General features: G+C 42.0%; 1 protein-coding gene across 1 annotated transcript; it reads left to right on the forward strand.

Annotated features, from left to right (window-relative positions):
* The first annotated feature begins 28,035 nt into the window (after window positions 1–28,035).
* LOC132807804 (ribonucleoside-diphosphate reductase subunit M2) lies at window positions 28,036–36,631 on the forward strand. The gene is made up of 10 exons (XM_060821805.1): window positions 28,036–28,367; window positions 28,470–28,544; window positions 28,922–29,071; window positions 31,056–31,172; window positions 31,276–31,409; window positions 31,500–31,594; window positions 33,663–33,796; window positions 35,180–35,284; window positions 35,917–36,030; window positions 36,110–36,631. The coding sequence occupies exons 1-10, from the start codon at window positions 28,272–28,274 to the stop codon at window positions 36,260–36,262; spliced, it is 1,173 nt and encodes a 390-aa protein (XP_060677788.1). The 5' UTR covers window positions 28,036–28,271; the 3' UTR covers window positions 36,263–36,631.
* Window positions 36,632–72,089: the final 35,458 nt, after the last annotated feature.

Below are 72,089 nucleotides of genomic sequence, written 5' to 3' on the forward strand. Positions count from 1 at the left end.
CAGCTACCTGATGAAGGAGCAACACTCCAAAAGCTAGTGCTTCCAAATAAACCTGTTGGACTATAAACTGGTGTCATGTGATTTTTGCCTTTATTGTCTGAGATATAGATTATAGGAGCAACGAGATTATGCTGGAATTGTGTAAGACATTCATTAGGAAAAAGTGAGGACTGCAGATGCTGGAGATCAGAGCTCAAAAATGTGTTGCTGGAAAAGCGCAGCAGGTCAGGCAGCATCAAAGGAACAGGAGAATCAACGTTTCGGGCATAAGCCCTTCTTCAGGAATGAGGAGGGTGTACCAAGCAGGCTAGGATAAAAGGTAGGGAGGAGGGACTTGGGGGGGGGGGGGGGGGGGCGTGCAGTGCTGAGTCTGAGGATTGGGACTGAGAAAAGGTGGGGGGAGGGGAAATGAGAAAGCTGGAGAAATCTGCATTCATCCCTTGTGGTTGGAGGGTTCGTAGGTGGAAGATGAGGCGCTCTTCCTCCAGGCGTCGTGTTGCCATGGTCTGGCGATTGAGGAGGTCAACTGGACACAACTGGAGTACTGCATGCAGTTTTGGTCACCACATTAAAGAAAGGTGTGGTTGTTCTAAAGAGGGTGTAGAGGAGATTTACCTGGATGCTAACTGGGCTTGAGGGTCTGAGCTATGGGGAAAGATTGAGATTACCTTCTTTGGAGAAGGCATAGTTGAGAGGGGAGATGTCTAAGATTACGAGGGACACAGACAGGATACAGAGTATGGCACGGACAAGAAGACTGACAGGAAAGCTAAGTAGATTTCTTTTCACCCACTGCATCCCGCTGCCTGAAAAGGTGGTTGACTCAGAAACTCTCTTAATACTTAAGTAGTATTTAGAGATTCACTTGTATTGACCTAGCCTCCCGGGCAATGGGATAACAGCGAAAAATGGGTTTGTGCAGTCAGTTCTTTGTTGAATTGTGAGAACACAGTAGGCTGAATGGTCTCCTCTGTACTAAAAACATCTATCTATCTATCTACAAATTCATTCAGTCCACACGTCTATGGGGTGAATCTCTCAGCCTTCTAGTTCTTAAAATATTTACTTTATCTTAGTTTAAAATCTTGTAACTTGAATTCATCTATTTCCTGGACACAGGGCTTATTTTAAAATCAGCTTGTTTAAAATTAAAGTAGACAATACTGAAAATGGTCTGGCTGTATCATTGGAAAGAGAAGTAGAATTAACATCTCAGATGTATCAGAACTCAAATACAAATGGCAAATATTGCGGATACTGGAAGTCTGAAATTACAACTAAAAATGCTTGATTTTGTGAGAGTGAAACAGAGAAATCATTTCGGATCCAGTATGGCTCTATTTCAGAACTGATTACTCTGAAGAAGAGTCAAACCAGACTTGAAATGTTAACTATTTCTCTCTTTACAGATGCTGCCAAACCTGTTAAGTTTCTCCAGCATTCTCTAAATTTGTTTCTTTCTTCCAGCATTTTCTGATTTTGTGTCAGACTTCCAACATCTGGTTTTGTAGAAGCTAATTTTACTTTAGTCGGTGTTCAAGGCGACAGTCCTCTATTAACTACTGTCTTGGGCCAATGCAATGAAGTATATCAAGTATTACTGTGGAACAACTTCCAAAATGGCCAATGGATTGGACTGCATGAAACTTCAGCTGTTTCTGATCCATCCATCCATTCATCATCCATCCTATTACTGTGTCAGAGCCATCAGTTACGATGACCCTGTTCTTAGCAACTAAAGCTCTTCATATCTCTTCACCTTACATGCTTTACATTAATGCTACCAATCTTTTCCTCCATGACTTAATATTCATTCTCTTATTTATTTCCAATGGTGAAACACTTTGGGATGTTTTCAGATATTATCATTATGCATGTGTTTGTTGTTGGAATGAGGTTTTGAATGTATTTGATTGACCTGTTGAAGTTCTAAAGTGAGCCAGTTGCATGTTTCAGTTTGGTTGGCTCATGATTTTGCTTACATTGGCTTACATCAATTCACTGCACTTAAAAAACCAACCAGACAGCTGTGAATATCACCAGGTTGAGAGATGCACTGAACTCTTGCAAAACTATTCCCAAAGGGGTGCTGACAAGCATAATTTTGTTCATATTGTGTTTTTATCCCTTCTGGACAAGATTAAACCATTGGAGTCACAATGGTTCTTTCCATCCCCTTAAAACTAATCGTGTGATTGCTGAGTCTGCAGCCAGCAAGACAAATTCTGATTTCTCACAATTGTGCAAATGTCACTCTTGTGAGGGTCAAGTTCGTGTGTCACTTTTAGCTGGCTTGTTGCTGTCTTGCATAAAATTAGAGATGTGCTCTCTAATTGAAAACTTAAACATGCAGACATCTAAAATCTTGACTTTGCTGGGGTCAGCAGTCATCTTTAATGCTGTAATGTTTGCAACAGTAATGAAAAACATCACCAGCATACAAGGGTGGTTATTGCTATTCAAATGACACTGAATGCTTTTCTTGGTCCTTAAATAGGTAAATTTTCATAATCTAAATTTACTTTGAGGCATTTTGATAATTCATTTCAGAAAGCATGGCAAATTTTAATGGATGCACTATCACGTGACACTGATGAATTTCCTCAAGATTATTTCCTTTCGATTAGTTCAACTCATTTACTGAAAATTACATTTTTGAGAGATAGTAGAATGATGCTTTCATTGGAGAATAATAACAATTAATTTTTGGATGGAAAATTAATACACACTCACGTTGTGTTTGCTCAACTGGACTTTATTTAGTGGGTAGTTCCATAATATATTCATTCTTAAGCCCTAATAATAATAATTTCTTGTTGCAGCAGTAAATGTAACACAGGGCCCCTCAACTAAGGTGAGTAAAACAGGAGAGTATAGATGAAAAATAAATGATATCCCAACTCTGAAAAGAAATTATAAATTTTTTGCAGTGATTGCAGATCGGCTCTTAACTTTAAAACACCACCTGCTGCCAAATTCTTGATAAAAGCATAAAGACAATCTTTTCTGTCATAAGAGAGATTATTTATATTATCAGTTCCAAACTGTGCATAAGTGTAAAGCCATGATGCTCCACAGTCTCTCAGTTTCCTTACAAATTGGACAGGTTCACTAAACACAACTGTAATCCAACAATTTTTAGCACTTTTTAAAATGAAACGTAAAGTGCTTGTCACTCTTCTTTAGATTACACTCCTTAATAACCTTTAGAAAGCTTGGTGCTACAAGATTTACTTAACTAGTAGACCTCCTATAGCATTGTTTACAGGTAGTCATGTGCAAGACTGTGGCCATTGTTGTGGTGTGTTTGGTCACATCTTCCATATATTGTGGTTCTACAGGAACAAGCTGTATTTTTTATAGCTGACATGTTGCACCTCTTCAAGACACTGAGGAAATATCTCACAAGAGGCAGAAATCCCCAATCTCCTCAATCTATATTAATTTCTGAATCTGGACCCAGGCTTCTATGAATATTTTACAAAATTGCTAAACTTTGCAAATAAAGAAAGGATAGGAAGACTTGTACCTTTCAAAGCCTCTGAACAATCCCAAGTATCTTAAAGCCAATTAAGTGCTTCTGAGCATGATCAATTTGTGTACAGTAAGCTTCCGTAATCACCAATGTGATAATGAAAAAATAATCGCTTTAATGTGAAGGAATGAGCTTCCTGAGGTAAAGTGGCCTTTGTGGAAATATGTCAATTAGACTGGGGCCGAGTGCCTAAAGAGGCTTAATTTCCAAACTTCAGCCGAGCTGGTACCTAGGTTGTGCTAATATTTTGTTTCATTCTAATTGTCTAATGATGAAATTCCTGTGGGAATATCCAGCACATGGAAATTACTACTTGTGAGGAACAAAGCTCACGTATCAATAAATTTCAGTCCGAGTCAAATTCTGAAGCAGCGAACTTTATTGAAATGTTCTTGCAAGACGGGTGGCTAACAAGTAGGCACACTGATCTAAAAATTACTTCACAATTTATACAGTTTAACTGAGTCTCTCTCGGTACTTCCTCGTTTACTTCATTGGCCTAGCATATTATGCGTCAAACCTATCACTATTTCCTATTGTATTCCACCCCTGCCTAGCTGCGCTCCGCCCTTGTTTACTTCTCCCACTAATCTAAGCCGAGCGCCCCTTACTCTTGTTTGTTTTATTCCTTATTTGTAACTAACTTGGCTCATTCTGGTGCCTACGCGAAGGTAATCTGCTGAGCTGGCATGGCTCAGTGACCTTTTCTTCCTACTATCCTCCTTATCTACTTGTCCATAACATGTTCCATTGTTGCTTGTCCTAATCTTAACTGACTCCCATCACATGCTTTCATTTGTGCATGCAAGGTTAGCTAGCTCAGCTCTTTGCCGAAACAATCATGCAATTGTGTAAGTTAGTTCAGCGCCTTGCAGAAGCAATTATATAATTTGTTCTCCAGCTACAGAAGCAACACTGCTTTACCTATATCCCACACTACTCCATCATTGTTACAATGCAAATCCCGACTTTTAGGGCCCTATGTTCACTGTGCCCCCTAGTGGAATCAGGATATTTGTTTGTGATAGAAATATTATACTGAATTTGTTCTCCCTCTTCCTACCTCAATTTGTTTCTGTTATTCCCTGTTTTCTATCTTCCTTGTGATTTTCATTAAAATCATTAGTCATCATATGCCTTTCTTTTTAAATTTCAGTTCACTTTTAGTCTCTTATTTATCCATGGAACTACAAGGAAGTGAAGGGTGCTCCAAAGCAGAATCTGCTTATCTCTGCACTTCCTGCTTGATTCATTGAGCGTTTAGGAAATCTCAGACTGTTTACAGGGATTACTGGCACCTTGCCCAGCATGAACCTTAAGATGAGGTTCAAAGTTGTGGGATCGAAGCATGACCATTGGATCAAACCAATACCCGTTTCCACAGTTGTTCCTCCCATTCAGAAAACAATTAGCTCGACAGTTCGCTGATCATTCCTTTCAGTGGAACAAAGGACGATGGGCTTAGAACACTTAGGAACCGTTGAAATAGGGCTTAGAACACTTAGGAACTGTAAATAGCTTGCAATTAATTGTCATTTTTATTTATTCTTTCTTGGTTAAATCTATGTAAAAATAATTAATACCATGGAACATAGAACATGGAACATAGAAAAATACAGCGCAGTACAGGCCCTTTGGCCCTCGATGTTGTGCCGATCCAAGCCCACCTAACCTACACTAGCCCACTATCCTCTATATGTCTATCCAATGCCCGCTTAAATGCCCATAAAGAGGGAGAGTCCACCACTGCAACTGGCAGGGCATTCCATGAACTCACGACTCGCTGAGTAAAGACAGGAGTTTGAACGTAACTTGATTCCAATGTGTTATGGAGTCAGTCATTCATATGGAAAAGCAGGTTGGCTAGTAATAGAAGGTGTTTATTACTTAACGTGAATGTTTAGGACAGAATTTCACATCAATCCGTTTGCCTGAAAATCATCTCAACTTGTCAATTGTCTCTTTCTGTCCCTGTACCACACTCAACAACACTCACAACAGTCCAAGAGATTTTGCAGCCTATTCATTAATTATGAAATTTGGTCATCATTGTTTTGTAAACACAGTTGTGGGTTTATGCATTTCCAGTAAATAGCAATAAGAAAATTGTGAATGTGACTATGTTTTTGATAATGTTTGTGGGATGGATGTTGGTCACGTGCACGTCTTTAAATAGCCTCATGGGATCTTTTATGTATTTCTGAAGAGGTAGACAGAATCTTAGTATGGTGTCTCATTGGAAAGATAGCAGCCCGGGCAGCCTCAGCACAGACATGTCAGCTTAGATTATATGTTCAAGTCCTGAAGTGCATCTTGAACTCATGGAATCATGTCTGCAAGGTATGATTGCTCCTACTGAATAAAGTGGAAAATGGGCAGCATGCAGCAGATGAGCTGAAATATAAACAGAAATTGAATTTCAGCAGATAATGTTGCTCTTGGCAATATCATCTGGATTTGGAGTAGGAACTTGCTTGAGCAATGCAAACATCATCCCTACAGTGTGATCCATAATTTGGGATTGAAGGATAGACCTTGTGTCTACAATCATCTGCTACTTGTCAGCTTTAAATGGGACATCGGTCATGGATGCCCAGAGTAATCCTGGTCTCTCAAGATCCATCTATTATAACCCATCATTAACTGCTGTAGAATGAAGGCATCATAGCTACTTCTTGGACAATAGCTTTGTGCGCAAGATTATAGTTGCTCAGTGGTTAGCACTGCTGCCTCACAATAGCATGGACTTAGGTTTGATTCTGCTCTTGGGTGGCTGTCTGTGTAGAGGTTAAGCATTGCCTGTGTGGGTTTCCTCCCACAGTCCCAAGATATGCAGATTATGTGGATTGGCTGTGCTAAATTGCCCATTGTGTCCAGGGATGTGTGTGTTAACCATGGGATATGCAGGGTTACAGGGATGGGAGTGGGTTTGGGTGGGATGTGCTTCAGAGGGTCAGCATGGAATTGATAGGCTGAATGGTCTGCTTTCACACTGTAGGGATTCTATGAAGATTCCAGTTGTTTGAAGTGATCATATTTACAGACTAACACCTTTTCCTTTTTATGTGTGCTTTGGGATTGATGTGTGGGATCTTAAATCACTTGGGTTCCATCTATAACATTCTTGGGATATCTTCCAAAAGATACAACTTCTGAGCCTGTCTCTTTCCTGCTGAGACACCTAGTAACCGATGTGTGCATCAAGTTTTATCCCTCAAACAACACCTCAATCCAGATAACTATATCATCTGCGTTGTGATGTTGTTTAAGGGATGAAACTTGATGAGGAAACCAGAGTTTGTTCTTCTGTTCTCCTTTGAATGGTGACATAGTCTTTTATAGAAAGGGCCTCAGTTTAACATCTTATTAAAAAGATAGCAACCCTGACAGCATAACACATTCAGTGCAGACAGTGGTGAGAGAAAACTGAAATTTATTCCATAATCTGTGTATTTTTCAAAAGGAAGGTATGTACATTTCTCAACTCATGAGTGTGTGGCCAAATTGAATAACAACCAGTGGTAAGTTTTTATGACTTTAAAGAGTGAGAGTCATTTATTCATCTCATGCTATGTCAATACTCAGCAATCACGCATTGATACTCCTGAAAAATTCAGTTGAGATTAGATTCCCTACAGTGTGGAAACAGGCCCTTCGGCCCAACAAGTCCACACCAACCCTCCGAAGAGTAACCCACCCAGACCCATTTCCTTCTGACTAATGCACCTAACGCTACGGGCGATTTAGCATGGCCAATTCACCTAACCTGCACATCTTTGGACTGTGGGAGGAAACCCGGAGCAAACCCACCCAGACACGGGGAGAACATGCAAATTCCACACAGTCAGTCACCCAAGGCTGGAATTGAACCTGGGACCCTGGTGCTGTGAGGTAGCAGTGCTAACTACTGGGCCACTGTGCCACCCCTAAAGGATAGAGGATAGAGGATAGAAACTTACAAATCATAAACAATAGGACAGCTCATTATTCAGATGTTTAGCTCTTCTTAAGAAAAGTGCATGTTTCAGACTGAGGGTAAACATAATGGATTCAATATCAGAGACATTTCTCAGGATTGTCACAGACTTTTTTTGCAAATCAGTACATTTCCAGCTGATCACAAGACTAATTACTAATAGTCTTCTTACCAGCAGGCCATTTTCAGTAGGTGGATTTGAAAAAGAGCAAGCTTTTGCAGTCTTCACTGTTTAAAGACAGAGATGTTTCTGCTCTTTCTAATGATGTCTTGATAATTGTTTGTGGACTGACTGGTTTCCCTTTGGTTCTTTGGAAAATACGATTCATAATAGGTAGACAGTTTTAGTCCCATCATCAATATTTCTATTGTTCACCAATGCAAGCTCATGGTCCAGCATATCCTTGAATCAACAATTGCCATATGTCATGGGATAAACCCTGGTTTGATGAAGAGTGCAGGAGGGCATGCTAGGTGCAACACCAGACAGACTGAAATGAAGTATCAGCTTGGTGAAGTTACCAAGCAGGGGTACTAGAATGTCAAACAGCATAAGCCAGCAAGTAATAGACAAAGCTAAGAGATCCCATAACCAAAGGAAGAGATTTAAGGTCTGCAGTCATCCATATTGAGTTGTTAATGGATACTTAAACAACTCACTGGATGAGGAGGCTTCCCAAATATCTCCATCCTCAATGATGCAAGAGTCCATCACATCAGTGCAAAAGATAACAATCTTTAGCCAGAGGTGCCAAGTGGATGATCCATCTTGGCCTCCTCTAATGGTCCCAGCATCTCAGATGCCAGTCTTCAGCCAATCGATTCACTCCGCGTGATACCAAGAAACGGTTAGAGGCACTGGCAACTGCAAAAGCTATGGAATCTTTCAACATTATGGCAATAGTACTGAAGGCCTGTTACAACAGTGGCATCTATCCAATAATGTGGAAAATTACCCAGATATGTTCTGTACTCAAAACCAACCTGATGAATTATCATCCCATCAGCCTAGTCAATAAAGTCATGGAAGGTGTCATCGACAGTGCCATCAGCAATAACCTACTCAGCGATGCCCTGTTTGGATTAGATTACTTACAGTGTGGAAACAGGCCCTTTGGCCCAACAAGTTCACACCGACCCGCCGAAGCACAACCCACCCATACCCCTACATTTACCCCTTACCTAACACTACGGGCAATTTAGCATGGCCAATTCACCTGACCTGCACATCTTTGGAATGTGGGAAGAAACTGGAGCACCCCCACGCAGACACGGGGAGAACGTGCAAACTCCATGCAGTTAGTCGCCTGAGGCGGGAATTGAACCCTGGTCTCAGACGCTGTGAGGCAGCAGTGCTAACCACTGTGCCGCCCATAAGATTCTGCCAGGGCCACACAGCTCCTGACCTTATTACAGCCCTAGTTCAAAAATGGTCAATGAGCTGAATTGCAGAGGTGAGCTGAGAGCGACAGCCTTTGATGTCAAGGTCACAGTCGACCATATGTGGCATCAAGGAACCCTGGCAAAACTGGAATCAATGGGTATCAGGGGCAAACTCTCTGCTGGTTGGAGTCATACCTGACACATAGGAAGATGGTTGCTGTTGTTAGAAGTCAGTCATCTCTGCTCCAGGCCATCTCTGCAGGAGTTCCTCAGGATAGTGTCCTAGGCCCAACCAATTTCAGCTGCTTCCTCAATGACCTCTATCATAAGGTCAGAAGTGGGGATAGTCACCGATGATTGTACAAAGTTCAGCACCATCCTCGGATACTGAAGCAGTCAGTGCTTAAATGCAACAAAAACCTGGACAGTGTCCAGGCTTGGGCTGACAAGTAGCAAGTAACATTCACACCACACAAATGCCAGGCCATGATCATCTCCAATAAAAGACAATTGAATCACTGTCCCTTGATATTCAATGGTGTTACAACCACTGAAACCCCCCTATCAACATCCTGGGGGCTTACCATTGACCAAAAACTCAGTTGGACTCTCCATATAAATACAGAGACTACAAAATCAGGTCAAAGGCTTGGAATATTGCGGCAAGTAACTGACCTTCTGCCTTGCCAAAGCCTGTCCACCATCTACAAGGCACAAGTCAGGAGTGTGATGGAATGCTCCCCACTTCTTGGTTAAATGTAACTTGAACAACACCCAGGATGTTTGACACCATCCTGAATAAAGCAGCCTACCTGATTGGCACCACAGCTGCAACATCTACAGACATTCAGTAGCAACAGTGTGTATTATCTACAAAGTGCACTGCAGAAATTCATCAAAGATCCTTAGACAGTACCTTGCAAACCATCGACCACCATCTAAAAGGCCAAGGACATGGGGACACGACTACCTGCAAGTTTCCCTCTGAACCACTCACCACCCTGACCTGGAATTATATCACCGTTCCTTCACTGGGTCAAGATCCTGGAATCTCTCCATCATGACATTGAGGGTCTTCCTATAGTATATGGACTGCATTGGTTCAAGGAGGCAACTTGGCATCACTTTTGATTCTGATGGGAGAATACAGAGAGGGGTGCACGGTGGCACAGTGGTCAGCACTGCTGTCTCACAGCGCAGAGCCCCGGGTTCAATTCCCACCTCAGGCAACTGACTGCATGGAGTTTGCACATTCACCACGTGTCTGCCTGGGTTTCCTCCAGGTGCCCTGGTTTCCTCCCACAGTCCAAAAAGGTCCAGGTTAGTTGAATTGGCCATGCTAAATTAGCCGTAGTGTTAGGTGAAGGGGTAAATATAAGGGAATGGGTCTGGGTGGGTGGAGGGTCAGTGTGGACTTGTTGGGTCGAAGGGCCTGTTTCCACACTGTGAATAAGTAATCTAAACATCAAGTTAGGTAGGAATTTAAAAAGGAGGCCTCGAGAGTAGGAACACCGGATTACTCCTGGTGCTACGAGCTAGTGAGGGCAGGAATAAGGAGGATAGAGCAGATGAATGCATGGCTGAGGAGCTGGTGTATGGGAGAAGGATTCACATTTTTGGATTATTGGAATCTTTTTTGGGGTAGAAGTGAGCTGTACAAGAAGGACGGATTGCACCTAAATTGGAAGGGGACTAATATACTGGCAGGGAAATTTGCAAGAGCTGCTCGGGAGGATTTAAACTAGTAAGTTGGGGGGGGGGGACCCAAGGAGAAAGTGAGGAAAGAGATCGATCTGAGATGGGTACAGTTGAGAACAGAAGTGAGTCAAACAGTCAGGGCAGGCAGGGACGAGGTAAGACCGATAAATTAAACTGCATTTATTTCAATGAAAGGGGCCTAAGAGGGAAGTCAGATGAACTCAGAGGATAGTTAGGAACATGGGATTGGGATATCATAGCAATTACAGAAACATGGCTCAGGGATGGGCAGGACTGGCAGCTTAATGTTCCAGGATATAAATGCTATAGGAAGGATAGAAAGGAAGGCAAGAGAGGAGGGGGAGTTGCATTTTTGATAAGGGGTGGCATTACAGCTGTGCTGAGGGAGGATATTCCTGGAAATACATCTCGGGAGGTAATTTGGTTGAAACTGAGAAATAAGAAAGGGATGATCACCTTATTGGGATTGTATTATAGACCCCCTAATAGCCAGAGGGAAATTGAGAAACTCGTAAGGAGATCTCAGCTATCTGTAAGAATAATAGGGTGTTTATGGTAGGGGATTTTAACTTTCCAAACATAGACTGGGACTGCCATAGTGTTAAGCGTTTAGATGGAGAGGAATTTGTTAAGTGTGTATAAGAAAATTGTTTGATTCAGTATGTGGATGTACCTACTGGAAAAGGTGCAAAACTTGACCTACTCATGGAAAATAAGGCAGGGCAGGTGACTGAGGTGTCAGTGAGGGAGCACTTTGGGGCCAGCAACTATAATTCTATTAGGTTTAAAGTTGTGATGGAAAAGGATAGACCAGATCTAACAGTTGAAGTTCTAAATTGGAGAAGGCTAATTTTAACGGTATTTGGCAAGAACTTTCAAAAACTGATTTGGGGCAGATGTTCGCAGGTAAAGGGACAGCTTGACAATGGCAAGCCTTCAGAAATGAGAAAACAAGAATCCAGAGAAAGTATATTCCTGTCAGGGTGAAAGGAAAGGCTGGTAAGTATAGGGAATGCTGGATGACTAAAGAAATTGAGGGTTTGGTTAAGAAAAATAAGAAAGCATAAGTCAGGTATAGACAGGATAGATCGAGTGAATCCTTAGAAGAGCATAAAGGAAGTAGGAGTATACTTAAGTGGGAAATCAGGAGGGCAAAAATGGGGACATGTAATAGCTTTGGCAAATAGAATTAAGGAGAATCCAAAGAGTTTTTACAAATATATTAAGGACAAAAGGGTAACTAGGGAGAGAATAGGGCCCCTCAAAGATTAGCAAGGCGGCCTTTGTGTGGAGCCACAGAAAATGGGGGAGATACTAAATGAGTATTTTGCATCAATATTTACTGTGGTAAAGGATATGTAAGATATAGAATGTAGGGAAATAGATGTTGACAGAGGAGGAAGTGCTGGATGTCTTGAAATGCATAAATGCGGATAAATCCCCAGGACCTGATCAGGTGTACGAGAGAACTCTGTGGGAAGCGAGAGAAGTGATTGCTGGGCCTCTTGCTGAGATATTTGTATCATCGATGGTCACAGGTGAGGTACCGGAAAACTGGAGGTTGGCAAACATGGTGCCACTGTTTAAGAAGGGTGGTAAGGACAAGCTAGGGAACTATAGACCAGTGAGCCTGACGTCAGTGGTGGACAAGTTGTTGGAGGGAATCCTGAGGGACAGGATGTACATGGATTTGAAAAGGCAAGGACTGATTTAGGATAGTCAACATGGCTTTGTGTGTGGGAAATAATGTCTCACAAACTTGACTGAGTTTTTTGAAGAAGTGACAAAGAGGATTGATGAGGGCAGAGTGGCGATGTGATCTATATGGATTTCAGTAAGGCGTTCGACAAGGTTCCCCATGGGACATTGGTTGGCAAGGTTAGATCTCATGGAATACAGGGAGAACTAGCCATTTGGATAGAACTGGCTCAAAAATAGAAGACAGAGGGTGGTGGTGGAGGGTTGTTTTTCAGACTGGAGGCCTGTGACCCGTGGAGTGCCACAAGGATTGGTGCTGATTTGGGTGCGAGCATAAGAGGTATAGTTAGGAAGTTTGCAGATGACACCAAAATTGGAGGTGCAGTGGACAGCGGAGAGGGTTACCTCAGATTACAACAGGATCTTGATCAGATGGGCCAATGGGCTGAGAAGTGGCAGATGGAGTTTAATTTAGATAAATGCAAGGTGCTGTATTTTGGGAAAACAAATCTTAGCAGAACTTATGCACTTAATGGTAAGGTCCTAGGGAATGTTGCTGAACAAAGAGACCTTGGAGTGCAGGCTCATTGCTCCTTGGAAGTGGAGCCGTAGATAGATCGGATCGTAAAGAAGGCGTTTGGTATAGTTTCCTTTATTGGTCAGATTATTGAGTATAGGAGTTGGGAGGTCATGTTGCGGCTGTACAGGACATCGGTTAGGCCACTGTTGGAATAATGCATGCCATTCTGGTCTCCTTCCTATTGGGAAGATGTTGTGAAACTTGAAAGGGTTCAGAAAAGATTTAAAAGGATGTTGCCATGGTTGGAGGATTTGAGCTATAGGGAGAGGTTGAATAGGCTGGGGCTGTTTTCTCTGAAGTGTCGGAGGCTGAGAGGTGACCTTATAGAGATTTATAAAATCATGAGGGGCATGGATAGGATAAATAGACAAACTCTCATCCCTTGGGTTCAGGAGTCCAGAACTAGACGGCATTGGTTTAGGGTGAGAGGTGAAAGATATAAAAGAGACCTAAGGGGCAATTTTTCACGCAGAGGGTGGTATGTCTATGAAATGAGCTGCAAGAGGAAGTGATGGAGGCTAATACGATTGCAACATTTAAAAGGCATTTGGATGGGCATATGAATAGGAAGGGTTTGGAGGGATATGGGCCGAGTGCTGGCAGGTGGAACTGGGATATCTGGTCGACGTGGACAAGTTGGACCAAACAAGGGTCTGTTTCTGTACTGTACATCTCAATGAGTCTGTGACATACCTTTACTGAGAGAGACACTCTCTTCACACTGCACTGAAGCCTTTATTTTTACCCCCAGCTCTCTGCAGTGGGACTGAAGCCTATTTACTCTTTAGACCAAGAGATAAGACTGCTAACTACATTGTTGACTGGCATATCTAGTGGATGACCTGAAAGGGTTTCCTAGCGGAGAGACTAAACTGTGTAATGACCTTGACTGGTACAGGAAAGGCTGCTCTTTTCTTCATGTTGTCTACAGATTAATGTGAAGCAGATGGCATAACTCTCTTGTGATCTGGCCTCCAAAGACAGATGCAATCTAATATACCTAGACAGCACAATGATATCGTCAGTGAGCATGGACCCCCAGCTATAACAAATGCCGTGCTATCTTTGTACTTGCAAGTGTTGATCCAGAAAATTGATGGGCTTGTTGGATCTGGGCTGAGGTTCTGAGATATATTTGTCACCAATAGCACTAAAATTTATGGATTTCTGAAGATGTCAAGCAAGAGCCTCGTGGAATGGAGCACTGACAGCTTGAAGCTGCATCTGTAACATCCACCCTGCTCCCACTGTAAAGGTTGGAAATGCTGACCAGAGATTTCAAGACCTGTAGGAGGTATTGATTTTCTGGTCAGAAATGGGGAGAAAACTGTTTCCAATGCACCTTGTGTCAGTCCTCATTTGTAATCTATATATGTTTTTAAATATTTGAACATCAAAGATTCTTGCAACTTTCCCTGTAGGTGAGATATATAAGACAAAACAGACTGTAACTTCACAAACCAATTATGATATCCCAACTTAAGCTACAGGGAGTAAGATTTTGACTGACTCAAAATCAACTTACTCACACACAGCTAAAACCATCAGTCTTGTCATAGCAGTCTACGCCAATCATATTCCCAAATTAAACTAGTCACACCGGCTTGCACTTGGCCCATATCCCTCAGAATATTTCTTATTCATGTATTTATCCAAATGTCTTCGATATGTTGTAACTATACCCGTACCCCCTATTTCCTCTGGAAGGTCATTCCACACACGAACCACAGCCTGTGTAAAAAAGCTGCCCTTCATGTCCTTTCTCCTCTCATCTTAAAAATACGCCACCTGGTTTTGAAAACCCCTACCCTAGGGAAAAGCCATCTGCCATTCACCATTTATACATGTCATGATTTTATAAACATCCGTAAGGTTACCCCTCAACCTCCTATGCTTCAGTCAAAAAAGTCCCAGCCTCTCCTTATAAATCAAACCCTCCATTCCCATAAACATCCTGATAAATTTCTTCTGAACCCTCTCCAGCTTAATAATATTCTTCCCGTAACAGGGCGACTAGAACCAAACACAGTACTCCAAAAGAGACCTCACCAATGTTTTGCACAAACTCAACATAATCTGCCAACTCTTATACTCGAAAGTCTGAGCAAAGAAGGCAAGCATGCTAAACACCTTCTTAACCACCCTCTTTATATGTGAACCATACTGCAAAGAATTATATACCTGAGCCCCTAGGTCTCTCTGTTCCATAACACTACCCAGGCCGTGCCTCCATTTAAGGGGAGAAAGTGAGGACTGCAGATGCTGCAGATCAGAGTCAAAAGGTGTGGTGCTGGAAAAGCACAGCCGATCAGGCAGCATCTGAGGAGCAGGACAGTTGACGATTCGAGCGTAAGCTCTTCACTCTTTCCTCCTTATCCCCCCCACCACTGATTAGTCTTTCAGTTAACTCCTGCCCTCCACAATGCCATCCTAGAACATTTGCCAACCGCTGAGGATCTAGTGTTTTCAGTCTCTGACAGATATATGGTTTTTCTGGCAAACATTATTTTGCGACTCTACTAGTAAATATGCACATTTTCTGACTATCACACATTTATGAATTGATTTTCCTCATCCAATTCCATGCAGCACTAAGCAAGTAGGAAATAGCTTCCACTGTCTCTCCTTTGTTCCCTAAACATGCACTGAAGTAACACCAGGAGCCTCCAGGAACCATGGCTACTCAAATAATGGTAATGTATAATTCGAGGTAGGTCTGACCTCTTTCCCTGACAAGTAGGTTATGGATTAGAGTCTTGCCCAAATTACTAAGAATTGGTAGAGACACAATGCACATATTTTAGAAACAATAATCTACCTTGTGAAATGCCTGCAATAAGGTCTCCCACTTTTACTCAGACGTGCAACGTAGAAACATAAGAACAAAAGGGACAAGAAACCATTCAGCAGCTTGAACATTTTACACCATTCAGTTGGATCACACTGATTTGCATCCATTTTGTTTTTAATGCCTGCCTATTGTATTTCAGTGAGATAGGTATCCAATGATCAAATAAGGCCATAGCACATAGGAACCGACCTAGGTACAGGTATGTCATTCTTTGAACAGAAGTAGACCATTCAGCCCATCGGAACCACTCTGCCATTTAATGAGATCATGGTTGATCTGATAATCCTGAACACTACTTTCCCCATAATCCTTGATTCCCTTTGCTTCTCTATAGTTCCTTTTAGAAAATAATTTGATTTCTGTTTCTTGTGCCTAAACATCTACTCTAGGCAATTGGACATTGTTTTGCCCACTGATTTTGCCAATGGGCTCCATGCAACTTGCTAGTAAAAACAATGACTGCAGATGCTGGAAATCAGATTTTGGATTACTGGTGCTGGAAGAGCACAGCAGTTCAGGCAGCATCCGAGGAGCAGCAAAATTGACGTTTCGGGCAAGAGCCCTTCATCAGGAACAAAAGCTGATTTTGCTGCTCCTCGGATGCTGCCTAAACTGCTGTGCTTTTCCAGCACCACTAATCCAAAATCCATGCAACTTACTATTACTTTCTGCAAATTTATTGTCTCTCCTAACTTAGTGTCATCTGTGAATTGGGATATGCAAATCTCTATTTCTTCATTCGTCATTATTAAGTATGGTGAAAATGTAAGAACTCAGAGCAGATCACTGCTAAACACTGATAGTCACAAACCACTAGAGTACTTACACTTTATTCTCTGCCCTTTGCCTCCTATCTTCCAACCAACTTCTAACTCAAGTCAAAAGGCAATGTCCAATTCCATGTGTATTCATTTTTACAAAGAGCTATATATTCCAATCTGCCGCGTGGGAGGCTCCATACAGTGGGTGGATGTGCAGCAAGGTGGAATCTTATTACCTGAGCTTAGTCAGGAAGAATGACCGATAGTAACATATCATATTTTATGGTCATTTAAGCGGGCATTGGATAGGCATTTGGAAGTTATTGGGCTAGTATAGGTTAGGTAGGATTCGGTCGGCGCAACATCGAGGGCCGAAGGGCCTGTACTGCGCTGTATCCTTCTATGTTCTATGTTCTATACTCAGTGCCTGTTGAATTACATTTATATTGGAGTCAACATTTTGATGAAAGGAGAGGGAAAGGGAATAAGCATAAAAGTAAAAAGTAGGAAAAGAAGATATTTTTAAGCAATATAAAATGCTAATTTACCCCAAACACAATTACAACAGTACTTTATATTCATAGTTTCAGTGTTCTGTCTGTTAAGAAATGTAGCCTCTCTTGTAGATTTGATGATGTAAGTCATGACTGAAGAAAGGCATCTGCAGAGTTTTTTTTCATTAATTCTTGCTGTGCTCTGACACTTATTTATAGCTAACATTGATCCTTGAAGTTCAGCCATTTTCTGCCCACACGGCTGTCTTTCAAGTAGTTAATGCATCATGCTTTAATAGCTTTAGAAAGTAAGGTTGTGCTTAAAGTTGGTGTATTTATTAATAGGGTTAACTGACATTGATGTCACTCATACGTCAATCAGTTCAGTTCTGTCCACACAACTTCCTGGACTCACCACAAACCATGGGCATTGCTAAGAGTGCTTTAATAGCAACCTATTCTCATAGGAAGTGCTGCAAACACTCAAGAGGTCTTATACTGCACCATTACAAGAATTTAGCTAGTTATAGAGTCATAGAGTTATAGAAATGTACAGCATGGAAACAGACCTGTCCATGCTGACCAGATATTCCAACCTAATCTAGTCCCACCTGCCAACACCCAGCCCATATTCTTCCAAACTCTTCTTATTCATATACCCATCAAAATGCCTTTTAAATGTTCCAATTGTACCAGTCTCCACCACCTCCTCTGGCAGCTCATTCCATACACGTACCACCCTCTGTGTGAGAAAGTTGCCCCTTAGGTCTCTTTTATATCTTTTAGGTCTCTTTTACTGGCTTAACCAATGTCCTGTACAGCTGCAGCATGACCTCCCAACTCCTGTACCCAATGCTCTAAACAATAAAAGAAAGCATACCAAATGCCTTCTTCACTATCCTATCTACCTGCGACTCCACTTTAGAACATAGAACATAGAAGGATACAGCGCAGTACAGGCCCTTCGGCCCTCGATGTTGCGCCGACCGAGTCCTACCTAACCTATACTAGCCCAATAACTTCCAAATGCCTATCCAATGCCCGCTTAAATGAACATAAAGAAGGAGAGTTCACCACTGATACGGGCAGGGCATTCCATGAACTCACAACCCGCTGTGTGAAGAATCTACCCCTAACATCTGTCCTATACCTACCACCCCTTAATTTAAAGCTATGTCCCCTAGTAACACCTGACTCCATTAGCGGTAAAAGGTTCTTAGTATCTACCCTATCTAAACCCCTAATCATCTTATACACTTCTATCAGATCTCCCCTAAACCTTCTCTTCTCCAATGAGAACAGCCCCAAGTGCCTCAGCCTTTCCTCATACGATCTTCCTACCATTCCAGGCAACATCCTGGTAAACCTCCTCTGCACTCGTTCTAAAGCTTCCACATCCTTCCTATAGTATGGCGACCAAAACTGCACACAATACTCCAGATGAGGCCTCACCAGAGTCTTATACAACTGCAACATGACCTCAGGACTCCGGAACTCAATTCCTCTGCCAATAAAGCCCAGTACACCATATGCCTTCCTCACAGCACTATTTACCTGGGTGGCTACTTTCAGAGATCTGTGTACATAGACACCAAGATCCCTCTGCTCATCCACACTACCAAGTAGCCTACCATTAGCCCAGTAATCCATCATCTTGTTATTCCTACCAAAGTGAACGACTTCGCACTTAGCTACATTGAATTCCATTTGCCACATTTCCGCCCAGCTCTGCAACTTATCTATATCCCGCTGTAACCTACCACTTCCTTCCTCACTATCCACAACTCCACCGACTTTCGTGTCATCCGCAAACTTGCTTACCCAGCTTTCAAGTCCTTCCTCTAGATCATTTATAAAGATAACAAAAAGCAATGGTCCCAAAACAGATCCTTGTGGTACACCGCTAGTAACTGCGCTCCAAGATGAACATAATCCATCAACTACTACCCTCTGTCTCCTTCCAGCCAGCCAATTCCTAATCCAAACCTCTAATGTATCCTCAATGCCATACCTCCGAAGTTTTAGCATTAGCCTACCATGGGGAACCTTATCGAACGCCTTACTAAAATCCATATACACAACATCTACTGCTTTACCCTCATCCACTTCCTTAGTCACCTTCTCAAAGAACTCAATAAGGTTTGTGAGGCACGACCTGCCCTTCACAAAACCATGCTGGCTATCCCTGATCACGTTATTCCTACCCAGATGTTCATAAATCTTATCCCTTACCATTCTCTCTAAGACTTTGCCCACCACTGAAGTCAGACTCACTGGCCTATAGTTACTAGGGCTATCCCTACTCCCTTTCTTGAACAATGGGACCACATTCGCTATCCTCCAGTCCTCTGGTACTATTCCCGTTGACAATGACGACATAAAAATCCAGGCCAATGGCTCTGCTATCTCCTCCCTAGCTTCCCATAGGATCCTGGGGTAAATGCCATCAGGCCCAGGAGACTTATCTATATTCATCCTTTCCAATATTCCCAAAACCTCTTCCCTGCATATTTCCAGGGCATCCATTCTAATTATTTGTGATTCCATATTCACATCAGCAACAGTGTCCTGTTCCTGAGTGAATACTGATGAAAAGTACTGATTTAATGTCTCTCCAATCTCCTCCGCCTCCACACACAACTTCCCACTACTATCCTTGACTGGTCCGATACCTACCCTAGTCATCCTTTTATTCTTGACATACCTATAGAAAGCCTTTGGGTTTTCCCTAATCCTACCAGCTAAAGACTTTTCATGTCCCCTTCTCGCTTTTCTTAGCTCCTTTCAAGGAGCTATGAACCTGCACTCCAAAGTCTCTTTGTTCAGCAACATTCCTTAGGACCTTACCATTAAGTATATAAGCCCTACTAAGATTTGCTTTCCCAAAATGCAGCACCTCGCATTTATCTGAATTAAACTCCATCTGCCACTTCTCAGCCCATTGGCCCATCTGGTCTCTTTCCCCTCTCACCCTAAACCTATGCCCTCTAGTTCTGGACTCCCCCACCCCAGAGAAAATACTTTGTCTATTTATCCTATCTATGCCCCTCATGATTTTATAAACCTCTATAAGGTCACCCCTCAGCCTCCGACTCTCCAAGGAAAACAGTCCTAGCCTATTCCTATAACATAATCCTCCAACCCTGGCAACATCTTTTTAAATCTTTTCTAAACCCTTTCAAGTTTCACAACATCTTTCCGATAGGAAAGAGACCAGAGTTGCATGCAATATTTCAACAGTGGCCTAACCAATGTCCTGCACCCTAGAACGCTGTGGGAAGCTAGGGAAGTGATTGCTGGGCCTCTTACTGAGATATCTGTATCATTGATAGTCACAGGTGAGGTGCCGGAAGACTAGAGGTTGGCTAACATGGTGCCACTGTTTAAGAAAGGTGCTAAGGACAAGCCAGGGAATTATACACCAGTGAGCCTGGGTCGGTGGTGGGCAAATTGTTGGAGAGAATCCTGAGGGACAGGATGTACATGTATTTGGAAAGGCAAGGATTGTTTAGAGATAGTCAACATGGCTTTGTGCGTGGGAAATCATGTCTCACAAACTTGACTGAGTTTTTTGAAGAAGTAACAAAGAGGATTGATGAGGGCAGAACGATAGATGTGATCTATGTGGACTTCAGTCAGGCGTTTGACAAGTTTCCCCATGGGAGACTGGTTAGCAAGGTTAGATCTTATGGAATATGGGGAGAACTAGCTATTTGGTTACAGAACTGGCTCAAAAGTAGAAGACAGAGGGTGATGATGGAGGATTGTTCTTAAGACTGGAGGCCTGTGACCAGTGGAGTGCCACAAGGAACAGTGCTGGGTCCTCGACTTTTCATCATTTATATAAATGTTTTGGATGTGAGCATAAGAGGTACAGTTAGTAAGTTTGCAGATGACACCAAAATTGGAGGCGTAGTGGACAGCGAAGAGGGTTACCCCAGAGTACAACGGGATCTTGATCAGATGGGCCAATGGGCTTAAAGTGGCAGATGGAGTTTAATTTCCCAAAATTGCATTTTTGGAAAGCAAATCTTAGCAGGATTTAATGGTAAGGTCCTAGGGAGTGTTGCTGAACAAAGAGACCTTGGAGTGCAGGTTCATAGCTCCTTAAGAGTAGAGTCGCAGGTAGATAGGATAGTGAAGGAGGCGTTTGGTATGCTTTCTTTTATTGGTCAGAGTATTGGATACAGGGGTTAGGAGGTCATGTTAAGTGAGTCTCAAGTAATGTGGAACTTTATGGTTGTTATGGGACAATGTACTTCTTTCAATCTATGGGATTCCTAACAATTAGCTTTTGCAAGGGGGAAGGAGACCTGCAGGAGAAGGAGCAAAACAGATCTGCAGCCACAGGCCAACCAGCTAGAAATCCTAGGAATCCTTTCCCTCTTGACAGAGATTTAAGGCTCAGATTCTGGGATGAACAGAGTAAAAGGATGTTGTTCTGTTGGAGGAACACTATGAGATTCATCTCGTCTTGTAACAAAACAATGTAATTCATAGCTACAGCTATCTATTTCAGTCATTGTCACTGCAGCCTGAACCTCCTTGTCTCTGGTGCCTTCCAGCCTGCAACGGTTACATCTGCTCTTCTTTCTTGCTCTAAGCAAGTGAGAGATATCCTGTTTTGCTCTCAATAACATCATACTTCTGATGGCAACAGTGTAGGCCTTTTTTGCTCCCACAGATTTCAGGGATATGTGGGGTGTAGAGCCTCATTGAATGTATTAGTGTCATCCTGCAGATTCCATCAGACCAATATGCTGCACTCATATACCACAAGGGTCTCCCTTCCAATAATAACATGATGTGGAGGTGTTGGCGTTGGACTGATGTGAACCAGGTTAAAAATCACATGACACCAGGTTATCGTCCAACAGGATTTATTTGGAAGTACAAGCTTTCGGAGCGCTGCTCCTTTGTCAGGTAGCTAGTGGATCATAGGACCCAGTCCTATGGAACAGCCCTCTGAAAGCTTGTACTTCCAAATAAACCTATCGGACCATAACCTGGTGTTGTGTGATTTACAGTAATGCACAATGATTGTATTATTGTGAGCAGTGTGTCAGGTAGGTCTGATCCCATGTTATAATGCAGCAATCTTTAACGCCTGTCACCTTGCCCTTGCAGAGCAAGTGAGAGGCTGGTTGCTAAGGATGCAGCGCAGGATTTTTCTCAAGAATCTTTGTCTACAAACACATCCACAACCTAGGCCATATCAAGTATAGGTCATATCAAGTAGACAATTGAGTTCTCAAACAAATGCTCTATTGTTGGTTGCCTTCCCCTAGTGTGACCCAGAATGAGTGTCCTGCATATTACTGATCAGATGTACAATGCACATCTTTGCTCACAATGCGAAATCACAAGGTTCAATCATTGGATAAAAATATTCACAATGTGGGGGATACTATGCTAATGACATTGAGACTGATGAAGAAATGGAGAGGCCCAATACCTTCCTGCAGTCAGAGCTGCTTGGCTATAGCTCATTGATGTGTTCTTCAGCTGAACAATCTCTGCCCTCTCTATCTACCTTCCTGCTACCATCCTCTGATAAATACCAACTCAGAGACCAACACTGATACTCATTCAGTGTCAGCAGTTACTGCAAGGCACAGAGATTTGTTAACTCTACTGGTCCTGCAAACTATTTCCTCAGCATGGCAAATGGTCCTGTTGAAGCCAGGACAAGGATTGTGTAGAGTTCCAGTCACCACACTACCAGAAGGATGTGGATTCTTTGGATACGATACAGAAATGGTTTACCAAGATGTTGCCCATTGTGGGGGATTTTAGCTATGAAGAAAGATTGGATAGATTGGGTTTGTTTCCAGTGGAAATCAGAAGATCGAGGGGCTACTTGATAGAAGTTTATAAGATTGTGAATGTCATGGTAGAGTGGAAAATATGAGACTTTTTTCCAGGTTGGAGGGGTCAATTGCTAAGGGGTATAAGTTCAAGGTGCGAGGGAGGGATGTTTGAAAGAGATCTGCGAGGCAAGTTTTTCACACAAAAGATGGTGAGTGCCTGGAATGCGTTTCCAGAGGAGGTGATGGAACCAGACATGATAGCAACATTCAAGAAGCACTAATACATGAATAGGAAGGGAATAGAGGGATACAGGTCCTGTAAGTGAAGATAGCTTTAGTATGGAAGGGCAAAATGTGTTGGCACAGGCTTGGAGGGCCAAAAGCCCTGTTCCTGTGCTCTATTGTCTTTTGTTCTTTGATTCGTGGGAGCTGAGCTGATGTCCTCTGAGGAAGTCAGGGTCAAGTGCCTTTGTGTTACCTTGGAGAGTGTTAGAGGTGTACTTATGTAATCAGCATGATGGCGAGAGGGCATCATGTTCCAACCCTACTCTATACCAGCCTCTGCTATCAGGCTGCTGATGATTACTTTCACTGATTTGTGGGAGAACAGCATGTCTAAGTCTATGATCTAATTGAAGCTTCTATCTATACTCGCTCCAACTGGTTCAGGGTGACTGGGAAAGACTGATAAAGGTGCCAATACATAAAGGGCCTCGAAGCATGAAGCTGCGTGGACATTGAAATGGCCATCAAGTCAGTAATGTACAAATGTTTTTTACTGGCAGGAGAGTCCTGCACAATCATCTATGTCATCTGTGCGCCGAATCATGCGTGCACAGAAATAATTTTTCTATTAAAGGCTGGGCATCCAGAAGCACCTTATCTATCTCCCAGCAGAGCTAAGATCCAAGCTTATCATTAAACAAAATATCTCTGAGCTTACCCTTTCTACATGCACCTTTTCCAGCTCGCTCATCTTCTGATTTCATTTTATAGGATGGAGAATTATAAATCTTTGGTTGTTAAATACCAGATTTCATGCTGTCTGTACTTCGAGTTGATAAGACACTAGGACTGGATGAGTTGCATTCAAGGGAACAGAGGGAACTGAACGTGGAAATTGTGGAGACATCCTTGAACTTGAGGGTGGTGCCTGAGGACTGGAGAATTGCAAATGTCATGCCTTTGTTCAAAAAGAATAACTAGTAATTATAGGCCATCAGTTTAACTTCAGTAGTGGAGAAATTTCTAGAAACAATCATTCTGGACAAAATTTAGAGTTACGTGGATGAATATGGGTCAATTAAAGAAATCCTTCCTGATGAAGGGCTCTGGCCCGAAACGTCGAATTTCCTGTTCCTTGGATGCTGCCTAACCTGCTGTGCTTTAACCAGCAACACATTTTCAACTGTGATCTCCAGCATCTGCAGACCTCACTTTTTACTCAATTAAAGAAATGCATAATTTCTTATGGGAAATTCATGCTTAACTAATTTGCTGGAGTGTTTTGAAGCAGTAATGGAGCTGGTTAATGTGGGCAATACTGTTAAGGTGTTGTACATAGACTTTCAAAAGTCATTCAATGAATGGCACACAACAGATTTGTGAAAAGACTTGTAGTTCACAGAATAAAAGGGACAGTTGCAGTATGGAAGTGAAATTGGCTGTGTGACAGGAAACAAAAAGTAATTGTGAAAGGGTATTACTCATCTGAAGCAAGGTCTACTGGAATTCCCCATGGATCAGTGTTTGAATCCTTGCTTTTCCTGGGTTGCCTTTTGAGAATATATTGAACAGGACAGGGCTGGACTTTTTTCAACTTGAGTTTAGAAGAGTGAGGGGTAACTTGATTGAAATGTGTAGGATCGTGAATTGTTGACAAGGCAGATCCGGAAAAGGTGTCCTTCTTGTTGGACAGGCCAGAACTAAGAGGCACTGTTTTGAAATTTGGAGTCTACTTTTCAGGAGAGGGATGAGGAGATTATTTTTTCTTTCAAAGATTTTGTGGAACTTTGGAACTCTTGAATTCAGAAGGTGGTGGGAATGTGGTCACTAAATATTTTCAAATAAGAATAGATAGCTTCTTACTGGAATCAGTGTTAACATTCTGATTCCAGTAACCCTTCTTTGGAGCAGGAATCATTGGACTTGAAACATTAACTCTGTTTCTCTTCACAGATAACTGCTAGACCTTCTGAATTTCTCAAATTTATTTTGTCTGTTTCAGGTCTCCAGCATCCACAGTTTTTTATTTTATTATTATGTTTAGCTTGTGAAGCAAAGGATCAAAGGTTATTTGGGGTGTAGACGTGAATGTGGAATTGGAAACATAAACAGGTTAGCCGTGATGTTATTGAATGGCAGAGCAGGCTTGATGGGCTGAATGGTCTACTTCACATATTTCATATGTTTGTATATATTTTCTTAGGCTTGGGTGTACAAGATACAATTTTAAAATTCTGCAAAACATGGAATCAGTGTGAACTGTGAAGAGGATAGCACAGCACTTCAATATTTTAACCTTGGACAAGTTGGCAGTCCGGATGGACAAATGGATGATGAAGTTCAATGCAGAGAAATAGTAGGAAGAATATGGAGAGACAAAATAAATATAAAGTGGGTGCGAGAGCAGAGGGATCTGGGTGTATATGTGCACATTATTGAAGATGGCTGAACAGGACAGGTTGAAAAAGTATATAGTATTCTGGCTTTTATTAATAAGGGCAGAGATAATCATGAGGGGCATGGATAGGATAAATAGACAATTTTTTTTCCTGGGGTGGGGGAGATAAGAACTAGACAGCATAGGTTTAGGGTGAGAGGGGAGAGACATAAAAGGGACCTAAGGGGCAACTTTTTCACACAGAGGGTGGTGCATGCATGGAATGAGCTGCCAGAGGAAGTGGTGGAGGCTGGTACAATTGCAGCATTTAAAAGGCATCTGGATAGGTCCATGAATAGGGAGCATTTAGAGGGATATGGGCCAAGTACTGGCAAATGGGACTAAATTGGATATCCGGTCGGCATGGATGGATTGGACCGAAGGATCTGTTTCCATGCTGTACATCTCTATGACTCTGAGTGAGGATGTTACGCTGAATTATAAATGTTAGCCTTCATTTGGGGTACTGACTTCAGTTTTTGGCACCACACTTTAGAAAGAATGTGAAAGCATTGGAGAGGATGGAGAAACGATTCATGAAAATTGTTCCAAGATTGAGAAACTTCAGTTATGAAGATAGATTGGAAAAGTTAGAACTGTTTTTTCCTCAGCATTGAGAGGCTGTGATTAATTGATTAATTAATTGTCATGTGCATTTGTTACAGATACAGTGAAAAGCATTGTATGATGTCGCTGCTCTCTGGCACCATCTTAAAATACACAAATAGCCCATATATAGAGATTAAAGGCATAAAAAGTTAAATGCTCAACATTACCATCCTTCTTAAGTGCTTAGCCATGGGACCCAGATCCAGGCTCATCCACCCCAGTGGAGGTATTCAAAATCATAGAGTCTGCTCAGACAAGATATGGATAAACTGTTTCTACTCATTAAGGAATTGAACATAATGGCACAGATTTAAAGTAAATGGCAAAAGAGGGAAAATGACATGATGGAATACTTTTCAGCAGCAAGCAGTTAAAGTATAGAATGCAATGCTAGATAGTGGGTTCAGGCACAGTAAATAAAAGCATTCAAAAAAGTAACTACTGCATACGGTTATCTGAAAAGGGAGTATGTGCAGGGGTACAAGGCCAGAGAATGGCACAGTGATCTTTTGGAGACCTGGTAAGCTGAATGACCTGCTTCTGTGCTGCAACAATTCCGTGAAAAATCCACTAACTGTGGTACCGTCCAATAATCTCTCTAAACTACCTATTTCACCCAGGCTAGTGCTTTGTGAGCATGTGCTGGAAAGGATAAGGGCAAGTGATGGTGCTTCTTGGGAATGATGACTTCTTTTCATCAATGCAATTATCTGCACTGAGTATTTTTCAATAGTCTGGTAATATGACGGTAAGCCAGCAAATTATTAGTGGCAATTAAAATGGAATAGATAAGGGAAAATACTGGGCCGCTTGGCGGTCTCCAAATATTGTCTTCTCACTGCCAACTCCTCCATTCGTCTGGCCTTTAAATTCAAAATTTGGAAAGCAGCTGTTAAGGTCTCCCTCCGATATCTGACCCCTTTTCAATTTCCTAAGGTGTACTAACTCTTCCTTGTTTCTGGTCTGCCAGAACATTTAGTCGCTAGATGGTGCTGAGAAAAACCATTGCTCGTTCGTTTTTCGGAGCCAAACTTAGTTGCAAAATATCAGCTTTTCATGGCAATTGAAGAAAAATGTCCTTTCACTAACTTCTATCTGCGATTTAAGTTGCGACCACTCGTACATTTATGTGAAAAGAAGCGTATGAAATTACACATGGTTGTTTTTTCACTAAAAATATACCCTGTATGTTCAGATCAGTTATTTTTCCCCAGGCTGGTGAATGAAATAATTGTTGCATTTGAAATTAACGCATCAAACCCACGGTGTTAAACCTACCTAAATACAAATGATAGTTGGCAGTGAAACGTGTACCACGCTGACAGTGTCCGTCATTATTCCTGTAATGTAAAGACAGTGTTCATATTTACACTGCAGTTTCAAACTTGTGATATATTTCAATCATTACAGCGAAAGCTTTTGTCTTTAAAAGTTTCTGTTAAAAGTTCCCGCTTCGCAATCATCATTGCAAAGCAAAACCGGACGGATTGACGTTATTTAAAATCGGTGAGTAATCCGGTAATGACTTTGCAATTTTTTGAGGAAACGGTTGGTACTGATTGGAAATCAGGTTGAGAATCTGGTTCGTGGGGGGAAGGGGGAATGTGGTTTCACTGCAATCCAAAATTGCTTATTTAAACAGAAACTCTTACGAAATGGGGGGGGGGGTGAGATGAGAAAGATTGCATTTGTGTAAGGACATGAAAGATAAATGTGAAAGTTGCTTTCCTCTCTCCTTTTCCCGCCAACGCCGAGCCTCTCTGCCTGGGTCTGATTTCCGCGCAAACACCGTCCCGGCGGCAGGGAGCGAAATCGAAATACCCGCGAACAGCCAGGCGGGCCGCCGATTGGCCGATGGGCGACATAACATCACAAAGGTGGGGGGCGGCACCCGCCGCTGCTGATTGGGCGCTCGGGATTCCGCGCCAAATTCTGAACAGGATTTGAGGAGCCAGCCGGCGCGCGCCCCGGACAGTCTCCGAGGAGATCTCTGCAGGAACCTGCTCAGCTCAGCCCAGCCCAGCCCAGCCCAGCCCAGCCCAGCCCAGCCCAGCCCAGCCAGCAGACCCAGGGTCGGGATTAACTTCTGTTTTATTTTAGTTTCTTAAGGGTTCCCTCTTCCGCACAATCCGTCAGCGATCCAGAGAGTTTATTTTGCAACGAGAATAAATCTGCCCACCCAGCCAGACAAAGATGTTGTCCGTCCGCACACCCCTCGCTACCAGAAACGAGAATGTGGTCTCTGCTCAGATGAGCAAAGTCTGTTTGAAGGAGGACAAGGAGAACACGGTGAGCTCTTTTGAAAGTTCGCTCACTTTCTGGAAGTGAGACTCTCTAAGGGGGGTTTGACTGATCATTGTGCGTCTCTCTCTCTCTCTCTGCTTCTTGCAGCCGCCTTCTTTGAGCAGCGCTCGGATCTTGGCCAGCAAGACCGCCCGCAAGATTCTGCTGGACGCCGATGTCTCAGTAAGTTTGTCATCTTTGTGCGGGTAAGCCTTGAAATGTAAAGCTTAACGCAAAAAAAAATAAAGCCCTGTCGTCCTGTCCAACCCACCCCACCCAGCTTTGTGTAACTAAAGTAGTTACATTCTGGCGCCAAATAAATGGCTCTACGCCCCTAGAACGAGTTTACTTTTCTTTCCTGAAGGATCAATAGCTTTTTTTTTGGTGAACTGGACTTAATATAAATATATGAAATACATATATTAAAATTCTCCAAGTTTTAACACTTTTTTTTTCCATTTCTTTATGAAGAAGTAACTAACAAAATGTTTCGCCACTGGAATGGGAAATTGTGACTAGACTTGTGAATGCTCTGTAACTTTTTAAACACTTATTTCCAGCTGAAATCTGAACCATCGGATCACTCGAATTTAAACGACGAGCCTTTACTGAAAGAGAATCCGCGCCGTTTTGTTATCTTTCCCATACAATACCACGACATCTGGCGAATGTATAAAAAAGCAGAAGCATCTTTTTGGACAGCAGAAGAGGTGAGTTTCTAGTTTAAAGTCTCCATTCACTAGACCCTGCCTCTGCACGCTATTTTCTTCAGTTTCACCACCAGATCTATTCACTGAATCCCTATCTGCTCACGAAATATTTTTAGTTCCCAGTTCCACCGCCCTCAGGGTTTTTTTTCTTTGTGGTTAGGCAACTCGTTGGGAGAAGCTATCCCGAATGGGCCATCCTCTCAGAAATGTGAAAACTTTTATACTAAGAGATCACTGAGCGGTGTACTAGCAGCCCTTGTTATAAAAACAAGGCTTCCCGCTTTTGTTATCCATGCCCAGTCTCTTTGTGACTCCTGACTCATTGCTTTTAACTGTCCTACAGGCGCATGGCTAGGGTGTACACTGAATTCTGACATTGCCCACGTCAAAGGGTGACTATCAAAAAAGTGAATCTGTATGCTGTTGCCCCCTTTATTTTTTGTAACAGTGTAGTTACATAGGAATGTAGAAGTTAGGAGCAGGAGGAGCCCCTGTAGGCCTTCTCTGCCATTCATTATGAACACTGGTGAGCCTAATCCTGCTTTGTCCCCATAGCCTTTGATCCCATTCACCCCGAGTGCTATGTCTAGATGCCTATTGAATGTATTCAATGTTTTGGCATCAACTACTTGCTGTGGTAATGAACTCCACAGGCTCACCACTTCAGGGGGGGTAGAAGAAATGTCTCCTCATCTTTGTCCTATCTCCTCGGATGCTGCCTGAACTGCTGTGTTCTTCCAGCGCCACTAATCCAGAATCCGTTCTAAATAGTCTACCCCTAACCCTCAGACTGACCCCTGGTTCTGGACCCACACATCATCGGAACATCTTCCCTGCATCTACCCTATATAGTAATGGAGATGTACAGCATGGAAGCAGATCCTTCGGTCCAACTTGTCCATGCTGACCAGATATCCTAACCTAATCTAGTCCCATTTGCCAACACTTGGCCCATATCCCTCTAAACCCTTCCTAATCATACACCCATCCGGATGCCTTTGTAAATGTTGTAATTTTACCAGTCTCCACCACTTCGTTTGGCAGCTCGTTCCATACACTCACTACCCTCTGTGAAAAGGTTACCCCATGGGTCCATTTTAAATTTTTCCCCTGTCACTCACTCTAAACCTATGCCCTCTAGTTCTGGACTCCCAAACCCCAAGGGAAAGACCTTGTCTGTTTACCACATCCTGTTAGAATTTAAGCCTCGAAGATCCTCCCTCATTCGTCTGAACTCCAATGAAAGCAATCCTGACTTAGTCGATCTCTTCATATGTATGTTCTGCCAATCCTGGAATTGGTCTGGTAAACCTTTTGCTGAATCATCATTGTACTTCCTCCTTTCACCCTCTGGATGTGCTGTCCTGTTGCCCTCCTTCCAGTGCCAACCCCTACAGTACTTTGCTTTTTCATTATACAGTTACCCTCTCCCTGCCTTTCCCAATCCATGTACTGGGAGATGATCTCCATCCATCTAGAGAATCCATACAGTGTGGAAAGAGGCCATTTGGCCTAACCAGTCACACTGACCCTGCAAACAGCATTCCACCCCACCCGTAATGCCATGCTTCCCACAGCTAATGAACCTAACCTACTCCGAACACTATGGGCAATTTAGCATAGCCAATCCCTCTAACCTGCATATCTTTGGACTGTGGGAGAAAGTTGGAGCGCTAGGTAGAAACCCAAGCAGATACAGGTTGAAAATGAAATTCAACGCAGATGGTTGCCCAAGGCTGGAATCGAACCCTGCTCCCTGGTGCTGTGAGGCAACAGCTGCCGTGCCATCGGTGCCTACCTTTTTCTGATTGTCCGATCACTTAAGCCATGATCTTTATCATGGGTGCTTGCAATACCATGTACTTGGCTGACCAGTGATGAAGCACTCTAATCTAACCTCTTTGTAATATTTTGGGCTCGATTCAAATAGAAGTGTTAACTACTGTTGTGTGAATGTACTAATGCTTGTAAATTGTGCTAATAGGTTGACCTCTCAAAAGATCTCCAACACTGGGATTCCCTGAAATCTGAAGAGAAACACTTCATTTCTTATGTCCTGGCATTCTTTGCAGCAAGTGATGGCATTGTAAATGAAAACTTGGTAATTTTTTTTCTTTTTGATTTTTGGAATTTCTTTGGTGGGGTAGTAGACATCTTCATTTGAGTTATGCATTGGTGCTCATGATGTTATGTAATGTCAATAGGTGGAACGTTTCAGTCAAGAAGTGCAAGTAACCGAAGCTCGTTGTTTCTATGGATTCCAAATTGCAATGGAAAATATTCACTCCGAAATGTACAGTCTTCTTATTGATACATACATCAAGGATCCTAAGGAGAGGTAACTGGATTCTTTGGGGTTCAAGGCACCCTAGATTTTCAGCCATTGTTAAGCTGTATTTTTGAACATGTTCATTGTGTTTCTTCCTAGGGAGTATCTGTTCAATGCAATTGAAACTTTACCTTGTGTGAAAAAGAAGGCTGACTGGGCACTGCATTGGATTGGTGACCGTCAAGCAACATTTGGTAAGGACAGTGAATGTATGTAGAGGAGAAATGGGTTATTTTCCCCTGTAAGATTGTTTTGCCATTCAACATCTTGCAACATTTATTGCTGATCACAACAGGTGCCTATTATGGTTAGCTACCTATCTAATAGGTGAATGGCACTTCCAATCAGTTGAAATGACGAAAGAATGGCACTTCCAGCCCTTTGTAACCATCACAGAATTGTACATGTTTCTTTTCCATTGAATACAACTAACATCTTTATTTAGTCGCAACTGATACTTTTCTTTCTCACTGGGACAAATCTTTCAAATATTTAAATATCTCTTTAAAAGTGGTGTCAAAGCCATTGCTTTCTACCATAAGATGTAGGGGCAGAAGTAGGCCACTTAGCCCATCAAATCTGCTGTCACATTCCACAATATCTCGCTTGATCTGATTTTAAACCTCTGCTCCACATTATTGCCCTTTTCCTTTTTTTTAACATAAAGGTGTACTGTGTGGAAGCAGGCCATTGGCTCATCAAGTTTACACTGAATCTCCAAAGAATCCCACCACAACACACTCCTACATTTCCCATGGCAATCCACCTACATATTTGGTCTGTGGGAGGAAGCCCACGTAAACTTGTGGAGAACGTGCAAAATCCACACAGTTGCCTAAGGCTAGAATTGAACCAGAGTCACTAGCGCTGTGTGTCAGCAGTGCTAACCACTAAGCCACCATGCCACTCCCTTTCATTCCCTTCCTGGTTAAAAATCATCTCCACCTTGACTACTCTTGCCTCCAATTTCTGCAGACTTGTTAGATGAAGAATTACATAGATTACTACCCTCATGATATTCCTCTATTTTAAGAATGGGAGGCTGCTTGCATATTATGCCCTTTGTTCTAGATTTCTCCCACTACAAGGTATAGCCACCTCTGCATCTACCCTATTAAGTCCTAAGAATCTTTGTATCAATATGTTTCCTTCATTATTGGCTTTATTATGTAGTGACCTACTTGACATCTCTTGTCTTAAGACAATTCATCCATATCTGAGATTAGCCTAGAAACTTCTCTGGACTGCCAATGTCAGAATGCCTATCTTTCGGTAAGGGATCAAACCTTGACCCTGTATTGTACTTGTCTGATTAGTACTTTGATATAATTTTGGCATACTTTCCTACTTTTCCACATAATTCATTTGCCATTGCACACTGGCTTCAGCCTGTATTCCTCTTGACTGTTTGTTTGTATCATGCTCATCACTTGGCTTCTTGTCTATTTTTGTCATCCACAGACTTTGATTTGTTTCAGTTATTAATAGATTGTAAATAACTGTGGCCTCAGTGCTAATCCCTTTGGCTTTATCAATACCTTTTATTGGAAGCCAGACTGTAGTGCAATTGCAGGTTCCACTAATTCTGCTGTGCTTCTTAACATTGCAGGAATTCAACTTAGCTGAATAGTTTCCTCCTCTTATAGAATGCTGACTCTTGTATGTATTTCTCAATGTTTTGTTGTAGCACTGGTTACAATAGACTGGAATGTTTGTTTTTCAATGAACTGTTAATCTCACCAGCCTATAGTCACTAGTTATGGTCTCCCTCTTGTGTTGGGAAGTTGACTGTTTTCCAATCCTGGAATTTATCCAGAATTTAAAGATTCCTGGAAGATTACTACCCCTTTATCATAGATTGCAGCTATTTGGTCCCAGGGACATATTGATCTTTTGTTTGTCTGGTGCATTTTCTCTTAGAGATGGTTATTATATTTATTGCCTTCTACCCCTTGATTTTTTTGGAATGCTATTAGATTCCTTTACTGTGAAGTCTGAGGCAATTGCTGAAAAATCATGGCTCCCCATTATTTCCCCAACATCATTGCAGAAGGGGCATTGTTACCTGGATTCTACTCCATTAATCTTTTGGCATTTGGGAGATCATTTGTATTTGACAATTGTTCTAGCCTTTGGCTGGAATTTAGCAATGCAGTAACCTTGTTTGTGAATCGGTATTTTAAAACTGGGATCTATTAGGTTTGATCATTGCATAATGGTTGGTTCACACATGAACATTTGAATCCACTTATTTTTTGGCAGGAGAGCGAGTAGTAGCATTTGCTGCTGTTGAAGGAATATTTTTCTCTGGCTCCTTTGCTGCTATTTTTTGGTTGAAGAAACGAGGATTAATGCCAGGGCTAACATTCTCCAATGAGCTGATCAGCAGAGATGAGGTATGGTATCTCAACTGGTTGTCAATTACATGCATTTGATCTTTGCATTTTGGATTTGATTAACTTAATCCATGGATGGATAAGCTTGATTTTAGACCACATGTTGGCGCAACATTGAGGGCCAAAAGGCCAGTATTGTGCTGTAATGTTCTATGTTTCATAGTCATTAGAGATGTACAGCATGGAAGCAGACCCTTTAGTCCAACCCATCCATGCCAACCAGATATTCCAACCCAATCTAGTCCCACCTGCCAGCACCTGGCTCATATCCCTCCAAATCCTTCCCATTCATATACCCTTCCAAATGCCTTACTGAAGTCCATATAGATCACATCTACCAATCTGCCCTGATCAATCTTCTTTGTTTCTACTTATAAAACCTCAATCAAGTTTGAGACATGAGTTCCTGTGCACAAAGCCATGTTATCTATCACTAATCAGTGCTTGCCTTTCCAATTACGTATACATCCTGTCCCTCAGGATTCCCTCCAACAACCTGCCCACCACCAATATCAGGCTCACTGGTCTATAGTTCCCTGGCCTGTCCTTACCACCCTTCTTAAACAGTCCTTGAAGCACAACTTAAAACTACTTCCACTGGTGAAAATGTTGTTAATTGTGACCCTTAGATTAGGCAAATGCTACTTTTTTTTGGCTTTTCTGGAAAGCATCATCCTTAGGACAGGTTGCTGCTTATTTTATTTTACTACTTGACCATTATATTTTTAGCCATCTGCCTGTTCTTTACTACAAACTTGGGTGGGACAGTGGCTCAGTGGTTAGCACTGCTGCCTCATAGCACCAGGGTGTCAGGTTCAATTCTAGCCTTGCGTGACTGTGCAAACTTCACACAGACATTCTGCATGTGTTTGCTTTGGTTTTTTCCCCCCACAGTTCAAAGATGTACAGCTTAGGTGAATTGGCCATGCTAAATTGTCCATAGTGTTAGCTGCATTAGTCAGAGGTAAATGGGTCTCGGTGGGTTATTCTTTGGAGGGTTGGTGTGGGCTTGTTGGGCTGAAGGTTCTGTTTCTGTGCTGTAGGAAATCTAACCTAATTAAAACCATCTATACATTTTCTGTACAAATGAAATGAAAAGCTTGCACTTGGCATCTTAAGCTGTTGGCAGGTCACATGGTTATCTCTACATCCTATCGTCTGCTTGCAGTTTTGGAAATAAATACATCCAGTTGTTTAAGTGAATTTTGTGTCTGATCACCCATTATATCCGAGAATGTTGTCCCTCTTGAAGTGAAGAGTTGAATATTTGAACATTAAATCTGATTTCGTTAGTTTATGCTGTCAGTTTTGTGTGATAACTATACATATTGCTCTCAATATAGATCTTCTAATTCTGTTATTTCATTTGCTCTAATATTCTAGGGTCTGCATTGTGATTTTGCCTGTCTTATGTTCAAGCACTTGGTACACAAACCTTCAGAAGAAAGGGTACGGTCAGTCATTCAGGATGCTGTCCAAATTGAGCAGGTAATTTCTGTCTTTGATCCCTTCCATTGCAAGATATAATTTCTTTCAGGTTTTATGGAAAGAAAAATAATACCTAGTTATCTGTCTAGTTCCAGTTTAAATCCTGTATCACCAAAGAGTCTCAAATTGGGCTAGAGGTGAGCTTTAGCACACAGTGGAGATAGACACAGGTTACAAATGACATTGTTTAAAGACAGTGGCTTGTCATTGTCAGAATAGAGCATACAAAATCAGAATAAGTGGTGACTCAGTGCATATGTGTGGTCAAGAAGTACTTCACTTGCTCTGCTTTGAATTGCCCTGTTTCTCCAGCTCTCTCAGTAACTCCCTGTCACTGCTCCTGATGAGTCTGAGCAAACATGAAGGCTGATTTGTTTTTTTCCTCTGGCCACACCCAGCTTGCTTGTTAGCAAGCACTCAACTAGCTTACCATGCCTTCTTCTCCTTCCCTCACTTTGGAGAAGTAACATGTTGCATCCTACCATGTCTCCTAGCCCTGTACACTTAAGTGTATAGAGTTATAACTTGTAGCTGTAATATGTGAGTGAAGTTCAACATTCTGTAGAAGGAACATTTGGGGTGGTGGGAGAAGGTGCTAATGTGAAAGATTTAAATGTGAAATGTCTTTTCAGGAATTTCTGACAGAATCTTTACCAGTGAACCTGATTGGGATGAACTGCATCTTAATGAAACGTTACATTGAGTTTGTAGCTGACAGACTGATGTTGGAACTGGGTTTTCAGAAGGTATGTTGCGACCAGACTAAATCTATAAAAATGCCAAGTTCACTGAATTTAAACTAATGACTTTGTTTTTCCTTTGTAGATCTACAAAGTGGAGAATCCATTTGACTTTATGGAGAATATCTCATTGGAGGGCAAAACCAACTTTTTTGAAAAGCGAGTTGGCGAGTACCAGAGAATGGGTGTGATGGCTAATACAGCTGATAATTCATTCACACTAGATGCAGACTTTTAAATGGACCTAAAGAATTGCATGTGTCTGCAAAACTAGATGGAATGAACTTTACTTGAGTTTATAGTCCCACATGTCATTGACTGGATTGGATACTGGTCTGTATGATCTCCATTTCAATTAGAATTGCACATTCTTTTAACAGGTTTCAAGAAGATAGGGAGGTGATTGCATTACCTCTGAACATTTTAATCGTGAAATTGCACGGTTTACTGTCAACTACATTGCACCAGCATTTTAAGGCAATATATTTTGATTGATTCAACTGTTTCAGCGAGCATTTTTTTGTTTCAGACATTTGTTATAGTTTAATGTACATATTTTAATGAAAATGCACTTTCTAAATAAAATTCAAACTTTTTTTGTACTCTAGTGCCTTGCTTCATGACCAGTTTTATAGCACCTGGTAGGGTTTTAGATTCATGTGAATAGCACAATAGAAACGGGTACTTTTAAGAATAACATGGTAATGCATGGAAGATATTAGGACAGATCTAAAATAGTTGGAATCCACCATTTGACACTTCTACCATTAAGTTGGCTCATGGCTGGCATGCCTCCATCTCCTTCCTACACTCAAATTTCTCCCTTCTCTCCGTACTTGATCTATTGACCTCTATCTTGACTATTCAAAACTTGAGTGTCCCCTATTCTCAAATGCAAATGTATCAATTTGCTGTTTTAATAGTTGCAGCCTAAAATGAGTGCCAGTTCCAAGTCTTGACTGTTTCATTTTCCAAAATCCTAGTCTAGTGTATGAAATCAGGGGACACTCTTGGTGGTGAAAGAGGCCCAGGACTTGATGTCCTCGGCAGAGTGCGAGGGGGAGTTGAAATGTTGGGCCGTAGGGCGGTGGGGTTGATTGGTGCGGCTGTTCCGGAGATGTTCCCTCAAGCACCACCCCCTCACCACCCGATGCCTGGAGGAAGAACGCCTCATCTTCTGCCTCAGAACACAAATCCCAGGGCATCAATGTAGACTTCCCCAGTTCTCTTTCTTTCTTTCCCTCTTTCTTCCTCCCTTTCTTTCTCTCCTTCTTTCTCTCTTCCTTTCTCCCTTTTTTCTCTCTCTCCCCCTTTCTCGCTCTCGCTGTCACTCTCTCTCTCTCCCTTTCTCTCGCTCGCTCGCTTGCTCATTCTACCATCCTCCTCACTGGTCCTACTTGCCAAGCTTCCTTTCCTCCTATCCATTCTTCCCCATACACACCTCACCTAATACAAACCCATCATTTACAATGCACAGATGTGATGGAATACTTCCCCTGATTCAGCGCAACTCCCAACAATGAAGTATTCAGACAAAACAACTGACTTGATTTTTACTCATCAGCATCAGTGCAGTGGCACGTACTGTTTACAAAATGCACAAAAAGTTCATGGGGTATCTTTCATCTGTATGTTGCAAGCCAGTGAACTTTTACCAAGGGAAACAAAGGATGCCAGATATATGTAGCATTACTGTTCCTTTGCTATTAACAGAAACCCTTCTAGCTGCTACTTCAGTCAGAATCAAATGACCCATCCACTTCAAACTAATCTTATACAGACTTTTAAGTCTGTATTTTTTCATATCCTGAACATTGGAACTTCCAGACAAGAAAAGATGAACATCCATCTAATTCACCATCTATTATCATGGTAAATGTGATAGCCACAGCATCATTGTATCAACAGACCATTGCAATAATTCTATAAATTAGTTGACAGCAGATTATTATCAACATAAATTCTACACTCATGCTTAATTTGTACCAATATGTGATTAATTTTTTACAAAAATCTATAAACTACATGGTATTGGCTTTATTAACCTCTGAATGTTGTGGTACGTCAGCAGTGCCCCAGCTGACACACTACACAAGTGTAAATGGTCATATGGAGGTGTGCGCATGGGGATATAGGAGCCCTTCATATTGTTGAGCTTGCTCTGCTATTCAATTACATGATAGATCATTCACCTCAATGCCACTTTCTAGTAGTATCTTCCATCCCTTAACCTTATCAGCCTGAAGAAATTACTGGATTTCTGTGTTGAATCGATTGAATCTTCAAATACTTTGGAGTAAAGAATTCCAGAGATTCACCAACCTTACTGAAGACATTTCTCATTTCAGTCTTAAATGACCTACTCCTGAGATTATGTTCCCTGGTTTTAAATTTACCAGCAGAGGAAACAGCTGTGTGCATCCTGCCAAGCTTTGTAAAAATTCTGTAATTCCAATTACGTCACCCTCATTCTTAGAACCTTTAGGGAATACAGACCCATTTGCATTACCTCAAAGGCATATATATTCTTCATTGGATTAAGGAAGGCTGTGAGGAGCATCTTAAAAGGAGGGAAGGTGGTTATCTGCAGAAGCTTAAAGAAGAAATTCTTAAAAGCAACTGAAAACAGAGTTGCCAATGGAGGAACAATTAAAATAAAAGAGGCCAGAATTTGGACTGCACAGATTGCATAGTATTGCAGGCAGTGGTGTGGAATTAATAATAAGTACAGTAGTGAAATCATGAAAGGATTGATGCAAATATTAGAATTGAAGTGTTACCAGATTGGTAAACAATACAGATCAGTAGATGCATGGCTGATGGGTGAATGGGACTTGATGAACTTTGCAGGGCCAAAGTTGAGCATTCCTGATGAGAGGCCTGCATCTGAAATGTTGACTTTTCTGCTCCTTGATGCTGCCTGACCTGCTGCTTTTCCAGTGCTACACCTTTCAACCCTGACTCTCCAGCATCTGCAGTCCTCACTTTCTCACAGTTGAAGAAGTTCTCCTCCCTCCACAAGGATCTCAGTGAGTCTCTCTCCCATTGTACTTCCCCAGCTTATCCCCTCTGCCCTAGAGCTCTTCAACCACTTCCTAAAGCAGACCCGCTACTACAGCCACATCTCCTCAGCACCTACCCAGGCAGCCGACTTATCCCACATGGACTCCAGACTACATTCAGACCATCACAATTTTGACCCAACTGGGACAACCACTGCCCCATTTCTCATGCCCGAAATGTCAACTTTCCTGCTCCTTAGGAGCTGCCTGACCTGTTGTGCTTTTCCAGGGCCATGCTTTTTGACATAGTTGGGCAATGTGATGGAGGCAGAGTTAGATGATCTTGGTGATGGCAAGGATATGCCTATGAAATTGAGGAGTAGTGTTTAGTCTTCATCGGTGTCCTCATCCTCTTGGATATCACACTCCTGCTCCACTCCCTGGCTAGGTGGCAGCTTCTCACCATCAAAAGGGATAGCGACAAAAAGGAAGAGTTCTCGTGAGGAGAGGAGGACAGGGCAAGAGTTTAATGTTTACACCATCAGAAGAGACAGTGGGATGAGAGCCAAGTAGGATGTGAGAGTTGGATTACCTGAAAACATACCAACATCCCACTTACTTTAACCTTGCCACTAGCCGTGGCGATATGATTACTCTAATGATGTCCTGTACTGCCCCCTCTGTTGGGGTGCAGAAATGCAGTTGCTCTGTGCACTGCACATATGTGCTGCTGCCTGCTGTTAAGGGATGCCTTGTTGTACATGAGAAGAAGTGACTATGGGCTTTGTGAATGATATGCTAGTCATAGCTGAATAGCTGGCTGTGTATCCAGTGGGAAGCTTTTAGCAATACTAAGTGCAAGATGGGGAGGTGAACCGATGAATGTGAGGTCTGGTGCTTGCTAAAGATTATTAGTGGCTGAGTGAAGGGGGTATAACTAATGGAAGCAGTCTTTGAGGTTAATAGTTAAGTTGTGAGGATGTGACTTTTGAAAATTCATTCATGCACCTTGAGCGCTGTTTGAAATCAATACACTTCTTGCTGGGGTTACAATGCTGGCATCGACTACAATAGCAATCTGGACAGCCACTCTTGTCCAGTTTTCCAACTGTAACAAAGCCTCTTGTGCTGCAATGCAGGGTAAGCTTAGATGACGTTCTCTATCCTCTTGTGCTAGATGCATGATCTCTGTGCTCAGACACTCCTTAGGAACCAGCTCCAGGAACTTGTTACAGCCAGAACTTGGAGAGGTGCAGTCTTTGGATATAGCCTATACATTCAGTCTACTATACTTAAGACTGAGCAGCCTGTATGGGACTGGACTACACACCAGTATCACATAGCAGGCAGCTCAGGCATTGCCTTCCTGCCCTAATCCATTTTCTCCCTTGATGGGTTTAAATTAAAATGTAATTTTGAGGTCGATTCTGCTGCTATTGGAAATGTTGTAAGTGAATAATTGTTCCCTTCAGTCTAATTACTGTCCATTTCAGGCCTTCAATATCATTGAATATGCTTCCACTGCACAGTAGAGGGTGCTCTTTGCAAAGCTCAACTAATGGATGTTAATAAGAAACAGAATTTGATAACAGTTTTCGAATTTCAGTAATGTTGAAGGATATATTTTGTTTATGTAAATCAGTAAGTGGTTCAATCAAAGCAGGGTCATTTGATCTTTATTTTGTGTTTTTTTATCTGCAGCAGTATTGAAATGTTGCATTTGTCTGCACTGCCTGTTAACGGTGAATAACTGGCAGTGTTCCCACACACTTAAATGATAACCAGAAACCTGCTGTAACTTGTGGTGCTAATCTTTACTCAGTGATAACACAGTCACCTAAATCAGAGAAAAAGTACTGGGAAAACCAAAGGCATCTAATGGCCCACATCTTAATGGTCTTTTAAATGGTGTTGGAGAAATAATGGATGCACCGATTGGAAAATTGCTTGCAATTTAGAAAACAAGACAGTTAACCAAACATCTGTCTTTGGGAAAGTGCTGGAATACATTATTAAGGAAGTAGTAGCATGAGATTTGAAAGCAGCTGTGCATAACACAGTCATAAAATAGATTTATGAGAGGAAAATCATGTTTGGCAACTCGTTAGAATTATCTGAAGATGTAACAAGAGGGATGCATAAATGGGAAGTAGCCAAAATTTGGATATTTGGATTTCCAAAAGATATTTGATATTATTTTCTTTCTCCATTTTTTTCCCCTGAAATAACGGCACAGAGACTGGTATCCTGTAAATCCTTTATTTACATATGCACAGTACATGTGCTCTGACCAGCCAGCTCAGAGTCAGTCCCTAGGCTGAGGAGACCTTCTCAATCACCTGTTTATTTTTTGACATATTTTGAAAAATTCCCTCACACTACCACTGTTCCCAAAGGAGCACCAGTAGTAGTGTTTATATTCTTCCCACATCACCCATAATTGTGTGTATAGGGACTCAGTAAAAAATACATCATTGTGCAAGAATTTCATTCTATATTTTCCACCACCAGGAAATCCCCTATGTGGCCAGTGAAACTAAAAGGTATTGGATAGTGTTATCTGAAAGGATTAAAACAGAAATGCCTTAAGTCCCACTTTGATGGTGTCACCGGACTCGGTTGTGAAACAGCTTAGGTTCTTGAAGAGGTAAGACTTACCATCTGAATCAACCTCCTAGTCTCAGTAACAGTGTCTATCATATTACTGTAACTTGCAAATATTTACTGACATGCAATAAACTGCATCTTGTTTAAGATAAGAGCCTCCTTAGACCATCAAATGGCTTTCCTCTATTACACAAGACCGACCAAGCCCTGTAGATCCCTACTGGGAAGGAGGATGGTAGCAGAAAAGTTGCCAAATAACTCATGCAATATAATGAGCAGTGATATGGCCTCATCTTACAGCAGGTTCTGCACGAAAGGTTACTGCACAAGATAAGAGCTCGTATTTATGGAAGTGATACATTAGCATGGGCAGGCAGCTAGCTAATGAATAAGAACAGAATTGGGATACACAGGACAAACTACACATCTTGAGGTGCCACAGGGATCATGCTGAGGCCTTACTACTACAATCTATATTACTGGTTGATGCCATTGAGTTTTTTGTAGCCAAATTTTCAGAAATTATAAAATAGGTGGGAAAGAAAGTGGGGAGGAGGATACAAAGGGACCGAGGTAGGTTAAGTGAATAAGCAAAACTTTGGCAGATGGAGTACGTTGAAGGAAAATGTGGAGTTATTGACTTTGACAAGAAGAATGCATAAACAGAACATTATTTAAATGGAGAAAGACTACAGAATGCTATGACATAGCGGGACCTTGGTGCCCTTGTGCTTGAATCGTAAACAGAGTGCAGATGCACAAGTAGTTAAGGCATATGAATGCTAGCCTTTATTTTAAGGGGAATTAAGTATAAATTAAAGGAGTCACATTATAACCACGCAAGTCATTGATAAACCAACATTTGGAGTACTGTGTACAGTTTTGATCTCCTTGTTTTAGGGTGGATATATTTTCGTTGGAGGCAGTTCACAGAAAGCTGACTCGGTTGATTCTTGGGCTGAGAGTTTTGTTGTATGAGGAAAGGCTAAGTAAAATCGGCCTAGATTCATCGGAGTTTAGAAGAAAGACAAACAATATTATTGAAATATATGTGGTTCTGAGGTACTTGACAAGGTAGATGCTAAGAGGATATTTTCTCTCATTGGGGAATTGAGAATCTAGAGGCACAGTTTCAGAGTAATACGTCTTTCATTTAAAGTGGAGATGAAAGAGAGCTTCTTCTCTCAACAGGCCACAATAATTTATATTTTCTACCCTAGAGAGATTTGAAGGTACAATGATATTCAAGGTTTGAGTCATACAGATTTGTCATGATGTGAGTCCCAAAGCAGGAGATAGATGTCACCATTAAATATGGCTGCCGTCATCCATCTGTTCATGTGCAAATTGCACCCGTATCTCACGTCAGCTCCTGATGGTAATTAAGACAAAATAAATAACTCTTCAAGCATCTTTTGTTCTAATTTAATGTGCACATTGTAGTAATGGCAGGCTCAGTCAAATAAAACTTGAAATGTTCTGAAGAAGAGCTACCAGATCTGAAAAAGTTAACTCTGCTTTCTATCCAAAAATGCCGCCAGATTTGCTGAGTTTCTCCAGCAATTTCTGTTTTTGTTTCAGATTTGCAGCATCCTCAGTTCTTTATTTTATGACATAATTTTCTCCCATCCACTGAGACCAAAAAGGCTTTCTATTGTGACAATATGGTGGTTTTTTTCTGGTGTTTTTATGAAGAAAGTTTGAGGCAGAAGTGTTTTTTTTAAACCAGGAACCAAAGAACAGCCTGGATGGGTGGGGTCAAGTACACACAGAACCAGGCTTTCTGTAGCTGCTGGAGTCTTGAAGCTAGTTGTAGGAGTTCTTATTCCTCTGTCCGTTACAGCTAAAACCTGGGAATCTCGTCCTGCTGCTGAAGTTGCATGTGAAACAATCTATTTTACTGAATTTGCCTTTGCCAAGGGTGTGCTTATGAAATGTTTTAACATATAGTTAGTGAGTAGTTTATTATTCTGTTAGGTATTTCAATAGAGTTACAGTTAAGCCAATTCTTTTCTTTTTATTTTGTCTGCATTTTAACTACAGAATATAAAATGTGTTTTGCTCCAAGCCTGATAGTTTGATCACAACACCTTGCACTTGCCTTTAAAATAAGAAAAAGTTTGGATTTAGGTTGGACTTTTGCCCAAAATGGCAATTCTCCTGTTGCTTGGATGCTGCCTGACCTGCTGTGCTTTTCCAGCACCACACTCTCGACTCTTATCTCCTTAAGGGGGTTTGGTCTGGTCGATAACACTGTGCTGATTGAATGGTAAATATACTATGACTTCAAAATAGGATTAAACTGCTTTGTTACTAAAAAAAATCATTCTGTAAAGTCAGGATGTAAATATCTGCAGGGTGAATTTTTACATAATTATTTTTTGGCACAGAATGGGTCCTTTGTGTCATCTTTTTTCTCTCGAACCATTCCTCCAAAATGTACTTGTATTTCTTTGCCAGTGGTGAGTGTATTTACATTTCTTTGTAATACACAGTACCTTGCTGCTAGATTTGAATGTAGAACTCTGTATGCATGTGCAATGCTCCACCTAATCATAGAGTCATAGAGATGTACAGCACGGAAACAGACCCTTCGGTCCAACTCGTCCATGCCGACCAGATATCCCAACCCAATCTAGTCCCACCTGCCAGCATCCAGCCCATATCCCTCTCAACCCTTCCTATTCATATACCCATCCAGAAGCCTTTTAGATGTTGTAATTGTGCCAGCCTCCACCACTTCCTCTGGCAGCTCATTCCAAACATATTTCCCCTTGCACCCTAAACCTATACCCTCTAGTTCCAGACTCCACCACCCCAGGGAAAATACTTTGTCTACTTATTTTATCCATGCCCCACATGATTTTATAAACCACTGTAAGGTCACCCCTCAGCCTCCTATGCTCCAAGGAAACTACCTTAGCCTATTCAACCTCTCCCTGTAGCTCAAATCCTCCAACCCTGGCAACATTCTTGTAAATCTTTTTTGAACTCTTTCAAGTTTCGCAATATCCTTCTGATAGAATTGCACGCACTATTCCAATGGTCACCTAACCAATGTCCTGTACAGCTGCAACATGACCTCCCAACTTCTGTACTCAAAGCTCTGCCCAATAAAGGAAAGCATACCAAATGCTTTCTTCACCATTGAAAAGTGTGGTGCTTGAACCTGCACTCCAAGGTCTCTTTGTTCAGCAATAGTCCCTAGGACCTGACCATTAAGTGTATAAGTCCTGCTAAGATTTGCTTTTCCAAAATGAAGCTCCTCACATTAATCTAAGTTAAACTCCGTCTGCCACTCCTCAGCCCATTGGCCCATCTGATCAAGATCCATGGGATATGGGCCAAGTGCTGAGGTAACGATTTTCGCTGGTCACTACACCTCCAATTTTCGTGTCATCTCCAAAGTTACTAACTATACCTCTTATGTTTACATCCAGATCATTTATATAAATGATGAAAAAATGTAAAGGACAGTCTGCACACAGGGATATGTACTCAGCTCACGGACTGGACCAGGCAGCATCTCTAGGCTCTTTGTTTGCTCTGTCACTCTGAGTCTACTTGGATGCTCACAGCATCCCTACCTTGCATTGCCTTGCTTGCCTTTTTAGTACTTTGCCCTTTTAACCAAAGAGGCCTAGTTAATGCTCCTGCTGTCTTGCTGTGCTATTTAGCACAGGCACAAAACCAAGAAGCTTGACGCAGTTGTTAGCAGGGCTCAGGTTGGTCAGGAGTGGGATGAGGGTTGGAGATCGGCTTTGCTCAGGGGGTCATGACACAGTAATGCAAGAACTGCTTCTGATAGCACTCCATGGGCTGCTTGGGACAGTCAAGAGTCAGGATCTTCTCCTCATAAGAATGAAGATTTGAATAACAGGAAGCCCTAGTCTGGGTGCACAAGATGTTAAAGATGTCCCTGGCACATGGGATCTCAGCAGAATCTGCTGAATGGCAAGTTCTTGTGGGAATGGCATATGATGACATAGCTGCAAATGTGTTGCTGGTCAAAGCACAGCAGGCCAGGCAGCATCTCAGGAATAGAGAATTCGACGTTTCGAGCATAAGCCCTTCATCAGGAATAAGAGAGAGAGAGCCAAGCAGGCTAAGATAAAAGGTAGGGAGGAGGGACTAGGGGGAGGGGCGATGGAGGTGGGATAGGTGGAAGGAGGTCAAGGTGAGGGTGATAGGCCGGAGTGGGGTGGGGGCGGAGAGGTCAGGAAGAGGATTGCAGGTTAGGAGGGCGGTGCTGAGTTGAGGGAACCGACTGAGACAAGGTGGGGGGAGGGGAAATGAGGAAACTGGAGAAATCTGAATTCATACCTTGTGGTTGGAGGGTTCCCAGGCGGAAGATGAGGCGCTCCTCCTCCAGCCGTCGTGTTGTTGTGTTCTGCCGGTGGAGGAGTCCAAGGACCTGCATGTCCTCGGTGGAGTGGGAGGGAGAGTTAAAGTGTTGAGCCACGGGGTGATTGGGTTGGTTGGTCCGGGCGGCCCAGAGGTGTTCTCTGAAGCGTTCCGCAAGTAAGCGGCCTGTCTCACCAATATAGAGGAGGCCACATCGGGTGCAGCGGATACAATAGATGATGTGTGTGGAGGTACAGGTGAACTTGTGGCGGATATGGAAGGATCCCTTGGGGCCTTGGAGGGAAGTGAGTGTGGAGGTGTGGGCGCAAGTTTTACATTTCCTGCGGTTGCAGGGGAAGGTGCCGGGGGTGGAGGTTGGGTTGGTGGGGGGTGTGGATCTGACGAGGGAGTCACGAAGGGAGTGGTCCTTGCGGAACGCTGATAGGGGAGGGGAGGGAAATATATCCTTGGTGGTGGGGTCCGTTTGGAGGTGGCGGAAATGGCGGCGGATGATACGTTGTATGCGGAGGTTGGTGGGGTGGTAGGTGAGAACCAGTGGGGTTCTGTCTTGGTGGCGGTTGGAGGAGCGGGGCTCAAGGGCGGAGGAGCGGGAAGTGGAGGAGATGCGGTGGAGGGCATCGTCGATCACGTCTGGGGGGAATCTGCGGTCCTTGAAGAAGGAGGCCATCTGGGCTGTGCGGTGTTCCTTGAAGAAGGAGGCCATCTGGGCTGTGCGGTGTCTTGAAGAAGGAGGCCATCTGGGCTGTGCGGTGTCTTGAAGAAGGAGGCCATCTGGACTGTGCGGTGTTTGAAGAAGGAGGCCATCTGGGCTGTGAACAGAAACCAGACATGAGGGATACACAGGGGTGTAGGGCAGCTAATTGATGAGGTCCATTTGATAAGATAAGGTGAGAAAACTCACTAGGCCTTATAGTAAGAACTCTTCAAAAATCGTGATGCAACTCAGACTTAGTCAAAAAACAATTAGTGCCTGTGTTTGTATTTAAATGCCCAGTGCATTCTCTTTCATGTATCTGTAATTCAGTGGAGAGTGTGCTCTTACTTTTACCATGAGGTGCCAGCTCTGTTGTGACTCTTGTGTGGATGCTGTAACTATTATGGGTGCCTTTAAATAATCATATTAGGTTCACAGTGATTGACAGATGAAGTTTTCAAAAATGTAGCTGTTCCAATATTGTGAAATATAAGTTACAGCTGAAATGTGTGCCTTATAATTTAGTTTGCTCTGAATGGCTATTTCTAAAATTGCTTTCGTATAAAGACATATATTACATTCAAGCCAGCAGAGGTCTTTGTTGCCTGAGCATTAGAGTCCAGTTGACTGAGGAATTGTCACAAATAAGATCTTTGAGCCTATTAGGATATAATAATTTAATAGGAAATCAAGTGCTGTTTTCCCTGGAGCATTGGAGGCTGAGGGATGACCTAATAGAGGTTTATGAAGTCATAAAAGCATGGACAGGGTAAATAGACAAGGTCTTTTCCCTGGAATGGGGCAGTCCAGAACTAGAGGGCATAGGTTTAGGATGTGAACTGAAAAATTTAAAAGGGACTTAAGGGGCAACTTTTTCATGCAGAGGGTGATGCGTGTATGGAATGAGCTGCCAGAAGAAGTGGTGGAGACTGGTGCAATCACAACATTTAAAATGATGGGGATATGAATAGGAAGGATTTAGAGGGATATGGGCCAAGTGCTGGCAAATGGGACTAGATTAGGTTAGGATATCTGGTTGGCATGGATGAGTTGGACTGAAAGGTCTGTTTCCGTGCTGTACATCTCTATGACTCTATAACTTCAGTGGTAGACGTGAATGTGTGTGCAACAGACTTCAAAGGATTGCCTTCAGCAGTAAGAAGACCTGGAAACCATCAAAACTTTTGTATCATTCAATATGTTCATAGAAAGAAAATTAAAATGTGCATTAGTGCAACGTCTTTTAACAAATAAGGAAGCACTACATGCAAATAGTTTTTAAAAATCATACTGAAGCGCATAGGGAGAATCCCTCCAGTCAGGTTTCTGTCTGTGTTGCAGTACCACAATGAATAAATCACAAATGATCATCCACAAAGTTTTAACAAAGGTAAACCTTTCCTCTTCTCAACCTGCCTGTCGCTGATACACAGCTGACCATTGTTCACTATCAAAGGACAAAACTATCTTTACAGGGAGGCAGCGGCACAGTGGTAACGTCGTTGGTTGCTCATCCAGAAACCCAGGCTAATCCTTCCGGAGGATATGGGCTTGAATCCCACCAGGGCAAATTGTGAAGCATGAAATCCAAAAATGCTGGGAATTAAATCTAGGCTAAATGTAATCATTGCTGCAAATGTGTTGCTGGAAAAGCGCAGCAGGTCAGGCAGCATCCAAGCAGCAGGAGAATGCCCGAAACGTCGATTCTCCTGCTCCTTGGATGCTGCCTGATCTGTTGCGCTTTTCTAGCCACACATTTGCAGCTCTGATCTCCAGCATCTGCAGTCCTCACTTTCTCCTCTAAGTGTAATCATTGTCAAATGCTGTTTAAAAACCCTTCCTCTGGGAGTGAAATCTGTCATCCTTATCTGGTCTGGCCTATATATGACTAGATTTCAGAGTTATGTCGTTGACTCTTATCTGCCACCCCACAGGCACTCAAGGGGCAATTAGGGATGAACAATAAAAGGCAGCAATGCCAAGATCCCTGGAACAAGTTAAGAAACAAACCTGGTTTCATTCTTATAAATTTTCTCATAGCCTCACAATCAATTGCAATAGTTTTTGCCCCAGTTCCTGGGCTGTTACCTTTGGTCTTCTTGGTCCATTCTACTTCTCATCCTTATCTGCCTCCTGATGACAGATTCCACATTCAAGCAGGTAATAACCAGCTCATCCTCTCCATTGTCTCTAAGTCTCTAATTAAACTGCATGGCTAATATTCAGTACCAGATTAGCAAATATTTCCCCCAACTAAATATTGGCAAGATGGAAGCCATTGTTTTCATTCACGGTCACAAATTCTATTCCTTTATGCCAACTCCATTCCTTTCATTTGCGTCTGTATGAAGCTGCTTTCAATTTTCAACTCCTCTTTGATCCCCAGTATGAGCTTCTGGCAATGTATCTGTACAATCACTCAGAGCACCTATCACTATCTGCTTAACATCAGTCTTCTCCTACCTAACCCCCAGCCACATCCTTAACTCCACACTTGACTTTTTCATTGTAAAAATGGCCAAGCTCACATGTTGTACCTTCTGTAAATGTGAGGTCATCCAAAAAAAGTCATATCTGTAGATGATTTAAAGTTGGGGACCAAGTATAATGTGTCAAAGTTCACAGATGATACTAAAATGAGTGGTAGAGCACAGTGTGCAGAGGACACAAAGTCTGGATATCAATAGATTAAGTGAGTGGGCAAGTGTCTGGCAGATGGAGTACAATGTTGGTAAATGTGAGGTCACCCATTTTAATAAGAATAACAGCAAATGGACTATATTTAAAAGCTGAAAAATTGCAGCATGCTGCTGTGCAGGGGGGCCTGGGTGTCCTTGTACGTGAATCACAAAAAGTTGGTTTGCAGGTGCAGGAGGTCATTACAAAGACAAATGGAATATTGTCCTTCATTATTAAGTGGATAAAGTTTTAGAAATAGTGTGGTTATGCTGCAACTGTATAGGGTGCTGGTGAAGCCACACCTGGAGTACAATTTTGGTCTCCGTACCTGAGAAAGGATGTATTGGTACTGGAAAGGATGTACAGGAGATTCACGAGATTGATTCTGGGTTGGTTTAGGAGGAGAGATTGAGTAGACTGAGACTACACTCATTGGAGTTTAGAACAATGAAGTGGGGGGGGGGGTGGGGAGGAGGGGGGAGGAATCTCATAGAAACATTTACTATTATGAAGGAAATAGAAGCAGGGCAATTGTTTCCACTAATGGATAAAGTGGAACTAGGGGACACAGCCTCAAAATAAGAGGGAACAGATTTAGGACTGAGTTAGGAGGAACTTGTTTAACCAAAGTGTTGTGAATCTGTGGAATTCCCTGCCCGGTGAAGCAGTTGAGACTACCCTGTTGAATGTTTTTAAGATGTGGAGGCGGCGGTGTTGGACTGGGATGGATGAAGTTAAAAATCAGCCAACGCCAAGTGATAGTCCAACAGGTTTATTTGGAAGCACTAACTACCTGATGAAGGAGCAGTGCTCTGAAAGCTTGTATTTCCAAATAAACCTGTTGACTATCACCTGGTGATGAATGTTTTTAAGGCAAAGGTAGATAGATTTTTGAACAGTAAAGGAATTAAAGGTTACGGTGAGTGGGCTGCTAAGTGGAACTGAGTACATGAGCCATGTACTCAGCCATGGGCCAGATGGCCAACTCCTGCTTCTACTTCTTACATTTTGCCCATTTCCTAACTCACAACATACCCAGCATTTCATTTCTGCTAACTGGTCTATATTGGTTGCCTATGAAGCAATAGCACCATTTAAAAATTCTCAACCTTGTTTTCGAATTCCTCCATGCCTTTACTTATTATTATCTTTTTTACTTCTGTCCAGTCCTACAACCCTCCAAGATATCTGCGCTCCTCCAATTTTGTTAAACTCCCAAATTCATCCCTTACCACTAGTGGTCATGTCTTCAGGCACCAATATACTGAGCTCAGGTTTTCCCTTCCAAAACCTTTCTGCCAGTTTAATTTTCTTTTCTCCTTGAAGGTATTCCTTAAACATTGTAGTTTTGGAATCTTATAATCCCTACAGCATGGAAAGAGGCCATTCAGCCCATGACCGACTCTCCAAGCAGCATCTCCCCCAGACCCCCATTTCCATGGCTAATCCGTCTAGCTTGCACATCCTTGGACAATTTAGCATGACCAATCCACCTAACCTGCACATCTTTGGAGTGTGGGAGGAAATCCACGCAGACACAGGGAGAAAGTGCAAAATCTACATAGGCAGTCACCCAAGGCCGGAATTGAACTTGGGTCCCTGGCACTGTGCGGCAGCAGTGCTAACCACTAAACTGCCATGCCAAACACAGCTTTTTGTCACCTTTCCTAATATCTCCTTACTTAGCTCATTGACAAACATTTTTTGACAATGCTCTTGTGAAGCCTTTGGAATCTTTGTTTACACCAAAAACACTACACAAACACAAGTTGTTGTTGCTGAATACAACAGAGGCCTCACAGCTGGCTGTATTTAATGTTATTGCAAATTGGAGTTTCCTCACACATTTATGTAAGGTAGCAAGCAGGAAATAAGCAATCATAACCATTTAGAGTTGTAATAGAGCTTCTTACAAATATGCTCAACTGTAAACATTAGTTACTTCCTAGAAGAACCTAATTTCCAGTTAATTTCCAAATGATTGAAGACACACTCTTCAAATATACCAGGTCACTTGCTAATTTCACTGAATCCAACCAACTGGGCATCATGTCCCCATGGTCCCTATAAGAAAAGCCAGAGAGGTCACTAAGTTCAGGAACAAGACAGCAGATAGTCAGAGAGTTATACAGCAGAGAAACAAACCCTTCAGTCCATGTTGTCCATGTTGCCCAAGTTTCCCAACCAAAACTAGGCCTATTTGCCTGGGTTTGGGCCACATCTCTGTAAACCTTTCCTCTTCATGTATCTGTTGTTTCTACACTTCTCTGGCTGTTCATTCCATATACACACCATCATCTGCGTGAAGAAGTTGCCCCTTTTAAATCTTTCTCCTCTCCCTTAAAATTATGCCCTTAAGTTTTGAACTCCCCTACTTTAGAGAAAGAACCTTTCCTATTCACTTTATCTATACCCTGTATGATTTTATAAACCTCAATAAGGTCGCGCCTCAACCTCTAGCACTCCAGTGAAAAAGGTCCCAGCCTATCCAGCCTCTCCTTATGAATCAAACCCTCAAGTCCTGGAAAGAGTTTTTTTTAAGTTAAAGAATATAAACAGAATGAAGGAATAATGAAAAATACAAAAAGTTGTTTGTCTCAACAAGGTTCATTAAATCAACGAAATAAAAGCTACACTAAACATTTACTGCCTGCAGATCAAAATTATTATAATGGGCAGAAGTGTAGTTTGAGATGATCAATTGATTGATCAGCCAAACCTTTCAGTAAATAGGAAAGATAAATATCAGAAAATAGATTTCTAAAATTCAAATATACACAACGTAATCTATAAATTGTACCCTGTTTGTGTAATCTATAAATTCTCCCCTGTCTGTGTAATCTATAAATTGTACCCTGTTTGTGGTTCTCTTTTCAGTGAAAGGACAAAGGATAGTCTCTCCAGAGCATATCAGCAATTGTTGACCTTTATTGATAATGTAGCTCCATTGGACAGTGGTAATACAGATTATTGGTTCACTGTGTACCAGCACATGTGAGTCATTCATCTATGATAAAGCTGAATGAGAAAGCTTTATCTTCCACTTAATACAAATCCTTTCCTCCCCTCGTCTGAGACATGGTGACCCTTAGGTTAAATCACCACCAGTCAACTCTAATGAGAGAGCAGTCCTATCAGTCTGGTAAGACGTTGACAATTTCATCTTTATCTTACAAATCCTAACTCATTCAATAATTCCAAATGCTTTTATTGTATATTGCTTGGAAGTCATCTAAACTGATTGTTATATATTCAATATCATAAGATTTAAAATGACATCTTCAGGAACATTATAGAGTATGTTGTCTTTGCATCTGTCAAACAGCTTTACTTTTCATAATAAGGAATGAGTAATTGTGTGTAGATTCATTGTGTTAGGACATGACAGTCAGTGATGTCTGCTACCAAGCAGGAATAATTGAAGTTATGACCCGGATCTGTGTTTGATTTAGACTGTGAGAGAGACTGCGCCTCCGCATTGAGTTCCACTTTTAAATCTAATTTCACTTCTGTAAAGTGTGAGTTTGGAAACTTGAGATCAGAAGTAGTTCTGAGACTAACACAAACAGTGCCACTTTAAGGGGCTAAACGCAGAAACTGGTAACTAAGCCTATCCCTTACATCCTCTCTTCATGTCACTCATATTTCTCCCAACAACCATGCCATTATCCCCTTGGATCAGTCAATGAGAAAAGGTAGAGCTGAGGAGCAATGTAAAAATATATGTGTATAAAAATAAAAATACATAAAAATATATATTAGAGCAATGTGGAACATTGCTCTAACCTACCGTTTCCTACTATCACCAATAAAAAAAATCATTGAATCCCTACAGTGTGGAAGCAAAAGGGCATAATTTTAAGATAAGAGGGGAAAGATTTAAAAGGGACCTGAGGGGCAACTTTTTCACACAGAGTGTGGTGCATTCAGCCCATCAAGTCCACACCAATCCTCCAAAGAGCATCCCACCCAGACTAACCACCCCCCTGCCCGACCCCATCACCCTGCATTTCCCATGGCTAATCCACCTAGCCTGCATGTCTTTGGACTGTGGGAGGAAACTGGAGCACCCAGAGGAGACCCATGCAGACACGGGGAGAATGTGCAAACTCCACACCCTCCGCCCAGAGGGTGAAATGAAACCTGGGTCATTGGCGCTGTGAGGCAGCAGTGCGAGCCACTGTGCTACCCCAAATTCTTGCATAACATATATATTTTCATGTTGCTCCTCAGTTCTACCCTTTCTCCTCCGCTGATCCAGGGGGATGATGGCACGGTTGGTGGAAGAAATATGGGTGACATGAGGTGATGATGTAAAGGATAGGCTCAGTTGCCAGTTTATGCCTTTAAGTCCTTAAGTTGGCACTATTGTTGTTTGTCTCAGAACTACTCCGGATCAAGACAGTACATTACCCTCTCTTTTGTGGATGCAGCACTCAAGGCCACAGTGTGCTCCTCCTGCTCTCTGTGGGAAGATTTCCAGTGTCCGGAGGCAACATGTGTGCAGGAAGTGTCTCCAACTGCCGTTTCCGGGAAGCTTGGTTTTCAGAGCTGGAGCAGCAGCTGGCCCACCCCCAAGACGAGGGGGTTTTGTGGACAGCATGTCTAGAGACGTGGTCATGCTAAGACTCCCCAGGCAGGAGGAACAGATGGCCACCAGCTATAAATAGTTAGGGAATACAGGAAATCCCTATGGCCATTGCCCTGCAAAACAGATAAACCACTGTTGGGAGGAATATCTGTCAGCCAAATTCGTTGCGCAATTGTTGGCTCTGTTACTTGAAAGAGAAAGAATAAGTGTGAGAAAGCTATAGTAATAGGGGATTCATTTGAAGGGGAGATAGGTAGACATTTCTGTGGCTGCAAACAAGACTCTGGGATGGTGTATTGCCACCTGGTGCTAGGGTCAAGATGCAAGATGTCTCATAGTGTCTACAGGGCATTGTAGAGTGGTTCTGGTGCTCATCGGTATCACCAGCATGGATTAAAAGAAGGGATCACCTCCTTTAAACAGAATATAGAACGTTCAGAAGCAATAGTGAGGATAACGTATATACCCCCAAACTATAGTGGTAATGTAGGAGAAGGCTTTAAGCAGGAAATCAGAGATGCAAGCAATGAAGATAAGTTGTAATTATTGGTGACTTTAATCTGAGTGTAGATTGGGCAAATCAAATCAGTAACAATATTGTAGAGGAGGAATTCCTCAAGTGTATATGCGATGTTTTTCTGGATCAATATGTTGAGGAACCAACTAGAGAACAGGCCATCCTAGATTGGTTATTTTGTAATGAGAAAGGAGTAATTGCTGATCTAACTGTGCAGGCCCATTTGGAAAGGGTGGCCATATTATAATATAATTCTTCATTGAGATGGAGTGATGTAGGTGATTCTGAGACTAGAATCCTAGATCTTAATAAAAGAACTATGATAGTATGAGGCGTGAGCGGTCTTTGATAAATTGGAAAATGTTATTTAAAGGGATGACAGTGGATAGGCAATGGCAAAAATGGAAAGTATGCATCAATGAATTGCAACAACTGTTCATTCCCATCGGGCATCAAAGTAAAATGGGAAAGGTGCCTCTACCATAGCTACAAAGGAAATTAGGGATAGTAATAGATCAAAGGAAAATAATTGACCAAATAAAGCAGCAGATCAAAGCAGGAGTTTAGATGTTACCAAAGGAGGACTAGGGAATTGATTAAGAGGAAGAAATTAGGGAACAGAATAAACTTGTGAGGAATATACATATTGTTTGATAAAGGTTCTACAGGTATGTGAAGAGAAAAAGAAGAGTGAAGGCAAATGTGTTCCCTTATAATCAGAAAGAGATGAATTTATAATCTGGACAAAGAGATAACAAATCAATTAAATATTCACTTTGGGAGCAAAACAGGAATGTAGATTACTATCTGAATAGTAACAGATTGAAAAAGGTCTGAGTGTCTTTGTACACCAGTAACTGAAAGTAAGCAGCTGAAAATGTGTTGCTGGAAAAGCGCAGCAGGTCAGGCAGCATCCAAGGAGCAGGAGAATCGACGTTTCAGGCATGAGCCCTTCTTCAGGAATGAGGAAAGTATATCCAGCAGGCTAAGATAAAAGGAAGGGAGGAGGGACTTGGGGGAGGGGCGTTGGAAATGCGATAGGTGGAAGGAGGTTAAGGTGAGGGTGATAGGCCAGAGTGGGGGTGGGGGCGCGGAGAGGTCAGGAGAAGATTGCAGTTTAGGAAGGTGGTGCTGAGTTCGAGGGTTGGGACTGAGAAAAGGTGGGGGGAGGGGAAATGAGGAAACTGGAGAAATCTGAGTTCATCCCTTGTGGTTGGGGGGTTCCTAGGTGGAAGATGAGGCGCTCCTCCTCCAACCGTCGTGTTGCTATGGTCTGGCGATGGAGAAGTCCAAAGACCTCCATGTCCTTGGTGGAGTGGGAGGGGGAGTTGAAGTGTTGAGCCACGGGGTGGTTGGGTTGGTTGGTCCAGGTGTCTCAGAGGTATTCTCTGAAACGTTCCGCAAGTAGGTGGCCAGTCTCCCCAATATAGAGGAGGCCACATCGGGTGCAGCGGATGCAGTAAATGATGTGTGTAGAGGTGCAGGTGAATTTGTGGTGGATATGGAAGGATCCCTTGGGGCCTTGGAGGGAAGTAAGAGGGGAGGTGTGGGCACAAGTTTTGCATTTCTTGCGGTTGCAGGGGAAGGTGCCAGGAGTGGAGGTTGGGTTGGTGGGGGGTGTGGACCTGACGAGGGAGTCACGGAGGGAGTGGTCTTTTCGGAATGATGATAGGGGAGGGGAGGGAAATATATCCCTAGTGGTGGGGTCCGTTGGAGGTGGCGGAAATGACGACGGATGATACGATGTATTTGGAGGTTGGTGGGGTGGTAGGTGAGAACCAGTGGGGTTCTGTCCTGGTGGCGATTGGAGGGGCGGGGCTCAAGGGCGGAGGAATGGGAAGTGGAGGAGATGCGGTGGAGAGCATTGTTGATCATGTCTGGGGGAAATTGCGGTCTTTGAAGAAGGAGGCCATCTGGGCTGTACGGTATTGGAACTGGTCCTCCTGGGAGCAGATGCGGCAGAGACGAAGGAATTGGGAATATGGGATGGCATTTTTACAGGGGGCAGGGTGGGAGGAGGTGTAGTCTAGGTTGTTGTGGGAGTCGGTCGGTTTATAGTATTGTCTGTGTTGATTCCGTCGCCCGAGATAGAAATGGAGAGGTCTAGGAAGGGGAGGGAGGAGTCTGAGACGGTCCAGGTAAATTTGAGGTTGGGGTGGAAGATATTGGTAAAGTGGATGAACTGTTCAACCTCCTCGTGGGAGCACGAGGCAGCGCCGATACAGTCATCGATGTAGCGGATGTAGCCTGCTTGACACACTTTCCTCATTCCTGAAGAAGAGCTCATGCCCGAAACATCGACTCTCCTGCTCCTTGGATGCTGCCTGACCTGCTGCGCTTTTCCAGCAACACATTTTCAGCTCTGATTTCCAGCATTTGCAGTCCTCACATTCTTCTCGAAGTTTTTTTTACTGAAAGTAAGCAGGCAGGTACAGCAGGCAGTGAAGAAGGCTAAAGGTATGTTGGTCTTCACAGTGAGAGGATTTGAATACAGGAATTGGTTGTAATTATACAGGACCTTGGTAAAACCATACCCAGAGTAATGTGTCTTCTCATCTGACGATGGGTGTTCTGGCTATGGAGGGAGAGCAACAAAGATTCCTGGGATGGCAAGACTGACATATAGAGAGCGATTGGATGGGTTAGGACTATATTCATTACAGTTTAGATGGACTGGTGGCAGGAGGCAGGGGTGACCTCTTAGAAACTTACTGAATTCCAACCAGGACTGGGCACCGTAAAACAGGAAGGATGTTCCCGGTGACAGGACCGGGGTCAAAGTTTAAGCATTTGGACTAGATTAGATTAGATTTGGGGAGGGCCATTTAGGATTGAGATGAGGAGAAGTATCTTCACCAAGAGAGTGAAGGAACCTAGAGAATTTGTTGCAACAGGAAGCAGTTGCGATCAAAACATTGAATGTTTTCATGAAGGAGTTAGGTATAGTTCTTAGGGCTAAAAGGATGAAATGATATGGGGAGAAAACAGGAACAGTTTTCTCAGGCTGAGAACAGGCTGAGTTGGATGATCAGCCATGATCACACTGAATGGAGGAACAGTCTCAGAACACCAAATGGCTTACACCTGCGCCTATTTTCTATGTTTCAACTTTATTTACATTCTGGAATTTTCTATCCAGCTCCTTGGTAAAAAATGTACACATTTGTTTTACAGAACTGAACACATTCTTTATCTTATAAACTGATCGGCAATGGTTTTAGGTGCAGAATTAATTCTTCAATTAAAAATTTTCTGCTTACCATCAATGTACCTTCGCTGTACATGTACCTAGACATTTATTTTCAACTCTTTTCATGGACTTTCAACTTTTTCCCCCTTTCAGTCCTGAAGGCACTCATTTCTGCTGAAGAATGAAAACAAAACAGACTTCTCGGCACCGTTCATGACCTCAAGACATCCGAAGTGTCTCACAGTCAATTAAATGCTTCTGAAGTGTAAACAGTGTTATAAATTAGGAAATGTGGCAAGCAATTTGCACTATACAAGGTCCCAAAGGAAGCCATGTGATAAAAGGTCAGACCATCTATTCCTTTGCAAAATGAAAGCTACAATTTCTGGAAACACTCTGTTGATCAGATTGCATCTGAGCAGTAAAAGTGATAAGGGATGAAATTAATGGCTCCATGCCACCCCCACAGATGGGCTCAGAGACAGGATTGTGAGGATGTGTCATCGGGTAGGAGGTGTAGAATGGAACTGTTCATCAAATTCCTCCAATCATGTTCAGGAGGGAAGCACTGTAGTGGTGGGCCCTCATTAACAAGTACCCTGAGCCCAATCCAGGGATCCAGCAGTGGGAATGGGAGAGGCCCCAAAGAAAGCCATTTGTCCCTGGTCCTGTCTTGCTAACCTACCTTGCCAGTGACCTCCCTCCCCCCCACCCCCTTCACATCTGACCCTCTCCCTATGACCTTCATCCCTATCCATGCTCACCTCTTGATCCATGATCCATCAGCAAGCCTCATGGTGTGCCCAGTGCAATACCAGCAGTGGTCACTATATCTGGTGGCACCAGAGAGCTGCTGGGCTCTGATTGGATGGAAGCAGATTTCATTCCACACAAGGGCTTAATCTGGCTGAGGACCCATCCCATCCAGGTAGATGCCTGACCAGTTTGAAATAACGTGCGCTTCTCAGGATCAAACAATGCTGTCAACCCACCAGATCTGCAACTGTATGTCAGTACCCTCATCACCTGGCCAATGTTTCAGACTGATGACTTTTCATCAGAATGGAAGATGCTTAGTGAACAAGAGCTTTAAAGCAAAGCAGAATCCTGAGAAAGAACAAATGGAAGGTTTGCAATTTGATGAAGAGTAAGAGTAATTCCATGGCAAAAATGATCATTGGGCAAGGCAAAACAAGGTAATTATGGAACAAAAGATAGACCCAGAGGAAGACTGAAAGGTTACAGTTGAATAGCAGGGCAGAATGATTATAAAATAGAGTTATAGAATCATACAGCATGTAAATAGACTATTCAGTTCAACTCATCCTTGCCTACCAGATATCCAATTTGACCTAGTCCCATTTGTCAGTATTTGACTCATATCCATCTACACCTTTTCTATTCATATGCCCACCCAGCTGCCTTTTAAAATGTTGTAATTGTACAGCCTTCATCAGTTCATCTGGTAGCTTATTCCAAACACTCACCAACCTCTGCATGAAAAAGTTACCCCCCCAGGCCGTCTAGTTTTGGATTCCCTCAGCCTGGGAAAAAGGCCATAGCCATTCATTCTATCCATGTCCCTCATGATTTTATAAGCCCCTACAAGGTCACCCCTCAGCCTCTGACACTCCAGCGCATAAAATCATCAGCCTGTTCAACCTCCCCCCATAGCTCAAACCCCCCCAGTCCTGGCAAGAACCTTGTTAATCTTTCTGTACTTGCTCAAGCTTAACAACATCCTTACTCTAGAAATGTGACCAGAAATGTATGTAATATTCTAAAACTGCCCTCTTCTTCAAATATCTTGCTACATTGTGTGCTATGTGCTTTCTCCATGGTCAGCCAGTCTACTTATTCACTGCCCTTCCCCAAACATGTTCGCTTCCAAATATGTTCAAAACTACCAGCTGACCAGGCATCTACAGCAGGACACTATGGAATTCTTGAAGCAACTGTGCCATCAGAGACTTCTTTATTTCTCCATGCTTCTCTAAACCAAACGAATAGTGAACTGTGCACAATATTAGCTATTACTTCTTCTGGCAACCCCTGTTTGTCACGATGTGCCGAGAGGAGGTGTATCCAAGAGAGGTCAGAACAAAATGATCCACCTTGGAATGCAGATTACAAGGAGGCATTTTGTTCAAGATACTTGCAATGACCTGAGCAAATCCAATCCAAATGCCAGCAATGCCAAAGCTACTGTCAAAACAATTTGAATTACTGCTCCAGGATCTATATTCTGTAATACTCATTCTTGCAGGCAACACTTGTGTGAAAATTAGTAGTCAAAGCCAATAGCTAGTATAATATTTACATTGTGTTGGGTATTGGGTGCCTGACCACATTAAGATGGTATTGGAGATAAAATGCTCATGTTCTGATGAAGTTGCATACACTTTAATTATATCCCTTGAGAGGGTTTAGGCGTGATCTGACTAAAATGTTAAGAAAAATAAAGGAATTGATTGGACTATGCATTTCAATAGAGATCTTAGTTTAAAGGGGTACACATTTAAAAATTCACGTTACTTAAAAGGATTTAGTTCATGTCACCTATTTTGTTGAGTTGAAACAGGTACAGTGCCTTTACAACTTGAATCTGCAAAAAAAAAGGCTTTATGTCTTAACAGATATAGCTTCCAGTACACTCAGGTACACCAAACTGGGTCTGAATGACAATCCTAAATTGGAGTTCTTGAAAAGGTTTGTAACTCGGGTGTGGAAGAGGTCATGGATTCGTTCACTGAGTTGGCGTGTTTTTCGTCTCCAGTGAAGCGTTGGTGGTCTGTCCAAACTGGCATCTATATGTCTCTGTTCTCTGCTGCTTCTGGTTCTGTATCTGAGCGGTTTGTATATGGGGTCAAGTTCAACGTGTTTATTGATCGAGTTCCGGTTGGATAACCAGGCTTCAAGGAATTTTCTCGCGTGTTTCTGTTTTGTCTGTGCTAGGATGGTTATATTGTCCCAGTTGAATTCATGTCCTTTGTTGTCTGTGTGGGTGGAAATGAGAGAGTACTGGTCATGTTTGGCAGTGGCGAGCTGATGTCATGCACTTGTTTGGTCAGTTTCCTTCATGTTTGTCTGATGTAGTGTTTATCACAGTCTTTGCGGAGTTTCTTGTAGACTACGTTTGTCCTGTTGGATGCGGGTGTCAGGTCTTTAACTTTTGTGAGGACCTGATGAAAGGTATTTACTGGTTTGTGTACCATCATGATTCCTAGGGGCCTGAATAGTCAGGCAGTTATCTTTGATATGTCCTTGATGTACAGTATGCCCACTATCGTGTCTGGTTGTCTAATGTTTTCTTCTTTTAAGTTTGTTGCATAAGTACAAGAGGATAATGCTCTTGGGGTACTCATTCTGGTTAAATCCCTTGAATAAGTGTTCCTATCCTGTCTTCTGGAGTTCTGGATTGCTGCAATATGTTCTTGCCTGTTTGAATCGTGTTCTAATGCAGCTTCGTTTGTGACTGCTGGGGTGATTACTATTATAGTTCAGTATCTGGTTGGTATGGGTGTTCTTCCTGTACACACTGGCCTGGAATTCCCTGGTAGGTGTGCATTCCACTAATACATCCTGGAAGGGGAGTCTGTTGTTTTTTCCTCTTCTTTAGTGAACTTAATTCCACAGCATGTTATTGTTGTGGTGGTGAGTTTCTTCCAATTGTGTACACTCAATGATGACAAAGGTATAATCTATATACCAGATCCAGAGTTTGGGTTGGATAGTGGAGAGGGCTGTCCATTCTAAGTGTTGAATTACTGCTTCTGTTATCAGTCTTGATATCGAGGACCCCATTGGTGTACTGTTGATTTGGAGAAAATGAGGACTGCAGATGCTGGAGATCAGAGCTTAAATCCTCTCCCAAACTTTGATCAGAGCTTAAAAATGTATTGCTGGAAAAGTGCAGCAGGTCAGGCAGCATCCAAGGAACAGGAGAATCGACGTTTTGGGCATAAGCCTTTCTCCAGGAAGGGCTTATGCCCGAAACGTCGATTCTCCTGCTCCTTGGATGCTGCCTGACCTGCTGCGCTTTTCCAGCTACACATTTTTAAGCCATGTACTGTTGATTTATCTGTATACTTGTCCATTGAATATAAAGTGAGTTATGAGGCATAGGTCCAGTAATTTTAACATGCTTTTCTTGTTGATGCTGCTGGTGTGATCTAGAGTCCTAGTATCACTTCATCCAATAGTGTGGCAGTGGTATTCTTGGCCTATTTGATGTTTATAAGTCTTCTTAGCAACTGTTTTAATTTTCCTGGTCACCTTCAGAGAATAATACACTTGAACACACAGGTCCCTCTGCTCCTGTATTCCCATCAAAGTTATTCCATTGAGTCTGTGTCATTTCTCTGTATTTCTTTTACCAAAATGCATTATCTCACATTTCACTGCATTGAGATTCAGCTGTCTGCCATTTTGGCCAACTTGTTAATGCCCTTCTGAAGTTGCTCCACATCATGCTCACCATCCACTATCCTCCCAAGCTTAGCTGCAAATTTAGAGATTTCACCCTCAACATCCATCTCCAAGTTGTTTGGGTGATCAGAAAAAGCCAGTGTCCCAACTCCGATCTCTTCAACTCATCGCCAGTCTGAAAATTGATCTATACCTACCCTCTGTTTCCTTTCTTTTAGCCAATGTCTAATCTATGCTGCTGGGGACGCATCCACTTATCAATCCCAAACATTTCTAAGTTATTAACCAACTTGCCACGTGGTATCATACAAAATGTTTTCTGAAATATACAATATTCACAGCACTAACCTCATTCACCTCCTATGCCACCTCGTCAAATAGTTCACATTTGTCAGACCTGACCTGACCTGACATTGGCAAATGCATGTTGACTGTCCAGTATGAGCTTTATTTTCTCTAAGTATGTATGCACTGCATCCCATATTATGGCTTCAATCGATTTTCCCGCGATTTTCCCGCTATTGATGTCAAGCTGACAGTCCTGGGTTATCCTTTGCCCTTTCTTAAACAACAGTTTCATATTTGCAATCCTTCAGTCCCCAGGGACTAATCCTGTGTTCAGAGATACCTGGAAAATTTCTGTCAACGGTTCCGCGATTTGCTCCCTTACCACTCTCAACAACCTAGGATGCATCACATCTGGTGACTTCTTTACCTGGAGCGCTGCCAACTTTTTAACACCCTTTCTTTATCAATTTCTATACTGCTCGTAACAAATGCATGCCCAAACTGTGCCACTGCTAATATTATTGAGGTTCCTTGATGGTGATATGTGCAGTTACCGGGCTCATGGGCAGAGACAGTGCCCCTGGAAGTGGCAGAGTACTTCTGTTACCTCTCCAGTGAAATATATTCTCTGAACAGCTGTCCGTCTGATTCATCCTATTGTCTTTCTCAGGCTCTTAGTCATTGCACATGCACTTTGGTATGGCCTCTTCATTTCCTCTGCCCGTGTTTATGTGGAGCCTTTATGTGTTGCCACTGCTTCTTCTGTTCCTCTAAGTTAAATCTGCTTTGGATTTCTTTACACCAGCCTTCAAGCCATTCTGATACTCCGTTGTCAATCTCAAATTGGTACTCAGGCTTCTTTGTAAACTTCAGTTTCAGTAATTCTTTGTTCTTTGTCTTTTTACTGAATAATTATCAGAAAATTTTAAGCTTCCAACTGTACGTTTTGCACCGATTCTGATGGTACTGCTCTGCCTGATTTATATGCACAAATTTGAACAGCCTGTACTTGGTCTGTAAATAATGATCTAATCTCACTACTGCCATTGCTGATGAGGTGGTTAAAGGATTAAGAAAGTCATAATTATGAGGGGATTCACATGGCTGAAAAGTCCACAGGTATACCTTTCATTGCTGTTAAAATATATAAGAAAATCAAAAATATGATGTAGACATAAAGCATGATTTTAAATTGCATTTCTGTCTGCTTCACACCCCTGAATGATTTAAAGTGTTACTGTTTTGCAAAAGTTGAGCTTTGTAATTTAATCGAAAATGCCTTTTTTAAAATCAAAATCTGTTTCCAGAGGTCAAACTTGGTTGCAATGCAGGAAATGGCAATCAAAAATAGCACTATGAAAAATTCATAACACACAGGTGTCACCACACAGCTCAAGGTCACTTTTGTTATATAACAGGAAGTGGCAGTTTTCTTAACAACAAGATGTAGATTATTGCATGACAATAATAGGTACAAATGAAATTAGCTAGTTCAACATCATTTCTGTGAGGAGCCAGAGATGGCACATCTGACCCCATTGGGACTGTATTAAATCATCAGACTGAGTGGAGTCTAACACAGTATTAGCATTAACACTTTCAGAATCATTACCTTTTACAACATCTATCCCAATTATTTTTTATCCATTGTTAACATTTATTAATTCAGATCTGTAACTATTTTTATATTTGTCACTACCCCATTGCAGCCCTAGTCTTTAACAGTACAAGTACAGGTGGTTGAAGAGGTTTCACAACTCTTCCTGAACACATTCTCTTCTGATTGGGAAGATTGACAGGTCTTTGGCTGGAGGACTATTGAGTTTGATTCTGATCATCTGTAAATCATTTCTTTACAACAGGATCTTTTGTCTCTTGATGTCATTTGTGGAGGATGTTGTTCCTTTTAAACTCACTGGTTGGTCCATAACCATTACCAATCTCTTCAATCCCCTTTGTAGAGGAATTCTTCCCAATAACTCAGGTAGTTTCTCCATAACAATATCTCGGGGATCTTAAACCGTGTGAATGTCCAAGACGGGTGATAGCTGCTTTGTGGACACAAGCATTGTCTACCTTACAGTAGCCGGGTTTCCCTTCACCTTCCCTAATAGTTATGACCTCAACAATTCTACTAAATTAGTCAATGTGATATACCTTTTATAAAAGTATGTTCACTTGTTTAATCATATTATGCTTTTTTGATTGCATCGTCAAGACTTACAGCACTTTCCTGATGTCAGGATAACTGGCCTGTAGTTATCTATGTTCTCTCTCCCATCTTTCTCAAATAATGTTACATTTGCTAAGGATTGAAAATGCTGGAGCTACTTGAAGCAAAACATGTTTGATCATATGTGCAATTAATTTGCACCAGCTCCACTCTGAGTTAAAATAATCATAGATACCATAGGTAAATGCTACCCACTCCTTTTCCACCTCCCCACCCCCCCCTCCAACGACCAACATTATTGCATTCAATCTTTACTGTTGCAAAAGTTCATGACAAGTCACTGAAATTAAATCCATTTTCAACATGCCTTTTCATATAGGAAAGATTGATAACCATTGGTTCATTTTGAGGATTTATAAAATATTTCCAAAAGTATTTTCATTATATAACTGGAACAACACATGAATGGGTTCCCAAGATCATAGATGTCACAATAATTGGATTGTACAATGTAAATATCAGAGTGCAAGTGCATGATGTGGGAAATGGTGATTGAATATTTCATTTGCATATTCATGTTTTTATGCAATCATTTGTCCTGAATATAGATTGTAAGTGTTTTTCATTTATGTAAAATTATGACAGATTGTGAATTAATTATGCTTCAGCTCTTCCATACCTGTGTTGACATTAAGTAAATGCAAACCATTCATTGTGATATAGTTGGCTTTGAGGCCTGATAATGCAATATGTTGCACAAAAGTGAAGCTTCTCTACAGAGGTTTTTCTTTTTGGTCACTGCACTATTTTACAGAACCTCAGTGGTGCACTAATGCGCTTGTGGTTTGGGGTAAAGGTCAGGGTTGCAATGTGCAATCTGGTGCGTGTGGTTTAGAGAAGTTGCTCGGTCTCGCCCCAAACTCAACACCTTAATTAGGGGATCATTTGCGACATCAAAATGAGAGGGGCCCATTTCATACGTAGCGGTATGATATTTTCTCACCATCCATGAGAAAATTCTACGATGCAATATGGAAATCAGAGATCATTTGAAATATGTACCATTCTGTCCTGTTAGGAGCTGACACCAATATCTCAGAATTAAAAAAAACACACAATACAACAAGTGCTCCAATTTCCTTTGTCTGTCTAACTAATCAATATAATAGAATGCATTGGCTAGTGTGTGCATTCTGTTGCTTAAAAAACATAAGAATTATGAGCAGGAGTAGGCAATATAGCCCCTTGAGCCTGCTCCATCGTTTGATGTAATCCTGGCTGATTTCATCTAAATCTTAATTCCACTTTCCTATCTGTTCTCCATAACCTGTCAACCCATTATTAGTTAAAGATCTCTCCATCTCCTCTTTAAACTTACTTAATATTCCAATATTGACTGCACCCTAGGGTAGTGAATTCCACAGATTCAGAATTTCTCCTCATCTCTGTTTTAATCTGCTACACCTTATTCTAAAACTATTCATCATTCTAAATTGCCTAACATTAGGAAACATCGTATTTACATCTATTTTGCCAATCCTCTTTAGCATCTTATACATCTCAAATAGGTTTCCTCTCCTTCTTCTAAGTTCCAGACAGGATAGGCCTAGACTGATCAATGACCGAAATCAATCTAAAATTATATTCTGTGTTACACTATTTAAAAAAACTAATAAACAAAGGAATTTATTTTACAAGCGTGAGAACAGTTGCAATCCCTCAAAGAATTTGACAAGGCAAAGAGACAACTGCATCAAATTGACACAGAAACAGAGATATGTGTGAAAACTGAGTCACAGTTTACAAATCACACTATCTCAAAACTGGTGTAATGGTAACATAATTGGATTAATAATCCAGCACCCAATTGTAACACTCTACCACTATATAATAGATTCTAAGATTTTCTGAATAATAAGTCTTAAGCTAACTGGCTTGCCATTACCTGTTTCTTTTTGTTTCCACTTTTTGAATAAGATTGTTAATTCGGAAATTACCTTTTACAAATTTACAGCTAGCTTTTGTCTGATCTCATGAGTGAGTAATTAGTTGCTAGACCCTGCATCAAGGGCAGCATCCTTAAAGGTGGCGGTGGGGGGGTGGGGTAGATATCTCCTCCAATAAATGTTGAGCAAGAGCCTCTGGAATATGTTAAGTAGTCATCATACATTGGCAGAGTCAAGACATGTGATACTGGAAAAGCACAACAGGTCAGGTAGTATCCGAGGAGCAGGAGAGTCGACGTTTTGTGTATAAGCCCTTCATCAGGAATGTCATTAGCAGGTAGCCTCTCTCAAAAAGCCATCTTTGACAAGAAGATCCAATAGCAGATCAGCTTCTACAAACCAGGACAGTGGGTGCAGACAACAACATCCTCCATAAGTGAACAGTTGTAGTCTTCAGGCTCCTGTAGTATAGTGACACCAGGACTGAGTATCAGTAGCACAGATGGGCTTGAATGAAATTCCATCAGCAATGCCTCCATCACAAAGTTCCAGATTCATTGGGAGAACTAGTGAACCATGTGAACCAACTAGCAAAGCTAGAGTCCTTCTTGAAGTCAGTCCTTCAAGGATTCAGACAAAGTTCCTGCAAAATCAACAGCAACGGACTGGACACTGTCCTCATGGCCAAAATGTGTCTCCTCCACAAAGTCCTCAATTCTCAAATGGCCAACATTTCAGGAGTTCTGTACCCTGTAATTGCATTGATTGTCAAACCTTTTTTAATTCAAGAACAGTATTTTACATGGATTTGCAATCACTGAGTTTCCAAATAATCAGAATATTAAATCATACTCACTATATGAAACTGGTGCTTTTAAAGAAGTTTTTATTAACAATTGTCAAGTTGGAGCCTGGAGAGACACCAGGAACTGGAGAGAGCAGAATCCTGGAGAGAAAACAGGATCTCAGAGAAAGAACAGGATCCTGGAGAGAGCTGGAACCCAGAGAGAGATCAGGAGCCCAGCGAGAATGAAGGATACCGGTGAGAGAACAGGATCCCAGAGAGCAGGATCCTGGAGAACAGAATCCCAGAGGGAGAGCAGAATCCCGGAGAGAAAAAACAGAATCCCAGAGAGAGTGAAGGATACCAGCAAGAGAACAGGATCCTAGAGAGTAAGATCCCGGAGAACAGAATCCCAGAGGGAGAGCAGAATCCCAGAGAGAGAGCAGGAGCCTGGAAAGAGAGAGTAGGATCCCGGAGGGAGAACAAGTATCAAAAGGGCTGGAGCATGGTGGGTTCAGCTGCAGAAAGGAAGCAGATGAAGGAATAAGTATTAACAGCAGCGGTACAGGGAGAACAGAGAATGGCTGTGATCGCCTCTCACTTGCCCACTTTTGAGAATGGTGCCCTGGCTTTTACCTACCTTTAAGCCCATCTTTATAAACTGCTAGGGGCTTGTGTGTCTTCAGTTTGTAACCTAATGGTTGCTGACCTTTCTAACCATCTGAATCTCCATTGGTCATCAGCATTTTCACAGTGCACACTAAAAGCTAAAAACACTGACGTTTTGCCAATGTTTTTGTCGTGCGCCATATTATCCTCATGAGTGCAAAATGAAAACCTTTGACAGAGCGTGTCTTCTGTCAGCAATACTCAAGTTCTATACTCCCAAAGGGCTACTTAAAAGCCAGAAATGTCTCCTCAGAAACACATTTCTCTTTCACCAACTTCATCCTGGCTTGCACTGCTTCAGTGAAATCTCTGAATGTGTTGAGCCACCATGGATGGAAAAAAAAATCATTTGCTACTACTGTTTCTGACTGTGAGTATTCACAACCAGTTTCCAATTCACAGAAGAGCAATTACACTCTTACTAGTCTCAGAATACGTTTAAAAGCAATTAACCTGTAGTTAGTCCCAGTTTATGTTTTATTTACAGCGATTAGATCTGCTGCCTCAACAGAGAAAGTTAGCATTGGAATAAATTATTCATTACATGCAGTAATACTTCTGTCCTTGTAAAACAATGGGGGTAGATTTTAATTTGTGCCTCTACAGTCGGTCAGAGTACGGAGTAAAAACTTAGTCAAGGAGGAACGAGTGCCCATCACGAGGCATGTCCTATCTCCCTTTCATTTAAGTCACTGTAATCAAAATGTCTCCACCCATTTGTTTTTAACAACTGATAAATGTGACCCTTTGTCAAAACTGACAAACGGGCACATTTTAACTCAACAGTGAAGAAAAATGTAGATGCTGTCCAGAGTTCCTGATTCTACAGCTATTCATTGGGAGAAACACTGGGGATAATTATAGATTTCTGGCAATAATGTAAAATGGGTAATATAGGATTGGATCAGGGATCTATTATATACTATGCTTGCTATTGTCCATTTTACTGGAACACCCAAACACAAAATTTCCCTCAGTCTGTGGTCAGTGGGGCTTACAGTAAATTTGCTTCTATTCCAATCAAATCCCCTCTGTCTGTGATACAGCTTGTTACAGAGGGCTACAGAATGAATGCTCATACCGATGTGCCTGTTAGACATTGCAGTGCTGTGGATCTTCTACAATGCTACACATTTTTCTGCCTTCACATATATTGAGCTAGTGCCTGTGTGGAAACTGATGATGGAAGACGTAGCGTCAGGACAGGAAGAAGAATACGACACATAGCACACAACAATGTTGCTTCATTAGAGTGAAAATACTTTGTAGCAAAAGGAGAAAAAAAATTAAGATTTAATTTCCTAATTGCTGCATTATCCGTTTTTCTGATTTAGGGTCCATGTCTATGAATTCTCTATGTAACAGAAAAGTAATACTGAACTCAACCAATTACCTGTTTCAGATCATAGAATTCCCTACAGTGTGGAAGGAGGCCATTTGGCCCAACAAATCCACACCAACCCTCCAAAGAGTAACCCACCCAGACCCATTTCCCTACCCTATTACTGAACATTTACTCCTGATTAATGTACCTCACCTACACATCCCTGGACACTATTGGCAATTTTACATGGCCAATTCACTTAATCAGCACGCCTTTGGATTATGGGAGGAAACCAGAGCACCCAGAGGAAACCCACACAGACAGTCAGCCAAGGGTGGAATCGAACCCAGCTCCCTGGCGCTGTAAGGCAGCAGTGCTAACTACTGAGTCATCGTGCTGCTGTAATTTTGAATATCATACATCTTGAGCCATCTAGCCCATTTTCAAATTGTTGACTTTTCTGAATGAGCAATGCATAATTCCAACTCTTTACATTCTTTTTCTGCACTTAAACTGTAACTGTTTATTTCTCCACAGTCACAATGACTTTTCTTTACTGTCTACCTGTTCATTTAGAAGTTATCTGTTTACACCATTTGCTGTTTCTGCCTTGGTTGACAGAGCAGGAATTTTCTTCATTGCTTAAGTATCTTTTAATGTTTCAATGTTTTTTTTATCAAAATGATTATGTATTTAGAACTGCCTATCTACAGAAATCTGATTAAATTCCCCTGTCTTTTCTTCTCACTGGGACCCTGTTATGGCTGCCACAAGACCTTTCATTGTCTTATTCAGTAACTTTGCATGGAGTCTACAAGTGTCACAGTGAACATCTGTTATATGTAACTGCCACTCCCCTTTTTGGCCATTTTATGCCAGCTAAAAGCCCCAAGCAGTCACTTTGTCACCTTTAGTCACCCTATTGTCAGCTGCAATAGGGTAATTGTGGTCATCGTCGGAAATTCTGAAGGATTTCATTCCTCTTCATCCTTCAGTGTCCAAAGCAAGAAGAGGTTTGACTACCTGTTATTCTTTATCAGCTGTCTGTCATAAAGTTAAGACTGATTCTTTCTTTAAATAGTTGAGTTTCTGACAAAATGTCAAGGAATTGCCAGTCCATGGTGAGGTGCTTGCGTTTCATCTTTCTGGTGTAGATTCATGCTCTCCAAAATGCCAGTATAAGAATTTGTATTCCAGTGGAATGCATTTCCAGGATTAGTTAGATTCTCCGGTTTTTGTTATTATCATATGATTAGAAATTGTTGATTATTTAAAAGTTTGGAGTTTTCTGCCTTTTGGTGGTTTTCATGCTTAAAAGAAGCTGCTTTTGCACTATTTCAGGAAAATAAAATGGCAGAATCAATCAATGAAAACTGCTTTCTCACCTACCCATCAACATCATCGTAAAATCACTCTCTTTTTAAAAGTGTGTAACTCAGATTTTGTTTGTGATAATGTGCGAAATCAGTAACTTAACTTCACAGAATCATTAGTTTATGCATTGATTTTCTGAACGTTTAAAACTGACAAACAACTGTATTTCTCTTTCCTCCCCCATTGCCTCGTTTCTGTTGAGCACCTAATTCTTTGTGTCTGAGGATGGACTTCTATTCATCAACAGTTTCAGTCCACAGAATTGGAATTTCCATCAGAACCTTGTCTCAGGTTTATAGCAGGAGCCTTTACTAATTTGAGCTAAATTATCAAACAGTCTCCTTTAAATTTGCAGGAAAAGTCTAGTGGATTTGGCTCAGTGCAAAAGTACAAAAGAAGATAAAAAATTTTCATGAAGAGTAACTGAAGTTGCAATTTAATGGCCACTGGTTTTCTGCCCCACCTCACCCATTCATAGTTTTTGCTGTACACCTGACTGCATTGAAACCTTTCTGCCTTCCGGCTGCAAAGTAACAGAGTGATATTATTCACATGGTTAGGGCTTTATTAATTTCACTCAATGAGGCACTCCGTACAACATCTGCAGCTCTTTCTTTTGGATACCTCTTGGCACACAAGCACGTGGTGGATTTGGAGACCTGGTTAAAAGCACTGAGTATCCAACAGAAGGATATTATTGAGTGAAATTGAACAAACCGCTCATATCCAGCAATTTCCACTTTGTCACATTGCATCTAGAGCATGGAAAGATTCCAGTAAATCTACTGTGAAGTCAGTCATTTAGTACAGTGAGGCCAGTTGAATGAGAAAGCCTAGGGCTGGGAAAGAGGTCAATGGACTAATTTGGAAGGTCTATCTCACACCTCACAGGCCTAGCTTTTTGCCTCCACACAAAATGGCCCGGAGGCAGCATGGGGCTGGGGAACAGGCAACACAAACATGGTTTTCATTCCAGTCCCCATGGTAGATAAGTATACAGCTGTCAATATGCATTGATATGTACTTGAAAATTGCTGTAATTTCTTCCTTGTATTTTACCTGGCATGTTTTGAAGACAAAGTGAGAAATGCAATGCTACAGTTAGCTCAGTATTAAAAAAAATCATATATAATACATGGGTGCAAGCATTATTCATTCATGGGATGTGGGCATTTATGTGGGATAGTCTAGCATTTATTGCCTTGTGATAGTGAAGGAATGGAGATATATTTCCAAGTCAGGATGATGTCGGAAAGATGTTCTGAAACTTGAAAAGTTTCACAAAAGATTTACAAGAATGTTGCCACTGTTGGAGGATTTGAGCTCTAGGGAGAGGTTGAATAGGCTCCATTTCCCTGGAACATTGGAGGCTGAGAGGTGACCTTATAAAGGTTAATAAAATCATGAGGGGCATGGATAGGATAATTGGACAAA

The sequence above is a fragment of the Hemiscyllium ocellatum genome, chromosome 3 (genome assembly GCF_020745735.1).
Source record: "Hemiscyllium ocellatum isolate sHemOce1 chromosome 3, sHemOce1.pat.X.cur, whole genome shotgun sequence".
NCBI lineage: Eukaryota > Metazoa > Chordata > Chondrichthyes > Orectolobiformes > Hemiscylliidae > Hemiscyllium > Hemiscyllium ocellatum.

Coding starts and splice junctions, on each gene's coding strand:
- LOC132807804 (XM_060821805.1), top strand. CDS start 28,272: ATGTTGTCCGTCCGCACACCCCTCGCTACCAGAAACGAGAATGTGGTC. Junction 28,368..28,469: donor AGGAGGACAAGGAGAACACG/GTGAGCTCTTTT, acceptor TGCTTCTTGCAG/CCGCCTTCTTTGAGCAGCGC. Junction 28,545..28,921: donor TGCTGGACGCCGATGTCTCA/GTAAGTTTGTCA, acceptor ACTTATTTCCAG/CTGAAATCTGAACCATCGGA.